This window comes from Nuphar pumila, chromosome 16, assembly GCF_984573655.1.
Source record: "Nuphar pumila chromosome 16, dmNupPumi1.hap1.1, whole genome shotgun sequence".
Lineage (NCBI taxonomy): Eukaryota > Viridiplantae > Streptophyta > Magnoliopsida > Nymphaeales > Nymphaeaceae > Nuphar > Nuphar pumila.
The window spans coordinates 69062509-69134231 of NC_143264.1; the positions used below are offsets into that span (position 1 = coordinate 69062509).

The following is a 71723-nucleotide window of genomic DNA, read 5'->3' on the forward strand; positions in this document are numbered from 1 at the left end:
ATGATACGAGGAACATGCATGATATCTTTCAAATACAATTTATTATCTATCAAAGAAGAACCAACATGACAAATATTCAAACCTGAACCATCTCCAATTTTCATACCTTCTTGTTAAAATGGTTATCAGCAATGACGAGGAAGAGAGAATGAATATTGAACTCTCATTGATATCCATATAACAACTCTTGTACATGACTATACAACTTGGGGTTTCTCATGATTTTAGAGATTATAAACAGAATACAAAAACTGAAAAGTAAATCTATAAAACATATATCTATACAAGGTAATTTGCAATTTGAAATCATTTACTGAGGATCACAAATATGGATAGAAACGAGCAACTCCATTCAGTTTTATCTTGATGAGGTCATCAACCTCGTTGGTGAGGATAACAACCTTTAGAAGTTGCCTTTTTCCTTGACCTTATCTCTAACATGCTCCCCATTAAGTTGGAGCATGGGGATTGTTAATGCCCAACTTTTCCTTGAGATAAATGAACTAATCACACCCTAATAGTTTTGTGAACATATCTGCACACTGAAGTGAAGTAGAAACGAATTGCATCTTGATTAGGTCGCTCTGGATCTTTTCTCTTATGATGTGGCAATCAATTTCTATATGTTTGGTACACTCATGGAAAAATAGATTTGTTGTAATATGCAATGTTGCCTGGTTGTCACATAACATCAGCATGGGTTGGTGATGCTTGAATCCTAGGTATGTCAATAAATATCTTAACCATGTCAACTCACAGCTAGCAAGGGCCATCAATCTATACTATGCTTCAGCTGATAACCTAGACACTATTGTCTGCTTCTTGGTTTTTGTAAGATATGGGACTTGTTCCCAACATAGTGTAATATCCTGAAGTAGACTTTTGAGTTTTTTAACATAATCACAATATACTGATAACTGAAGCTTGTTGTTTGTAGATAGTAGAATGCCTTGTCCAGGCGTTGATTTGAGATAACACAATAGACAAAGTGTGGCATTCTTGGTGCATGCATAAACTGGCTCAGTGTATTCACACAACAAACTATGTCCGACTGAGTTACGGTGAGGCATATCAACCTTCTCACTAGGCGGAAATAATGAGTTGGGTCTTTTAATAACTCACCATCCTTTGAGTTGAGCTTCAAATGTTGCTCCATGGGAAACTCTAATGGTTTGACTCCCAAGTAACCATGGTCACCAAGTATATCTAAGGTGTATTTATGTTGTGATAGGAATATGCCCTTGCTTGACCTTGCCACCTCAATCCCCAAAAAATATTTGAATACTGCTAGATCTTTAATGTGAAAAGCATTATTAAGGAGTATCTTTAATTGGTTGATTTGTACTGTATCATCTCCAGTGATGATGATATTGTCTACATATATAAGGGCAAATATGCATCTACGTTTGGTGATACACTAGAAGAGCGAGTAATCAACTTTGGGCTGTGTAAACCTAGTTGTTTTATAAAAACTGGAGAACTTTGCAAACTAGTTGTGAGATGACTGCTTGAGGCCATAAATAGATTTGTTGAGTCGACAAACTCGTTGCTCCTTTCTCGGCCAAACCTAGGAGGTAATGACATGTAAATTTTCTCATCAAGGTTGCCATGTAAAATTGCATTGTTGACATCGAACTGGTGGAGCACTCAGTTCTTAATGGCAACCACTACTAAGAGGCAACAAACTGTGACAAGCTTGGCCACTAGAGTGAATGTCTCATGGTAATCTAATACTTCAATTTGGGTGTATCCCTTATCAGCATAACGTGCCTTATAGTGCTCGATGGAGCCATCCGATTTATACTTGACTTTATAAACCCATTTGCATCAAATAGGGTGTTTGCTTGGAGGAAGTTAAGTGACTATCCAAGTGTGATTGTCTTCTAGTGTCCAAATTTTGGTTGCCATAGCCTCTTGCCAATGTGTGCATGTCATGGCTTGGGTAAAGGTTTGTGGTTCTGGATTTTTGGTAATAGCTATAAGAAAGGCACAATGAGTGATGAAAAAGTTTTCATAGGTGAAGTAATGTGAGAGAGGGTATCTTGTACCTTTTTAAGCCACACTTTGAACATTCGACGTGAGTAAGAAAACTGCAGCATAACACTTATAATCTTTGAGATAAGTGGGTCGACATCGCTCTCTAGTGGAACATCTGAGTGGTATAGAATCTAGGGGTTCAAGTTGAGCTGAGTTAGACAATTTTGGGTCAATGTAGGAGCTTGATGTGGGTTTCAATGAAGGAGTCGGTTGGATAACATTACTTGGTGCACATGTGGTAGACTGGAAAGGATAGATGTGTTCATGAAAAACCATATCTCGACTAGTGAAAATGACATTAGATTTAAGGTCATATAAACAATATGCAACAAAAGGATATCCAATGAATACACATTTTTTGGCTCTACTATCAAACTTATGGGAATAATTTGTATTGTGAGCATAACATAAACACCCAAAAACTTTAAGGTGTTTATAGTTAGGGCTCTTATGAAAAAGTTCATATAGGGTTTTCCCGACTAGGGACTTACTGGGCACACAATTAATGAGGTAAGTTGCGGTTAATAAACATTCTCCCCATAACTTAATTGGCAAATTGGCTTTGAAGTATAGGGCACGAGCCATATTAAGGAGGATTCAATGTTTATGTTCAACAACCCCATTTTGTTGGGGTGTTGAGACATAACTATGTTGGTGAATTAATCCTTGGCTACGAAGATATGCCTGCATATCATTATAAAAGAACCCACTCCCATTATCACTTTAAACCTTTTGGATTTGGATTTTGAATTAGGTTTTAACCATAGCAAAAAAATCTTGATTTAGTGAAAAAGTATCAAACTTATACCACATCAAATAAACCTAGGTAGAACGAATATAATCATCCACGATGATTAAAAAGTAGTGTGCATATGATAATGACTGAGTTTGATATCCTCCCCATAAATCAATGTGTATGAGTTGAAAAGGTGATGTAGAGCTAATAATACTATCTATAAAAGGAAGCCAAGTTTGTTTGGCAAATAGGAAAAAGAACATACACTATTGAACTTACTAGAAATTATTTTATTGAAATCAATAAGAGTTTGAATGCGAGAATGAGAAATATGTCCAAGACGATAATGAAATTCCACTAGAGGGGGGGGGGGGGGTGAATAGTGAAATATGATAAAGATCGATAAAATAAAATAATCAAGCAATAAGGCACAACACATAAAACACAGAATTTATACTGGTTCGGTCAATACCTAGACCTACATCCAGTCCCCAAGCAAACCAGTTGAGCTTTCCACTATAACATCTGAGTCACCGGATAAATTGTACAACACCCTCTTCCTCAGAGGTCTTCTTCTCTCAACAGAGAAGGGGCACACCCTCTTCCACAGAGGTCTTCTTCTCTCAACAGAGAAGTACAGCACCCTCTTTCACAGAGGTCTTCTTCTCTCAACAGAGAAGGGCAACACCCTCTTTCACAGAGGTCTACTTCTTTCAACAAAGAAGGAATACAGTGAATAACAGAGTTACAATACTTCCTATAGAACCTTCAGAATGATATGAATGCACGAATGAAGGATTCTCAGAATGTTCTGTTTGTCACTCAGAGGATACTCTTTGTCAAAGAGCTATACTTGACCTTTTCTCTTTTCTTTTTCTTTTTCTTTTTCAAGGCTCTCTTTTCAAATAATGAATAGGAATTTTTCTCGTTGTAAGCTCACATGTCCATTCCATGTTGAATAGTTTATTTGAGTGTGTTTATATAGCTTTTAAAAAGTAGTCGTTACATTTTGAAATCGTAGCCTTTTTGAGATGTGAAATGTTATGTCATTTCAAAAACATCTTTAGAGAAATTCGAGAAAGCCTTTTTCCATAAAAGTAAAATATAAGGTACACTAGTCGTTGTAATATTTTAGGTAATACATATTTTATGTAAAAAGTTTATTTCTTACACTAGTACATTGAACGTTGGATTGTAGTTTTGTCTTTATTCTAATTAATGATTTGAGGTACATAAGTACTTCTTTACTTTAAATGAGTGTAAGTACAATGAGTGCTTTGAGATATTTATTTGTACATAGTCATGTCAAGTGTTTTCTTTATGTTGTGTTTTTCAAAGTCTTCAGAGAGAATGAGGACTACAAGAAAGTCGACATTCTTGAGAAGGATATTTAACAAGGATTTCTTACAGGAGGTATTTAATGCTATACAAAGAGAATGATGACTTCAAGTAAGTCGACATTCTATGGGTTTGTAAAAAGGTAACTAGAGTCATTTCAAAACCTTTATTATATTTGTTTTCTTTGTGTAGCCGATTTTCATGTTTTGTCTTTTTCCTATATTTAAAATCATTTCTTTAAAGATGGTAACTAGAGTCTTTTCAAAACATATTATATTTGTTATGTAGCCGATTTCATGTTTTGTCTTTTTCATACATTTCTTTTCATGTTGTCTTGTATATGATGTAAGGTACAATTATTACATTTTGAAATCATGTCAAAATACCTTTTTCATAAAGGGTTGTAAGAAGGTATAATTATTAGTTTTCAAAAAGGAGCTTTTTGAAACTATCGTATACTTTTATGATATAGCTTTTATGAATGAGTATGTAATATGCAATATGCATGTTCCTGAAGGTTCTGTTACATATGACTCTAAAGAAGAAAAAAAATCTTCATCTTGAGGTAACCGATCTCTTCAGTTGATCTTTAGGAAAGCATGACTCATCAACCTTTTTCTTCAAGGAGTATGATTGCACTAGTTGTACTTGAACAGGAAGTCTCCATCCTTTTTGGGTGAGATATCCTTACATCAAATACTCGTTAGATTTATGGCAAAACATATTCAGTCATAATATAACATTTTTCAAGAGGACATATTATCATATCATATAAAATCAAATACGACAGTGTATCATATTATGTGACATCAAAACAGAGTTTCTCAATATTCTCCCCCTTTTTGATGATGACAAAATATGCTCCCCGTGTCAAAAAGACATTATGCATAAAAATAATAATATTATAAAATATTGAAAAATATTTAAAGAGAGTATTTCTCCAATAATGGAGACAGGTTTTCTCCCCCTTTGTCATAGACAAAAAGGAAGGGATCAGAGTAAGAGAGTTATTACAGACCAATAATAAATATTACAGTAAAAAAAATAAGTTTATTCCGAAGGTGGAGTAGGTTGATGTGTAGAGGCGTGTAGATCTTGCTGTTGAGCTTGACGAGTCTGCTGCAACAAGGCTTGATTGCGAAGGATACGATCCTGAGAGCGCTGGACATCCATCAGTGCAGAGAAATAATCAAAGTTGGATGTTGGATCGTCTTCATCAGAGCCGGGAAGGTGCAGGGACCTGAGATTGAAGGTAGTAGCATCGAGGACCTGAGAAGGATGGAGGATAACTTCGTTGTGAAGGGATACTTTGAAGTATTTTAGAATGGGAGTTATAAAACACTCGAAAAGAAGAGGCTTGAATTTTTGATAACGAAGAAAAAGTTCGAAAAAAATGTTGGACCGGTTTATCGGAGTAGAAGAAAAAATTGCGTAGAGAAGGAGAGAGATTTTTCTTGGTACTAATCCCTTGTGTGGAGGCTTGGGATAGATATTGTGGAGAAGAATCTGGGCAAGCAATTGAGCATGAGGTTGGAGATTCCTCATGTGCCAGGGAAGTTGGTAGCAGTTGGTGCAGAGAAGAATTTTTCGAAGTACCAATCGTTCGATTGGTACTATGTTGTTGAGGTCTGTGCCGGTGGAAGGAAGGTTGAGAATTCTACTTAGGTCGGAAGCATCGAAGAACATCAGGCGTCCACGTATTTTGGTGGTGATGGTGGTTTGTTCATGATCAGAAGAAAAATTTGTGTAGAATAGTCGAACTAGTTCAGGATAGTAGGCAACTTAGGATGAAGATCCTAGTAGGTGTTCGAGTTCGAGGAGAGAGCTGTCGAGGTCAAATAGCATGAAGTCTTCATAGTGAACCAACTTTCCTTCATGAATTGGTCGAGAACAAAGTAAGTTGTAGTCATGAAAAAGATCTGGATACCTTAGATTTGCGGCAGTGATTGCAGAGTTTGAAGAGGAAGCCATTGCAAAAGGTAGTTGAGAGAGGAACGAGTTTGAAAGTATGTAAGAAGATAGTGAGCTACGAGTGGTATTGGTGAGGAATGAACCAATCGATTAAATAGAAGAGAGAAAATAATTGTGACAATAATTGAATGACAATGGAAGAGAATGATTTTTGGATTGTAGTTTGAATAAGGAAATTCGTGAGTTGTAAGTTAAGGGGCTTGTGAATGACAAATCAAATCAATGGTGGAAGATAGTGTATCATATTGGTATGTAAGTTAAGAAGGACATAGATTTGAACAAATATACTATGGGAGAGTTTATCGAGTAGTGAGAATTGTCATGAATTGAGTATGGAGTGTCATATTGAAGAGAGTGAAGAAAATAATGGCCTAATAAAACAAACAACATTTTCTACATGATATTACTTGATGTGAAAGCATTCCAAATTCGTGAAGAGTGATTTAGGAATAAGACAAACAAAGGTAAGTGAGTGAGAGGCAATAATTTGTTATTTAATAAGTATATATTTTGATATGTGTGGAAAAAGAATGAATAGACATAAAGAAGGGTGATACGGATATGTGGTTTGAAAGATATGATATTTTTGAAAGAAAAGAATGCCTTAAAAAATGTGTCATGATTAATGTGTCTTCACATTTGTATTGTTTATGAGTATACGTAAATATGAGAGGGACACACTTTGACTATGAATAGTGATGAGACAAAAAGATATTTATGAATGAAGAGTAATAATTGCTTATATAAGAAATATTTTTATGGATATGTGTGGAAGGAGTGAGAGTAGTCATAGAGAAAAGTGAGATGACATATATGTATTTTCGAGTAGCATAAGAAGTAATAAAAAATCATGATTGATATGAGATAAAAGACATAAAGTTATGATTGACATGAATTATTGTTTATTTAATAAACATATTTTTAAAGAAACTCGATTTGAGGAAGTTCATAGAGAATAAAGTTAAGTTTTAAACTAGTAAAGGAGTCACAAACACGGATTGACATGAATGGAGGCTCAATTCGTATGAGAGAGAGAAAGTACTAAAGGTACTAATGAGAATAAAAAAATGAAGGACAAGGTTTTAATGAGTCTCGATTGGAGAGAGATATAAAATATATGAGAGAGTCATGGTCACGGATGAAAAGGAGTTTCGTATAATGTAGAGAGAGAGAGACTGAGATAAAAAGGTGATACAAAACGTACTAATGGGAGGAGTACAAGTGTTTTTACAATATATTTTTTTTTTGTAAAAGATGTAGAGCATGAAGAGATGATAATAGATAGTTCTTTAGGCTACGATATAAAAGATGATATAGTAAAAATTTACGTGAGATATAATAGAGTGTACGTAATATATGATATATCAAATGATATAGTAAAAATTTACGTGAGAACATAGCAACTAGATCTTTAGAAAAAAGATAAAAGAACCAAAAAAAATAATCATTCGATTTTAACTAATAATTTGAAAAGCAAGATTTCTCATAAACTAATATGTTATCATGTTGAGGGTGAATCAATTTATCGTAAGAGAGGTTTTCACAAAAGGACAAAAATAATAAAGGAGTTATGAGATGAGTGATGTGAACAATGTTATAATTATTTTTATGGATATGAGTGAAAGGAGATAGGACAAGGAGTCAAAATGGATGTGTACTTGAAAGATGACAAGTTGAAAGACATAAAGAATGTGTCTTATAAGAGTTTAAAGAGTACGTGAATATGGAAACCTAGTTTGACTAACAAAAATCGATAAGAAGAAAAACTTTTAAAATAAGATTTTAACAAAACTTATAAGAAGTATTATAATAAGTGTGATTAATTTATAAGTCACTTAGTTTGCATATTCCTAGTTCTCTTCTAATTCGTGTAAAGTCTTCATGTTTCAATGGTTTAGTGAATATGTCTGCTAACTGTTGATTAGTGGGTATGAATTCCAGTTTAATTATGTTGTTTAAGACTTGTTCTCTTAAGAAGTGGTGTCTTATTTGAATGTGCTTAGTTCGTGAGTGTAAAATAAGATTCCTAGATAAGTTTATAACACTAGTATTATCACAGAAAATAGTTGTATTTTCAAAATTTAAACAAAAATCTTTTAAGGTTTGTTTCATCCAGATAACTTGTGTACAGGCTAGGCTAGCAACAATGTATTCGGCTTCAGTAGTTGATAAGGATACACAATTTTGTTTCTTACTGAACCATGATACAAGAGAGTGCCCTAGCATATGACATGTTCCACTTGTGCTTTTTCTGTCAGATTTACTTCCAGCAAAGTCAGCATCGCTGTATGAGATTAAATCAAATGTAGAGGATTTTGAATAGAATAATCCAAAATCAACTGTGTCTTTTAAATATCTCATTATTCTTTTTACAGCCTTAAGATGTGATTCTTTTGGAATTGACTGAAATCTAGCACACAAGTAAACACTGAACATAATATCTGGACGGCTAGCAGTTAAATAGAGAAGTGATCCTATCATACCTCGGTATACCTTTGTATCAACAGACTTACCATCTTCATCTTTGTCCAAAACAGTAGTAGTGCTCATAGGAGTAGATTTTGAAGCAGTTGAGTTCATGTTGAACATCTTCAGAAGTTCACGAGCATACTTAGACTGATTGATGAAAACTCCATCCTTGGTTTGCTTAATATGCAGTCCAAGAAAGTAGGTGAGTTCTCCCATCATACTCATTTCAAATTCTTTCTGCATGGACTTAGAAAATTCTTCACAAAGAGTGTTGTTAGATGATCCAAAGATGATATCGTCTACATATATTTGAACAATTAGGGTATGATTATTCACTATTTTTACAAATAATGTAGAGTCTGCTTTGCCTACAGAAAAGCCAGTTTTTAACAAAAAGGTTTTAAGTCTATCATACCAAGCACGAGGTGCTTGTTTTAAACCATACAAAGCACATTTGAGTTTGAAAACATGATCTGGATATTGTTCATTTTCAAATCCTAGAGGTTGTTTTACATAAACTTCTTCATTTATAAAACCATTTAGAAAAGCACTTTTAACATCCATTTGATATAATTTGAAATCCATATAGCTTGCATATGCTAAAAACATTCTAATAGATTCAAGTCTAGCAACAGGAGCAAATGTTTCATTAAAATCAATACCTTCCTCCTGGTTGTATCCTTGAGTTACTAGTCTTGCCTTGTTTCTTATAACATTATCTGTTTCATCTAGCTTGTTTCTGAAGATCCATCTTGTCCCAATGATTGGATGATCCTTTGGTCTTGGTACAAGATCCCAAACTTCATTCCTTTGGAATTGATTCAGTTCTTCAGTCATGGCTAGCATCCAGAACTCATCGATGATGGCTTCATCAATCTTCTTTGGTTCAAGTTGAGAAATGAATGCCATATTTGCAATCCGTTCTAGCTGAGCTCTAGTCTGAACCCCCTTTGTCAGTTTTCCCAAAATCTGCTTTTGAGGATGATCTTTGATATCGACAAATGTTCTTTGATGATCATCTTCATTAGACTTAGCTGTGTTATCTAAAAATAAATCTGTACTTTCAACATCATCATCGTTAGTTTGCTTATGAACAGATTGATCAATAGATTCACAGAAACTAGCATGCATAGATTCTTCAATAGACTTAGAACACTTATTGAAAACCTTGTATGCTTTACTATGACTTGAATATCCTAAAAATATGCTTTCAATAGATTTAACATCAAATTTATCTAGGCTATCTTTTGTGTTTAGGATAAAGCATTTACAACCAAAGACTTTGAAATAGTCTATTCTTGGAGTTCTGTCATAGAATAGTTCATATGGAGTTTTATTTAATAAGGGTCTAATGAGAACTCTATTTGTTATGTAGCATGCAATATTAACAGCTTCTGCCCAAAAAGATTTAGCAAGATTATTATGTTGGAGCATAGTTCTAGCAGATTCCTGAAGGGTTCTATTCTTTCTTTCTACTACACAATTTTGAGGTGCAGCTCTAGGAAAGGCAAAGTTATGAGAAATACCATGCAAGTTACAAAAATTTTCAAAAAGTTCATTTTCAAATTCTCCTCCATGGTCACTACGGATTTTAACAATAGAACAAGATTTTTTATTTTGTAATTTTTTACATAAAATTTCAAATTGACAAAATGTATCACTTTTGTTTTTCAAAAATATCACCCAAGTAAATCTTGAGTAGTCATCTACAATGACAAAAACATATTTATTGTGATTATGACTAGCTACCCTAGAAGGTCCAAAAAGATCCAGGTGGAGAAGCTCTAAAGGTCTTTTGCTTGAAATGATATTTTTTGATTTGAAAGAAGATTTTGACAGTTTTCCTAATTGACATGCATCACAAAAATAATCCTTTTTAAAAGATATTTTGGGTAACCCATGTACTAACTTATCTTTAGCTAATTTAGACATGTATTTAGAATTGACATGACCCATTCTCATGTGCCATAGATGTTGAGAGTCATTATTAGCTATGAGGCAATGTTCTGTGATGTTTTCTAGGTATAGTTCATATATATTATTTTTTTCTTATACCTTTTAAGATAATATTTTCGTTGGTGTCTGCTATAAGACAAGCATTATGATTAAAGCTAATATTATAACCTGTATCACACATTTGACTAATACTTAGAAGGTTATGTTTTAAGCCTTTAACCAGGAGAACGTCTTTGATAAGAGGTTTATCTATATTTCCAATATTACCAATACCTATTATCAAACCTTTGTTGTTATCACCAAAGGTGACGGTTCCTCCTTCTTTTTTATGAAGAACAGCAAAGAGGTCTGAATGTCCAGTCAAGTGTTTTGAACATCCACTGTCTAGAATCCATCTGTTCTTCTTGTTTGGAGCCTGCAAAACATTAAGTAAAATTTCTTTTTAGTACCCAATCGGGTCCCTTTTTGTTAGACCTTGGAACCCATATCCATTTGGATTTGGGTTTGTCTACAACCTTAGAGGAGTTAAAAAAATTAACATTATAATACTCCTTATTTGGTTCATACGAACTTTTCACAAAAGTGGTCTTTTGATTCATACAAGAAGGCTTGTTGAAATGAGAGTAGCCAATACCATTCTTGTAGAAAGAGACTTTTTGAGAAGATAGGAGTTTATCCAAGTTCTCTTTTCCTTTAGTAAACTTGAAAACTGTTTTCATAAGGTTTTTAGTTTTACTTTTTAATTCTGAAATTTCTACTTGCAGATTTTTAGTCTTGAAGCTAGTAGATAAGATTTCAGAAGTAATAAGAAGTTTTTTCTTTTTCAACTCAGAGTTTTCACTGCTGAGTTTTTCATTTTTCTGGAAAAGCTCTAAATTTTCAGATTTTAAAGTTTTATTTTTGAAGCTTAATTTTCTAGATTCTTCAAATAGTTCTTGAAAAGCATCTAGAAGTTCTTCAAAGGAAAAATAAAAAATTTCACTTACAGAGTTTTCGTTTGTCATGAAGCACATGTTTGCAGTTTCGGCTTCATCATCACTTGACTCTTCACTGGTGGATGGTTCTGAGTCATCCCATTGAGCATGCAGAGCCTTTTTCTTGAAGAACCTCTTCTTTGGTTCCTCGGTCTTGGACTTTCTTTTGAGAAGGGGACAGTCACGCCTCAAGTGACCTGGCTTATTACACTGATAGCACATGTGATCTTCCTTAGGATCTTTTCTTTCCTTGTGCTTGTTTGGAAGCCGGTTCCTTCTCATGAAGCGCTGAAATTTTCTGGTTAGTAGCACAATTTCAGATTCTTTATCTGAGTCTTCATTCTCAGATAGAGCTGGGAAAGCTAGAGTTTTCTTTATCGGTTGTTCTTCTTCCCTTCTTTCTTTCATGTGGACTTCATAGGCCATAAGATTGCCTATTAAGTCATCCAGAGTAAGCTTAGATAAATCTTGAGCTTCTTCAATAGCTGTAGTCTTTTTCTCCCAATCAGTTATGAGAGATCTCAAGATTTTCTTCACCTTTTCTGTCTGGGAATATGTTACTCCCAGAGATTTCAGATCGTTGGTGATGTTGGTGAATATGGTAAACATCTCTGTGATGGGTTCATCTTTGTTTATTTTGAATAACTCATATTTTCTGACAAGAGATGAGATTTTGGCTTCTTTCACTTTGTTAGTTCCTTCATGAATAACCTCCAAAGAATGCCAAATATCATATGCAGATTCACATATAGATATTCTATTGAATTCGTTCTGATCAATGGCACAATATAAGGCATTCATAGCCTTTGCATTTAGGTTTGCCATTTTCTTTTTTTCATCAGACCATAAGTTATAGTCTGCGGATGGAGATGTGTATGGATGCTCAACAATTTTCCATACAGCAAAATCTATGGATTTGAGAAATATAGCCATTCTGCACTTCCAGTATCCATAGTTGGAGCCATTGAAGAAAGGAGGGTGAAATGCGTGTTGACCTTCAATATCACGAGCATAAGAGGTAGATGCCATTTGTGCTGGAAGACTTGTTATGTCGAAACCAGCAAACCTGCTCTGATACCAAATGAAATTCCACTAGAGGGGGGGTGAATAGTGAAATATGATAAAGATCGATAAAATAAAATAATCAAGCAATAAGGCACAACACATAAAACACAGAATTTATACTGTTTCGGTCAATACCCAGACCTACATCCAGTTCCCAAGCAAACCACTTGATCTTTCCACTATAACATCCGAGTCACCGGATAAATAGTACAACACCCTCTTCCTCAGAGGTCTTCTTCTCTCAACAGAGAAGGGGCACACCCTCTTCCACAGAGGTCTTCTTCTCTCAACAGAGAAGGACAACACCCTCTTTCACAGAGGTCTTCTTCTCTCAACAGAGAAGGGCAACACCCTCTTTCACAAAGGTCTACTTCTTTCAACAAAGAAGGAATACAGTGAATAACAGAGTTGCAATACTTTCTATAGAACCTTCAGAATGATTTGAATGCACGAATGAAGGATTCTCAGAATGTTCTATTTGTCACTCAGAGGATACTCTTTGTCAAAGAGCTATACTTGACTTTTTCTCTTTTCTTTTTCTCTTTCTTTTTCAAGGCTCTCTTTTCAAATAATGAATAGGAATTTTTCTCGTTGTAAGCTCACATGTCCATTCCATGTTGAATAGTTTATTTGAGTGTGTTTATATAGCTTTTAAAAAGTAGTCGTTACATTTTGAAATCGTAGTCTTTTTGAGATGTGAAATGTTATGTCATTTCAAAAACATCTTTAGAGAAATTCGAGAAAGCCTTTTTCCATAAAAGTAAAATATAAGGTACACTAGTCGTTGTAATATTTTAGGTAATACATATTTTATGTAAAAAGTTTATTTTTTACAGTAGTACATTGAACGTTGGATTGTAGTTTTGTCTTTATTCTAATTAATGATTTGAGGTACATAAGTACTTCTTTACTTTAAATGAGTGTAAGTACAATGAGTGCTTTGAGATATTTATTTGTACATAGTCATGTCAAGTGTTTTCTTTATGTTGTGTTTTTCAAAGTCTTCAGAGAGAATGAGGACTACAAGAAAGTCGACATTCTTGAGAAGGATATTTAACAAGGATTTCTTACAGGAGGTATTTAATGCTATACAAAGAGAATGATGACTTCAAGTAAGTCGACATTCTATGGGTTTGTAAAAAGGTAACTAGAGTCATTTCAAAACCTTTATTATATTTGTTTTCTTTGTGTAGCCGATTTTCATGTTTTATCTTTTTCCTATATTTGAAATCATTTCTTTAAAGATGGTAACTAGAGTCTTTTCAAAACATATTATATTTGTTATGTAGCCGATTTCATGTTTTGTCTTTTTCCTATATTTCTTTTCATGTTGTCTTGTATATGATGTAAGGTACAATTATTACATTTTGAAATCATGTCAAAATACCTTTTTCATAAAGGGTTGTAAGAAGGTATAATTATTAGTTTTCAAAAAGGAGCTTTTTGAAACTATCGTATACTTTTATGATATAGCTTTTATGAATGAGTATGTAATATGCAATATGCATGTTCCTGAAGGTTCTGTTACATATGACTCTAAAGAAGAAAAAAAATCTTCATCTTGAGGTAACCGATCTCTTCAGTTGATCTTTAGGAAAGCATGACTCATCAACCTTTTTCTTCAAGGAGTATGATTGCACTAGTTGTACTTGAACAGGAAGTCTCCATCCTTTTTGGGTGAGATATCCTTACATCAAATACTCGTTAGATTTATGGCAAAACATATTCAGTCATAATATAACATTTTTCAAGAGGACATATTATCATATCATATAAAATCAAATACGACAGTGTATCATATTATGTGACATCAAAACAGAGTTTCTCAACAGATAATGCCAAAGATGACCACGGTTGAAAGTAGAGAGAATGACTTCACCTTAGGTGTCAAATATGTATAGGCCATTTTTCATTTTACCCACTTCAATCTTCTGCTTTCAGTGACGATCCTAAAAAATACAAGATTCATTAATGAAGATGACATCACATTGCAAATTACATGTGACTTTACTAATAGAAATCAAATTGTATTTGAAGTTGGGAACACATAGGACATTAGTTAAATAGATCTGTGGGTTTAAGTTGACACTACCTATGTGAGTAATAGGTGCAAATAGTCTGGTGGGTAATCCTATGAGTGGGAATTTAATGGACTGTTTAGAATCGAGAAGGTCTATACTAGAGGCTATATGGTCGGCAGCGCCTGTGTCAACTACCCAATAAGAAGAGTGAGAAAAAGTCAAGGCTTTACATGCTAAGTTGGCCTGAGGTTCTGGTTTACCTTGAGATATGAGATCCATAAGCTGCTTGTATTGTTTAAGCATGATTTGAGGTATGGCAGTCTCTCTAGTTGTTGTTGAATTTGCCTCCAGATTTTCATTTGCATTGCTGGATATGTTAGGATAGCTATACAACCAATAACAACGGGCTTTGATGTGGCCTAATTTTTTGCAATGATCGCATTTGGGCCTTAGGCAATTCTGACGGGGCCTCATTTGAGTTTCTCTTGAGTACACATTTTGAGGAACATTCTTGCCATTCCTGGATTCAATAGTTTTAGCCAACATAGCATGTTCAGATGGTGGAGGAAGGACACACATTTCTCTTTGCCTTTCTTCTTGAATAACTAGTGCATACGCCTTTGAGACTGATGAAATTGGGTCTATAAGAAGAATTTGACTTTGAATGGGGTTATAGTTATTGTTAAGGCCCATTAAAAACTACATTAATTTGTCTCTTTATTGCATTTCTTGGACCATTTTCATTGCTCCATAAGAACATGTTGGATATGAAACATATGAGGCCAATTCATCCCACATCCCTTTAACCTTAGTAAAGTCGACAACAAGTGATGATTGGAGTTGCTTGTGATTGATAATATCAAACTGGAATTGATAAATGTGTGATACATTGGACTGAAAAAACCGATAATAGAGTTCTATCCAGACATTAAACACAGTGTTCGAATATATGACATTGGAGGACAATTTTTTGTGGATTAAATTTAAGATCTATGAAAGAACCATGTTGTTGCATCTTTGCCAAGCCACAAATGAAGCAGAAGCACTATTGGGCTTTGGGATCGAGCCATCGACAAAACCGAGCTTGTTCTTGGCACTCAAAGCCATGCACATCGCTTGTTTTCAGGTCAGATAATTTTCGTCAGTTAAGAGTTGTGATACTAATACGGTACCTGGATTATCTGAGTGGTGTAGGAAGAATGGATTGATGATCGAATCTGCTGATGCATCTCCCTCATGGCTATTCATCTTTAGATTTTCTGAAGCCATTGAAACATGCAATTTGACATCAACCAGAGCACTCTTCTGCAAAAAAATCAAGTGTTGTGCTGATGTTGAAATCAGCAGATTCACGAATGGTGATTTGAACAGCTTGTTCGTGAAAGAAAGGAACTTTGCTAAAGTAGTTGGACTAAATCACAGTTGATCTTACGCAACACAATGGTCAGGACGACCTTTGCTATGATACCATGTTAAAATGGTTATCAACAATGATAAGAAAGCCAGAATGAATATTGAACTCTCATTGATCAGTATAACGACTCTTGTATATGACTTTATACAAGTTGGGATTTTCTATGATTTTAGGGATTATAAACAGAATACAAAAACTGAAAAGTAAATCTACAAAACAAACATTTATACAAGGTAATTTATGAAATCATCTATTGAGGATCAATTATATGGATAGAAACGGGCAACTCATTCAGTTTTATCTTGAGGTCGTCAACCTCATTGGCAAAGATCACAACCTTTAAAAGTTGTTTTTTCCCTTTACCTTATCTCTAACATTCTTGTCCTTGATATTCAGCATTAATGAAAAGGTTATTTAAATCATGTCATATGGTGAGTGACCCCTGAATCAGGGTACTAGTTATTATCTCTGATACCAGCATGAGGGGTCACATTATATGCTTGAGGGGAATTAGACTTTACTTGGGCATAGGATGAAAGCTGGTAGCATTATCTAGCAGCATGACCCAACTTTTCACATAGTTGGCACACCAACCATAGTTGTCCTCTCTCTTGGCCAAAACAACATATGATCCATAACTTCTACCTCTAAATGTGTTGCCTCTCTTACTACGATTAGGAAATCCCCTTATGTTATTAGACTATCATATCACGACATTGGCAGCATGTGACATAGATTCAAATGCACCATCTTCTCTGATGCTAATCCGAGACTCTTGTATGAACAACAAACCATAAAGCTCATCAAGAGTAAAAGGTTAGCTTCTGGTTTCCATGGAGATCTTAAAGGCAATATATTCGTTTGGAAGACCTTTTAAAAGATACATCTCTAAGTCTTCTTCAAAAACCAGTTTACTAGCCACGACTAACTGGTGAGCAATGTTCTTAGCTTTCTAGAAGTACTCTTGAATAATGCTTGTTTCCTTCTTTATCCAAGATCGAGACAAGGTAGCATATGACACCCTAAGAGCATTCCACACAGCATGCGAAGAATTTAAGCCAATAACTTGACTGTGGACAACCTCAATCAAGGAAGATATATATTAACCAACTAAGCAACAGTTGGTCACGCCTCAACCATTCTAAATACTCAAGGTTGAACTCGGTTGAGTTCTCTTTGAATTTTCGCGGAACCTTAGTTCCATGGCTGCCAATGAGGTTCAGTGCTTTGATACCATGAAAGTATAGGGAATCACAAGCAAGCACACGTAAACACATATGCATGCACAATAATTAACGTGGTTCAGTTAGGCTCAATCTACATCCATGACAGAAATCCTTACACTTTTTTTTTTAGAGAAGGTTGCCTTCTATTTATAAAAATTTTCTCATGGATACAGTTAATCTTTTCCTTTTTACAAGAACTAATAGCAACAATATGATGAGTTTGCTTCTAAGAGTCTTCCTTCAAGACTTTCCTTTCTTTAAAACCTTCATTAGGAAGGACACATCTTTCTTTATCCTTCACGATTGTAGTTTCATGATTCTTCTTTCTTTGAGAGCATACCAGATCCAAGATGACATGACCCACATTGATCTCCAAACAAATTGCTTTTCATATCAAACCCCTAAAATAGTTGTCCATAACCCAAGCCTATGCACCATCATCTTAAAGTAAGACTGTTGACAATCAAATCTAGAGTCACTCCTAAAAAAAGTACATTCAATTCTAAGGTACGTTTTGTTGTGTTTTTTAAAAGTAAAAATATTGTTTAAAAGAGATTCATTTTTAAAATCTCATGAGAAAGTCAGTTTTTATTTTTAAGGTTTTGTGTCAATTCACTTTTTATGATATTTGTTTTGGATTTTTTGTTAAAAAAAATATGCATTTGTTTTTTTTTTTGTTTTAATGAGATTCACTTTTTAAATCTCATGTGATTCCAAATAACATGAGATCAACCAAATGTACCCTTAGAGTATCTGATACATCAAGATCCAAAATATTGGGTTCTACACAAAATTCAAGGATGCAAATGAAAAATATCACTTGACAAATTCATATTTAGATACGACCACCCTGTTAAAGCGGGTTGGATGCTCGCCACGCATGATGAAAGAACAATCCACCCAAATATCCAATTGGATTATGCACGTAAGGTACCCTAAGTGCAAAATGGCCAAAATATGCTGATGGGGCTCAAACTTCTACCGCTCTGGTTTGAAAAGCAGCTTAGATAACCATTACTTTTGGACATCTTTTTTTCAGAAATAAAAAAATGATAAATACAAATTCTGAACGGATTTCAACAAGCCAATCTGATCTGACACTGATCTAACTTGTTAATAAGCTAACTTAGGCTCAGATTCGAGAATTTCAAATCCGTAATTTGTATAATATGTTTTTTTTTTGCTGTCTATCCAAATTCAGACTCAAACATGATTATTACTTATATGGGAATATTAGGGTCGACCCTGGCTCGGCCTTGATCCAACCTCGACCTTTCCCTCAACTAAGAGTGAGGCACCACCGTCCCTTACCTAGGGTTGAGAAACAAGCCGAGTTGTTCATGGCTCGACTCATGTTGCTCGTTTAGCAGCAAGAAATATATTTTGGATATATTTTACATTTTTTTTTAATTCTAATTTTCTAGCTCTAAAACAATATATATATATATAAACAAGCCGTCTCGAACTCAGACTGATAACTTTCTAATTTTTCAAACGTATATTGAGGCGGTGCCATAAGTTTAATGTCAAAGATTGATGGAGGCCATCCATATTTTCTATTTTAGTTTTAGGTGGGTTAATGAATTATTATAAAAACTTGGGGGCCAATTAGACAAAGAAAATCTCTCTCTCTCTCTCTCATCCGAACGTCTTCTTGGTCCCTCACCGTCGCCCCTCCTCTCTCTCTCTCTCTCTCTCTCTCTCTCTCTCATCCCGAGTCGTGAAAGGTCTGCGGTGCGATTCCGTGAGTCGCAGCGGATTCTCCTTTTGTTAAGCCCTAAGCGAGCATCGCAAGGTTTGTTTCCCTCATCTCTTCCCCACCTTTTTTTTCCACAAAAAAAGAAAAAAAGAAAAAAAGAAAAAAAATTGGATCCCCTCCTTTACCATCTTCCTTTTATTCTCCCCCTTTTTGTTGTTGTATGCGTAGTATGATTGTTTGAATATTGTTTTCCTTTGCTTTCCAGTGGGTTGTAAAGACTTTCTGTTTTCTGCCTTTCCTTCTTTTTCATTTTCGTTTTCTCGGATTTTTTTTGGCAAGGGCATGTTCCCAAAAGGTTTTGTATAGGCTTGTAAGCTCTTCCCCGGAAGCCACTTCTGAAGATGAAATCACATGCACGATCTGGAGTTGCAATGTATAAAGTTTTGGGGATTGATTCTTGTATATTGGGAATTGTACTACCAATGACGGAAACTGTGCTTTGAAGATTAGGAAATTACGATTACCAATGAAAAGGATCATGATGCTTTTATTTGCACTTATGTTTCAAGGATCAAAATGTCTCTTTCTTTAGTTCCTTTAAAGCTGAAGATAGTAATATATAGACAAACACAAAGCTACCCTTCAGCACACTAATAAAAAACCTAACCCGGTTCCCAACTTCATGATTCATCTAGGATTTGAGAAAATAACAATTGCAATTCAAGAATTCAAGAAAATAACTATTGCCCCTTCGTTGAGAGAGAGAGAGTAGGGTTTTGCACCCCCTCTTCCTCTTTTATATGTTGTTAAAAAAAAAGGGAAACTATCTCCTTGCCATCTAGATGAAGGGTGATTACTTCCCACTTTTTGTTGACCTAGCCCTCGCCTAGTCGGTCAATCAGTGCTAGATCAACTAGGAGCCTCTAACCAGGCACATGTCAGTAGTAAGTATTTAATATACACATTAGTCTATTAAAATTATCCAGATTGCTGGATTTAAAAGAATAACGTGAAAAATACATGCAAGAAAACATTAAAAAACAATAATGTGTAAAATTTCAATTGAAATGATATTTGTGAATAGTAAGCTTACTTTTGACACCAAGCATTGAAATAACTAGAATTTGTGAAACAATTGATACATATATTATAACATGTATTACAAATCAAAGGTTTTTTTTTGTTAAGTGCTAACACAATCACAATAGTTATGACATTGTGAACAATCAGTTCCATACCAATGATGGTATGATATCAATGCCAATCTAAGTAGAAAAGTCTTTCATATAGATAATATATGGGTATTTTTTGAAACATTGACCAAAGGAGATATCTAAAATTATGCCATCAAGGTATTAAACTTATGCATCATACCATAAAGCTTCGGGGAAATATAATAGAGTATCCTTTAAAAAAGAACCACAAATTATGAACAATTTGATTTCATGTCTCTGTTGACTCCTTTAATTTGATTGTAGTTATTATTATCTTTTGTAGTTTGCACACCAGTAGGTAGGAAACCTGTCTTTCCTCCAATTGATTTCATATCATATAAATTTCATTTTGATCATAAAATGGTTGCGTTGTCGGATTGCTTGGGAGGCTGTTTGAGTGGCATTTTGGAGTGCCTCTATTTTATCAAGAATTTTTATATTGAAGAAAAGAAAAAAGGGATTCATATGGATCTATTATATTTTGACAGAATGTTGATGAGGAGTGATTATAGATAAGCTCCATCTGTGCATTTCTTATCATTCTTCCAAGCATATTATGGTTTCCAAAAACTAAGTGATTGACATAAACCACACTCTGGGCAACTATTTATTTTGTTTTAAGGATTCTCTATGCTCTTGGATCACAATGTTTCTCCTGTATCCTTATTGGTGTCAATTTATTCGTTGATAGGATTAGTTAGGAAATTCAGTTCCTTGGCGTGAGCATCTTTGCTTTCATGTTTAGGCCTATAATTGAAGACTCTATTATATAGAAGTTATTAGTTTTTGAGCCAAGGATTTTCTCACCATTTCCTTATTGGTGTCAACTTATGGGTATCATTGTAATTTATTTATTCGTTGATATGTTATTGTCATTTATATCGTGGATAGAACTCTTTTGTAACTCACCCTACTAGGGCTGCTTATATAAAAAAAAAGTTATAATGGGATTGGCCTCCTCCCATCATGAAAATCTTGATGGTCATGACCAGGTCTCGTGCCTTCTATTCCTTCTTCATGTGTGAGTTTCGCCTCGTTTCACATGCAGCTGAATATTGTCTTGATTGACATGGTATCATAGCAATTGATATCTTATTGAGAGGTTTGAGTACCATTCCTTTTCTTCTATCTTGATCTTGATCCTCTTTCTTTCTTTAACATGCTCCTATTATGTCTTTCTTCTGTTAAACCTTTTCCTAAAACTTCTGTTAACCTACTACTTGTCCGTGCTTGTCTTTCTTATCTCTCTTTACTTATATTTTCTTTAAACATACTCCTCTTTCTTTCTACGTATTCTAAAACCCTTCCCTTCTCATCTTTCTTTTTCTTTTGTTCCTATCCAACTACACCCGTTGCCATTGCTGACATCAACCTTACTGTACAATGCAAGGCTGACATCAGCTAGTTGTAGGCTAATGTCATCCTTCAGCTGATTCTTTCTTTTATTTTGATTATCTTCTTCTTCTATTTTCTGTTATTTGTTTTCCAAATCCTATATGCTACTCTTGTTTATGGCCTCCAAGTGGTTATCTTTATCTAGTTTGAGATGGACTCAAACAATAGGTCTAATCTCCCTTCTTCTAAGGTGGGACCAAATTGACTTGACCCCACCAAACAATTTTATTTAGAAAGGTATCATGATTCCTTAGATCAGATATATGAAGCTTTGGAATCATATTGAAGGCAATAATCCTCCACAATTAATATCTAAAGAGGAGAGTACTTAAGATGGCAACCCCTTTGACAGTTGTCATTCACAATCCAAGTTATGATGATTGGATCGTGAAGGATTAGGGTCTTATTGGCTGGATTAACTCAGCCTTATCAGAAGAAGTTCTCACACAAGTGATTGACATTAGCATTGCCTCATAGTTGTGGAACAAGTTGAAGAATTCATACATGCAAGTCTCCCAGGCATGTCTTGTGAATTTAAAAGAAGAATTGGTTAACTATAAAAAGGAAGAGAAGTCTATGTCTAAATATCTTTTGATAGGAAAATTTTGTTACAAGCATGATGAGGAAACTTCTATACTCGTCTTTTGCTGAACTTAGACCTATGCTTTTGCAATACAAAAGTATCTTTACTGCCAAAAAGAAATGTAGTTTTGGTTCTCTAGATAATCCTAATGAGGAGTTTGGTAACGAGAACCAATAATACCAATAATGCTGGGTATTTTGGTTGAGTAGGAAGAGGAAGGAATAGTTATAGTAACTGCAATCATCCTCGATGTGACAAAAATAACAATTATTTTGGTGTTAGAGATGTCGGTTTCTCTTTTCCTAGCACAAACCGAGGAGTGAACAATAATATGCAAGGTGGTGAAAGAGCATATAACAATAGTTTTATATTAATAATATTGTTCTAGGCCTTCTACCTATTCCTGGAGGTTATGGGAATAATTATATCAGAAGAATAATGTTGCCCTTTGCCATTGTTACTGATTTGTGTGTGATAATCAGAATAATAAGAAATGCTACCCTTTCATCTCAATCAAGCAGTGCTCCAAGTGTTGTGAATCTTGAATGCCTCCATGAACGATTTAGTTATAACATCTTCTTTAGGATGGTTCGTTGATAGTGGAGCTGTGAATCACATTGTTGGGAATTCAAGTATTTTTTCGTCCCTTATTCCTTATCAAGGTAGCATTGCTATCATTACAAATGATGGGGCTATTCATCCCATTACATATATAAAAAAGTTTATTTATATTTCCCTGAAAGTCTTGTCATTATCAAAAATGTATTTTGGTTCCCAATTTTTGTAAAAACATTATATTGTCTCAAATGTCTAAGGAGAATACCGTTCTTTGTGTTTACTCCTAGCCATGTTTTGTTTAAGGATATCATCATGAGAACCATGTGCGTTTGGAGGCTGCACCGTGATTGATGATGCTTTCAAGAAAATCCAGATTCGTATTACTCCTGTTAGTGGTTCCGTTGCTAGGTTCAATGCCAATGTGTGACATCATAGATTGGGTCATTTTAGTTTTAAGTCGTTGAAGTATTTGTTTAATAAAGGATTCATTTATTGTTAGTAGATCTCTTGAATAATGTGGTTTTTTATGATGCCATCTTGGACAACATGCCCAATTGCCTTTTATTTCCAATGACGAAAGATTTTCTATGTTCTAATTAATTCATACCGATGTGTGGAAAGCTACTCTTATTGTCTTTGTTAGGATCAAAATATTACATTGTGTTTGTTGATAATTATTCATGATATATGTATTTATATTTTTTGAAAAATTAAAAGGATGTGTATGAAACCTTTAGAGATCTCAAAATATTTGTTGAAAAACATTATAAGAAATTCATTATGTTTCTTCAAAGTGATGGTGGAGGAGAATATGCTTTATATGCTTTTCAAAACTACCTAAGGGACATTAGAATAAGACATGTTTGATATCTTTGCGCACTACAACAAAATGGAGTGGTTGAAAGAAAACATAGGCATATCACAGAACTGGAACTGACCGTGATGTTGATATCTCCCAGAGAAGGAAACTTGATCTTCAAAGTTGAATGATGTATTTTCATTGGTTATTAGGAAGGGTGCTAAAATATGTATATATATAAGTGTATTCATTTTGTAATACCCGATAAGGGTAATTTTGTCTTTTCTCTTTCCTTTGCGCATATTCATCTTTTTTAATATGTTTGTAATTTATTCTTTTTCTTTTTTTCTTTTCTTCTTTTTCATTTTTGAGGGGCCCCACAAATAGACGTTGGGACCCCTCCAACTGTTAGATTTCTAACCATTGGAGGGGCTCCAACGTCTACTTTGGAGCCCTTCCTTTGCTCCTTATATAGGGGTGAACCCCCTTTATATTGTTTAAGCTTTTTAGCAAAAGCTACTATTCATCTCAATAAAGATTTCTTTTATTTTGTATGCCTTTGAGCATTTGTGTTCTCATTTATGTGTTGTGCCTTTGTGCACACTTGTTTCAAGTTCTCATTTTGTGCCTTTATGCACACATTGCATATTGAAGACTTAGTTCCCTTGTGCACAATTATCTCTTTGAAGATATTTTTATATGGTATCAGAGCAATGTTGATATAAGAATAGCTTGTGTTTTGTCATACTCCGGTGGTTGCCTCGAAAAGTGTGTACTCTCTCAATCTTTCATTCTTTGCACGGAGAGCTTTTGCAATTTACTTCTAAGTGCAATACCTCTCATCAAGTGAGCTTAGAAGACCTTTTGTGGTAAGAGCCTCTATTATTAAAGTTTTTCTCTCTCATAAACTTCTCCATGGCGGAAAAAAATTCTCACTTTTCTCTTGGCTTTAAGCTCAATGAGTCAAACTATCATGTTTGGGCCAAAAATATGAAAGCACACATCAAAGGTAAGGGACCTTGGGGTTACATCTAAGGTTCAATGCCGGAACCAGAGCCAAAGATTACGATGGTTGAAAAAGAAGAAATAAAAATTCTTGATGGAGAAGAAAGAACAAAAGCTCTTGAGGAATATAGCAAAAAACATGAAGAGTGGGAGATGAAAAACTACAAAATCCTATCTTGGATCTTTTCTTCGGTTGAGACAAGGATCAATGCAAATATTTTAAAATTCAAAAAAGCGTCTCAAGTGTGGGAATATCTTGAGAGGATGTATACCTCAAAAGATTTATCTCACAAGTATTATCTTCAAAAGAGTGCTTTGACTCTTCAATAAGGCGAAATGATCATTAGAGAGTATTTCGTTGAATTGTCTTCTATTTGGGATGAGCTTGTTATGCTCGAACCTAAGTGAAGTGGAGAAGCCATTGAGCTTCGCCACAAACAATTAGAAGAGGACTGATTCTTTAACTTTTTGAATGGGCTTAGGCCCGAATTTGAACAAATAAGGTCTTCTCTCCTATCCTCTTTTACTTCTCCTCCTCTCGAAGATGTTCTTACCAAATTAAGTGGAGAGAAGATTCGTTTGGGAATGAGTAAATCAAACTCAAGTGTTCTTGCCATTACCTTCAAACAAAGATGAAAATGAAGGTGCTTATGCCGTCTCTAGACCTAAAATCAATTTAAAGTCATATAAGCCTCCTCATTTCAACAAAGATCAAAATCAAAGAGAAGAAAGAGGACAAAGTAAAAATGAAATCAAGGAAGGGAGTATGGAAAAATCAATTGTCACTTTTGTAAAGAACCGGGACACATTAAGCCGGTTTGTCCTAAGTGGAAGAAGAAAGTAGCTATGTCTACTACATTTCAACCATAAAGAGAAGAAAATCCATCTACTTTCAATAATGGGGCATTGTCCTTAAGTCAAATCGTGGAGACTCTTCAACCTTTCCTCAAAGGGTCCATCTCCGGTGCCGCTATGTCTTCTTTTCCCGGTAAGATTTCTTGGCTCTTAGATTCGGAAGCATCTTTCCATATGACTCCAAACTTTTGTGCACTTTTCAAATTTTCAAAAAATGTTTTTCCATCATTTGTTTCAACTGCTAATGGTGCTTCTCTTGAAATCAAGGGAGTTAGAAATTTTGAAAAACAAGATTTCTTTATTCCAAAAGTTAGATTTATACCACAATTGAATTTAAACTTGCTTTCGGTTTCTCAACTCTCGGACCATGGATGTGATGTTAAGTTCTCATCAAATAAATGTTGGGTACAGGATCGCCGGTCCAAAAAGTTGATTGGGAAAGGCTCTAGAAAAGGAGATGTCTATTGTATGGAGTTTCTACAAATTCCAAAACATTCTTTTTGTAATATTGCCCAATATAAAAATATAAATATTTGACATAAAAGACTTGGACATCCCAATGTCGTCAAGCTTTCTTATTTGCATTTTGTTAAGGATCTCTTTAAAAGTAATTTCAATTGTAATGATTGCATTCTTGGAAAAATGAGAAGCTTGCCTTTTGAACAAAGATCTATGTTTACAAAAAAAACTTTTAAACTTGTGCACTTGGATGTATGAGGACCGACACCCGTAGTATCTAAGGGAGGATTTGCTTACTATGTTATTTTTGTTTATGATTATTCAAGATTTTGTTGGATATACTTCCTTAAACATAAGTATGAAGTTTTTGCATCGTTTAAGACATATCATATGATTATCAAAAATCAATTTAATGGTGACTTAAAAACCTTTAGAACCGATTCCGGAGGAGAGTATCTTTCAAATGATTTTAAAAATTATCTTGAAAGCCATGGAATAGTTCATCAAAGATCTTGCCCAAAAACACCATAACAAAACGGTCTAGCCGAAAGAAAACATAGGCATATTATTGAAACAACTAGAACTTTACTCATTTCTCAAAACATTCCAAAAAGTTTTTGGGCCGAGGCAACTCTTACATCCGTTTATCTTATAAATCGCCTTCCTTCAAAAAATTTAAACAAAACTTCACCTTTTGAAATTTTATACCAAAAGGAACCCGACTACAATAGGTTAAAATTTTTTTGATGTAAATGTTTTGTCCTTACCGACAAAAATGACAAACTCTCATCAAAAGCTATTCCTTGTGTTTTTCTTGGATATTCAAAAACTCAAAAAGGATTTAGATGCTATGATGTTAAGGACGACAAACTATATGTTTCTAGGAATGTGACTTTCTTAGAAAACGTTAGTGGTTTTGAGAAGGATGAATCCCATAAAGAGAATATGGATTACTCTTTCTTGTTTGAGTTACTATCTAGAGATGATATTTCTAGTGATGATAAATTCAATGAGTTTAGTGAAAAAGAAAATATAGACAACCATCCTTCCTATCAACCTACTGATCCTCACATAGAGGAAAGAACATCTAGTGAGCCTATTACTTATATACATAGAGATAAAAATAACTTTAAAAGTGCAATTGAAAAATACAGTGAATCTAGTGAATCTTTCTCTTTAAATAACTCTCGTAGAACCGAGAGAATTAGAAAAAATCCCTCTAGATTTATTTCCTATGAATCCTTCTTGCCTAAATATCGAGCATGCCTTAGTGCTATTCATTCTTATATAAAACCTAAATTTTTTTAAGAAGCCAATAAAATGATAGAGTGGAGGGAGGCAATTGATAATGAACTTAGAGCCCTTAGGAAAGCCAAAACTTGAGAATTCCAAGATTTTGCCCAAAGAAAAGAAAATCATAGGATGTAGGTGGGTTTTCAAAGTTAAAATAAAAAATGATGGGTCTCTTGAGATATATAAAGCCCGTCTTGTTTCTAAGGGGTATAATCAAGAATATGGTGTTGATTACGATGAAACCTTTGCCCCGGTTGCACGAATGATTACTGTTAGGTGCCTAATCACAATTGCGTCTATTAAAAAATAGAATATATATCAAATGGACGTTAAAAATGTCTTTTTAAATGGAGATTTACATGAGGAAGTCTATATAGATGCTCCGCCGGGTATGAATGTACCTAAAGGTAAAGGTCTTCGTCTTCAAAAAGCTCTTTATGGATTGAAGCAAGTTCCTAAGGCTTGGTATGGTCGATTTACCAGTGTAATGGTAGAAAATGGTTTTGTCTCATGTTACACTGACACTGTTCTATTTGTCAAGAACTCTGATGCAGGTATTGTAATTTTGTTATTATATGTTGATGATATGTTAATCAAAGGGAATGATGCAATAGGGATCAAAAGTATCAAATCTACTCTAACCGAAAAATTTGAAATGTCAGACTTAGGATTTCTGACATATTTTTTGAGCATTGAAGTTGTCTATTCTCACAGGAAGTATTTTTTGTCTCAAACTAAACTTGCTTGTGAGATCATTGACAGGTCAGGCATTTTAGATGACAAAACTTGTGATACTCCTGAAGTAGTAGGAACAAAAATGAAGATTGATGATGGGATTTTTCTAGAAAATCCTATTTCTTTCAGGCAACTTGTTGGTTCATTAATGTATCTTAGTATTATCAGGCCAAATATCTTCCATGTAGTGCATATCGCAAGTCAATTCCAACATGCACTTACAACAGTTCATATAAGTGTTGTGCTTCAAATCATCAAATATGTGAAGGGATCCATAAATAAGGGGGTATTTCTATCTTCGTCCTCTGAGTTAAATTTAATTGCTTACGTTGATTCTGATTGGGGAGGTGACCAAAATAATCGTCACTCCACCACTGGTTTTTGTGTCTTTTTAAGAGAATCTTTGGTTTCGTGGAGATGCAAGAAACAACAGAAAGTGTCGTTATCTTTCATGGAAGCTGAGTATCGAGTCATGACAACTACCACCATGGGAATTGTTTGGATTCAACAGTTACTGAAAGATATGGGGGTTAGTGTTCAAGGGCCTACAAAGCTATACTGCGACAACAAGAGTGCTATATATATTGCAAAGAATCACACTTTTCATGAGCGCACGAAGCATATCGAGATGGATTGTCACTATGTTAGAGAAAAATATCTAAAGAATGTCATTGATCTGCTTTATGTGACATCGGAATATCAACTAGCTGATTTTTTCACTAAGGCATTGTGTTCACCGCGCTTCCATTTTCTCCTTGGCAAACTTTTGGTCATTACAGCGTAAGCTTGAGGGGGGTGTTAAAATAAATATATATATATAAGTGTATTTATTTTGTAATACCCGATAAGGGTAATTCTGTCTTTTCTCTTCCTTTTGTGCATATTCATCTTTTTGAATATGTTTGTAATTTATTCTTTTTCTTTTTTTCTTTTCTTCTTTTCATTTTTGAGGGGCCCCACAAATTGACGTTGGGACCCCTCCAACGGCTAGATTTCTAACCGTTGTTGGAGGCTCCAACATCTACTTTGGAGCCCCTCCTTTGCTCCTTATATAGGGGTGAACCCCCTTTATATTGTTTAAGCTTTTTAGCAAAAGCTACTATTCATCTCAATAAAGATTTCTTTTATTTTGTATGCCTTTGAGCATTTGTGGTCTCATTTATGTGTTGTGCCTTTGTGCACACTTGTTTCAAGTTCTCATTTTGTGCCTTTGTGCACACATTGCATATTGAAGACCTAGTGCCCTTGTGCACAATTATCTCTTTGAAGATATTTTTACAAAGGGTACAAAGGATATCGATGTTATTCACCAAAGCTGGGACAAGTCTTTATTTCTAGACGCACTATGATGGGAATACTATGTATTCTTCTGCAAAGTTTCTTGTAGCAAGAAATCAACAATGGAAAAGTGATGACGAGCTGTTCTTCATAAGCAAAAAATTGGGCAGCATCCACAAAAACAACAGCGCAGCTAATCCAAGTGAAGATTTTGTGAAATATTTTATAGAAGACAGCAGCCACCTAAGTGCCAAAAGTACAATTGTTATCAGTTCCACACAAAAAGATGATTTGGCTGAAAATAGTGAACATGAAGGATACTTCAGTGAAAATGCAAGGAGAGTGACCGAAGAGTTGCAAGTTAAAGGGAAGTATTTTTAGGTGTACAGAAGGAGAGATATTTCAACTCAAGAAATGCAGAATATGCCAATAGTTTCAGTTGTAGCTAGCATGGATGGTAAGGTACCAGAAGGATCAGCACTTAAGGAGGTTAACAAGAGAGAATCATCCCATTGAAAGATGAGTATCATATGAAGTTTTTTTAACCACTATTAGATATTCTTAGTCGAAGCTATAAAAGAAAGGGAATCATGAATCCTAAATAAACACAAAATCCAAAATAGGACCTTGAGTCTGGATCTCCTGCCCAGTCTTTATTTGAATATCCCAAAATGGGTTGAATGTTCATCCTAGTTGGGTCATGTTTGTAATAAGACCATGTTCAAATGATCATTTTTAAAGCTTCTATGTGTGCAGTGGTTGGAGCATAGATAAGTTGACATACCTGATTTATTGTATATGAAATGTTTGGTTTCTTGATGGTGAGGTATTGCATAGCAGCAGCCATGCTTCTGTACCTCTTTGAATCTTTTATTGTTTCACCTTCATACCTGTAGATCTTCTTATTCATGGCACAGGAAGTAATAATAGGCTGACATGAAGCCATATTAAATCTTTTTAATATATGTATCACATTTTTTTGCTGTAACATTTTTATGCAACCAATTTGTCTATCTCTAAACCCAATTTATATCTTAATTTCCCCGGGTCTTTCATCAAGAATTTTCTAAAAACTTTTTTTTATCTCATCAATTTGGTTAGTTGGATTATCCATGGTTACTGGAAGCTTCTTGCTGCATGGGGAAGCTCGCTTCAGAAGCAGGATACTCTTCGCTTACCTGAAAGGAGGGAAAGCTTTGGGAAACCCGCTTTGGAAATATGGGAAACTCGATTCCCTTTAATGAGAAGTCTGCTTCCTCCTAGTTTCCCAAATCGATTTTCTTTTGCTTAACATTTTCCTCATTTCTTATCACTTCCCATTTGCTTCCCCCTCACTTCCTATGTGTTTCATATTAAAAAACTAATAAATTTTTTATAGCAAGCTTGTGTGTTGGTTTTATATCATTTTATACTTGTGTTCATGTCATTTCTTGTTTGCTTCTACCCATGCTTCATATTGATTTCTATATGTTTCCTTTTCAATTTTCATGTGCTTGCATAATCGCTTCACAACTGCTTTCTGCTTCCCGCTTCATACAACTTTTTAACACTGGCTTCCCCGCTTCTGCTTCATGCATCACTTTTCTTATCCACTTTGTTTCCTGGTAACTATGGGATTATCAATTATAGTGATGTCATCTACATGAAGAAGAACAATTACAATACCTTTATTCCCTTAATATTAAAAATAGAAAATAGTCAATTGCAGTCCTTTGCGAACCTTTTGCTTTAAAAGTATTGTTGAAACTCTGGAACTACATTATAGAAGCTTGCTTCAGCCAGTATAAGGATTTATTTAATTTGTGTATATATTTATGAGCATTTCCTTCACTAAAACCTTATGGTAATACCAGAAAGACCTTTTCTTTCAACTCTCCGTGTAAGAAAGCATTCTTGGCATCCAATTAATAAAGTTGCCAACTCTATGACAAAGCTATGGAGATACTAGGCTGAATGTTTCTTCATAATCAAGCCCATGCTTCTGATTATATCCTTAGCAACTAACATTGCACACAATGTGTTGTCCTTCAAGAAAAAATGAACAGCAGTAAACACAAAAGGCATTTGAGAAACAAATGTAGGATTTCTACAAAATTAAGAACCAATAAAACATTTCTGATAGTGATCTACTTTCAAGAGATTGAAAATTTAATCTTCCCACAAAAGTGATGGGATGAATAGTTCCATCATCAGTAATGATGGTATCACTACCTTGATAAGGGACAAGGAATGAGAGAACACCTGAATTTCTTGTAATATTATTTGTTGCACCATTGTTAATGAATTGCTTTAAAGATGAAGTAATGCCCATATCCATGGAGGCGTTCAAGGCTGCAATATGATTTTGATTCCCCATACTTGACGCATTGCTTGGCTAGGCTGAAAAGGATTTGTTTTGACTATTATGATTATCATGTGGAAGCCCACAAAAATAGCATGAGCTGCGTGCTGTATTTCTCTAATACATATTGTTCCAAAGCTACTAGGCATAGGTAAAAGACTTACGTGTTATTATAGCTATTGCTATTATATCCTCTTCCACCACCATTATTATTATTATTATTATTATTATTATTATTATTATTGCGACCAATATTATTGGGATTGTGACCACCACCTTGTGCACCAAAATAATTGCTGCTATTCCTTCCAAAACAGCCATGACCATGACTGCTATAATTATTATAGTTATTATTTCTACCTCTTACTCTTCCTCCTTGACCAAAATAACCACCATTACTAGCATTATTGCTACCCGTTACCAAAACATCATTGGAATTATTCGTTGAACCTGAAATAGAATTTTCTTTGGCAGCAAACGTACTCTCATATTGCAAAAGCATTGGATTAAAATCAGTAAAGGATGGGTATAAAAGCTTTGTTGTCACACTAGTAACAAAGCTCTCATGCCCATCACCTGAACCACTGCAAAGCATAATGCACATTATCTTCATCTGAGACAAGATGCTGAATGAGGTCTAGCTAATAGCATATGCTCTTAATTTTAGCAAGATATTCAGATGCAGGTTTTTCTTCCTTTTTGCAATTAAGTAATTTTTCTCTCAAATTCATAAAACTTTCCTAGGAGACGAGAGCAGAAGAGTTCTTTAACTGATCCCACAACTCTACTGCAATTGAGATATCAATGACTTGGGTGAGAACTTCCTCTGAAAGAGCTGATCTGATCCAGCTAATGAGTTCTTGATCCTTCACAATCCAATCATCGTAGGCTGGGTTGCAAATCAACACCATAGAAGTCTTTTTGCCATCTTGAGAAAATTCCTCTTTAGAAACCAATTGAAGTGGTGGACTTCCACTTTCAGTGTGGTTCCAAAGCTTCATATATCTGATGTATGTCACCATAATTTCCTTCCAGATGAAATAGCTTGATAGGGTCAATTTTATTTCCACCTTTGGAAAAAGCAGATGAAAGTTGTTCTTTTTTCATCAATCTTAAAAGGGAAAATCAGGGTCAGTACAAGAGGACGAGAATAAGAGAAGGATGAAAACACAGCAAAAAGAGAACCTAGCTGAGAGATGACATCAACCTATTATATGCTGGCACCAGCCGATGGTACCAAATAATGTCAGCAATGACACCTGATGCAACTATAAAGAAAAGGAATAGGATGAAAATATGGAAGAAAATAAAGAATTTGACAAAGTTTTTACCAAAAGATTAAAAGCAAGTAGAATTTGAAAGAAAAGCAAAACTTTGTGAAGAGAAAACAAGATGGAAGAAGAAAGAAATATGTTTAAGAAAGGAGGAAGAAAAAAACAGGTTTATGAAGGAGAAACAGATTTTGGGAAATATTTTGAAAAGAGGAGGGAGAGTAATAGGTTGAAAAGAGGGAAAAGGAGTAGAGGTGGATTAAAACTTGTCAATAGACTAAAAGTAGCTCTGATACTATGTGAATCAGGCCCGAGTTGTAGCTGCACATCTACCAAAGCTTGAGCATATGTTTGAGAAGGCAATGCGAGGGGAGGGGATTTAGTCCATCTAAGAGTCAGAAGTTTTTTTCTGTTTTAATAATAGTTGGATAAATGACAAATCTTTTGAAGGGCCATGATATAGACATAGAGAGAGCCTATGATTAAGGAGATTTTTTCTGCACATGAGCTTCTAGTTCTATATTTTTTCGTGCATGAGCTTCTCTATGTACTTGTGAGATGTTTGACTAATGGGTCTTTGACGTTGGGGGATGTGATTCCTTAGACCAAAAGGATTTGTCTTAAATTATTGAGAACATTGATGATGTGGAGGGAGTATCTTTCATTCTCAAGGGCCACAACCTGCAAATTTGCAAAGAGAGAAAAGTCATAGACTGCAGGTTTAGACTGGCAAGAGGTGAAATCAAGGGGAGTTACAAGAACCCTTACTCTCATAAGGAAATTTCATAACCCAAGGGCCCTTTCCAGTGATTGGTGGCGCAATGATGCATTTATGTTCATGAAAAGATGTAGTTTTCAAATATAATTTAGCGTTAAATTAAATAACCCTACTTTATGTTGGGAATAAACACTCAAAAGGTAATGTTAAATATGGGGAAGGCTATCATATAACATGATCAAACTTGCATGGTTTGATCTCAACATGTTGGAAGGAATTTATTGTCTTTTGGAAAGGAAGGTGGAGGTTGTGGAGATGTTAATTCTCTTGAACGCTGTATGTGGTCTCCACATGATTCTCAAATAGATCTTTATGCTTCTTAGCCATGTGTAGCTTTAGGTGTGATGCTGTAGTGTTGGAGGGACATTGTATTTTCCAATTAATAATTCTTTTTGTGCTATATGTAGGGCTGGCTGTCAGGTTGTGTTTGAATAAACTTACTGGATTAAGTTATAGGGATTGACCACTTGTTGGACCTACTCATAATTCAGATAATTGTAGAATTTACATGGCTAGATCTGGTCAGATGCATATGTGATTGGAAGTGGACCTAGATGGGCCTAAACATTAATTGTAGCTAGACCTGGTCAGGGTTCTTTAAGTCTGGGCCCACCAACTTGTTCAAAATTCCAAGTGATATTTTTGAATCTCCTTGACCAACCTGTTCTCTTTTTAATCTACTTGCCTTCTGCACTACTTTCTCTCTCTCTCTGCAGCTGCAAATGGTTCTTGGAAGAATGTGAGAAGCAAACCTCGACTCCTCTGCTCTTGTGGAGACAAAACATGGCTAATGTTCAGAGAGTTTCGTACTGGATCTGAAACAAATTTAGTATAGGAAATTGCTCAAGTAGTTTTATTGGTCAGTTTCCTAATAATAACATAATCCGTGAATTAGCTGTCCAAGGTTGTGACCAAGTTTCCTGGAATAACCTTTTTATAATTGTGTACCGTGTAGGAAGAGCATCTTGTTGTATTAATCCAGTAGATTAGGAACACGTGCTAGGTATCTGTCTGCTAATGGGTGAATTTTCTTCTCAAGGGACATGATTTCAAATTGTGAAAGTGACAATCAAGATTGCCTTATTCTGACTTTTCATGTTCTTTTCTTTTGATGATGACATATGTATGTTTTCTAAGTAATAATGACTGAACTTTGGGATGCTGCAGAGAATTTGCCAGAAGGCTTGATCAACTTCTTATGGAACTTAGCACCATCAAGGATGCATTTGACCGTGTTGCCAAGAAGCAGAAGTTGTCTGCCTCTAAAACCCAAGAAGTAATTGATCAGGTGGGTCATGAAATTGAACAGTCTTTGGCAACTCTGCAATCTACCATGACCACTGAAGAAAGTGTCTGCCCTATCAAAACCACCCTTGCAGAACTCAACAAGAGGTTGACTGATATTGGCTCAGTCAACCAACTCGAGGGTTCACAAAAGGAACTCAACATTGCGCTCAGCAAATATGCAAAACTCATTGAAAAGGCTTTTATCCCAGATATAGCAAAGTCATATAGAAATGTTGAGTTTGACTTGCAAATCATTAATCAGATCATTGTCACACACTTTTATAGGCAAGGTCTGTTTGATCTGGGCGACTGTTTCATAGCTGAGGCTGGCTTGTCTGATTCATCCACCCTTAAGGCCCCCTTCCTTGAGATGTATCAAATCATCGAGGAGTTAAAAGCAAAGAACCTTGAGCCAGCTCTGAAATGGGTATCCGCCCATCGTGACCATCTGTCCCAGACGGGATCCACACTTGAACTGAAGCTCCACAGGTTGCAGTTTGTTGAGATACTCAAGAAGGGAAACAGGAACGAGGCATTGAAGTATGCTAGGAGCTACCTTGCCCCTTTTGCAGTGGTTCACATGTGTGAGATCCAGAAGTTGATGGTGTACCTCCTGTGGGTCGGCCAGCTAGATTCTTCTCCGTACGCCGAACTGCTATCACCTTCTCATTGGAATGAGCTGTCAACAGAACTCACTCAGGAGTGTTGCAGGTTGTTGGGCCAATCTTATGAGAGTCCACTATACGTGACTGTAGCTTCTGGAACTCAAGGGTTGCCGACATTGCTCAAGCTCGCAAATGTAATGGCTGCCAAGAAGCAGGAGTGGCAGACGTTGAAACAGCTGCCCGTTCCGGTGGAGTTAGGTAGTGAATTCCAGTTCCACTCCATCTTTGTATGCCCAGTTTCTCGTGACCAAGGAAATGAGGAGAACCCGCCAATGCTGTTGCCGTGCGGGCATGTGCTATGCAAGCAATCTATATTTAAACTGTCGAAAAGCAACACACGGACGTTCAAGTGTCCATATTGCCCGTTAGATGCCAATGTTGTGCAGTGCAGGCAATTATATTTCTGATGACTTCTGCTTAGTAGGCAAAATAAATACTCTTCGTTGTTCCACTGCTGCTGCAATTGCATTGTGCTGTGTAAATACAAATTCTTCTTTCTTAGTGGCCAAGGAAGCCTGCCTAGTGTAATTGCTCTAAATTGGGTATTATTTTTAGAATAATGAGAACGGTGTATTTGGAATCGGTCAACTGGTAACGGGAAACCCTGATTGCATATGAAAGCGAAAACATGTGGGAACGAACACAATGGCACCTTTCCAGACTTGAGAGAGAGTAGGGTGGGTTGGTTGTTGAACCACCACCACTTATGGTAGAACACACTTGATTTGCATAGATCTAGTCTGTCTGTGTATTTGAAAGATCGTCCTCGGGCTCACCAGCAATGATGTATCCTTGCTTGCCGGGGTTCCACATGGAATTTGGTCGGCTCCAAAAGCAGAGTCTAACCCTTGTATCATGCTTGGCATGTTCTTTATACTATTTTCATGTGTTAAGGTTGGCTCCTATATGCTGTTTTATGCCATTTTAAACCACCCAGTCTTCATGAATTATGAGCCATTGCCAGAAATTGAACCTTGTGGTGTTTTATATATGATAAAACCTCTTTAACATAATAAATAAACCATGTTAAAACGTATATGTATATATAGATTCAACATATGCTATCATGGTATTAAACCACTATATATATTACATAGATCTATGCTCCAAATGCAAAATCTAACATTTGGATGTTCTATTTACTATGTCTATGTGTTAAAGTTGACTGAAATATGACGTCGTACACCATTTCTAGACCACCGCAATTTTCATGAATTGTGAGCAGTTGATTTTCAATATCTCAAAATTGAGATCTTATAACGTATTAGACATGATAAAACCTTCTCACATTGTAAATAAACCATGCTAAACACATATGGACAGTTGATCCATCATTTGGTGGTCAGATCCATGCAGACAAGAATGTATACAGTAAGGTATCATGGTTGAAAACTATCATATATATATATATATATATATATATATATATAGTGCGTGTGAAAAAGGTAAAGGGTAGCTACTAACCACTTTTCTAACTAATCGCTGTGCTAGAAGGGTTTTTCCATGTTTTCTTTAAATCTGACCATACAAATGTATTTTACATGATTGATTTTATAGGAATCGACTTTTAGATCATCTGATTCCGATACATAGGTTTTATAAGGTTTAAAAAAACAATGGCCTAAGATTTTCTTAAATATCCAAGGCTTAAAAAAATCATGTTTTTCAACGAAAAAACACTATCTAAGTGTTGTTTCCCAGTAAATCGATCATTCCTAACATGAAAGGTGAGATTTAAGTAATACATGGGGAAAACCCTTTGAAAGCCCGGTTAGCACAATAATTAGCAACTGCCACCTCTCTCTCTCTCTCTCTCTCTCTCTCTCTCTATATATATATATATATATATATATATATATATATATATATATATATATATATATATATATATATATATTGCCCCCTTTTCTCATTCTGCCCAGTTAGGCCCCTTAAAAATTTGTAGTTTTTTTGCATTTTTTTTCTCACATCTAACACCATAGATGTGATTTATAGCTTTTGTTTAATGGGAACCAGCTTTTGGATCACCGGAATATGACCTATATACAAGGTTTTATGGTAATCTAAAATCAATGGCTATGAAGACATCAATTTTTTTCAGCTCATAAAAATACATTTTGTCATAAAAAATACATATCAGCCAAGAGTTGATTCCCACTAAATCAAGCATGTTAAACACATCTAATGGTTCAGATCTATCATAAAACACTTTAAGCTATGGGGACTAACGCGGCAAGACCAAAAAAGGGGGCCTAATATGTTCAGCTCTCTCTCTCTCTCTCTCTCTCTATATATATATATATATATATATATATATATATATATATATATATATATATATATGTGTGTGTGTGTGTGTGTGTGTGTCTGCTTACCACTTTTCTAGCCTACCGCCAGTCTACCATGCTTTTGAAGTTTTTTTTTAAATCTAACTATACAGATGTGATCTACATATATACTTGATTTCATAGAAATTCTTGGATCATTTGATTCCAACAAATGGGTATGTTTTTATAAGATTTAAAATTTGATGGTATACCATTTTTATAAATATTTAATGCTTAAAAATCATATTTTTATTGGAAAAACATTATTCAAGTGTCATTCCCTAATAAATCGACCATGCCGAACACATCTATAGGGTCAAATTTGCAAAAAACAACCCTTAAACACCTATTCATTGGTGGTAGGCAGCTACACTTTTCCTATATATATATATATAGTAATGGGTCCATGCTAAACCCATTTGGTGCTAAATGGTGTGCTAAATGAGTTTTTCAGCTTCTCCGGTGATTTTTATGCTATTCCGACCCTACAAATGTGTTGGGCATGGTCGATTTACTAAGAATCCACACATAGATCATGTGTTTTTGATGAAAAAAATAATGTTTGGAGCCTTTAAATTTTATACAGATTTTGGACCGTTGATTTTTTGAACTATATAAAAAGCCACCCATGTGTTTGAATCAAACGCTTCAAGAGTTGATTCCTATAAAATCAACAGTCAGAATTTAAAAATAAAATGAAAAAGTTTGAAAAACCTATTTAGCATGTGGTTTAGCACCAAATGAGTTTAACACTGGCCCATTACTCTCTCTCTCTCTCTCTCTCTATATATATATATATATATATATGTGGGCAGCTAGTGCACCTCACCTTGTGTAGGGACGTTGTAGGTTCAAAACCCAATGGTATTGTTGTATAACGGGTAGGGGTTTGCTTAACCCTAGTTTGCCTATATATAACTAGGTGTGCAAGATTTTGTTAGTTTTTGATGGTCCATGGGTGTCTAGCTAGTCTTGGTCAATTAAATATCTTTCCCACATATTTTGGCCGACATTAAGTCACATATTTTTCCAGCATTTCCAAGTGTAGGGCGTAGAAGGTTAATGGGTCTTTAAAATCATTTTTATGAAAAGCGGTTGGACAAGCCAAAGGGGATTTATTCAGTGGTTGTCCACCGAAACTGCAAATGTTAATTTAAAGAGTTACTCAGTGTTAAGTGATTTAAAGATCAATTCTTAAAAAATTAGGTAATTATCTTAAATATTTGAAAAATCGATCAGAAGTCTAAACATAAATTTACCATGTTGGAGTCTGGCATTGATCACAATTTCTCGGCTTAACAAGCCTATACGAACTGAGCCAAGCTGAAAACCTATTATTTGTATTCGGGTTGCAATGCCTATTTTACGAGTTTGAACGAGCTCTTTACAAATTGATTGAACCATAACTAGGTCATTGTTTCAGATGGTGAAAGACTCATACCACTTCACTTTTTTTACATGTAAACAGATTCAAATATCCATCAAATTAGAATATCTGTCGAGTTAGGTCCAAAAAATAAAAACCATATCTGCATCCCATTATAATGGGATATGGTTTTGGCTTACCAAATGCGACTAAATGAATAAAATTGGATTCATTGACATCCCTAGGTGTACGTTTTGAACATGGCATGCCCAGACAACTGACCTTTTGGACCATCGGAGTCTCAGCTGCATGCAGAAAAGGAAATTCAATAATGGAGAGCTTACTAATTGTCAGTAAACAGTGATAAGATGACTAACCAAAGGAGTCAAGACGTCAGGTCCATATCGTGTTCATGCAATCCTGGATCCGATTGGACCCACATTCAGACCCAGTACCATCATCTCAAATCAGGTCTGGGTCTGATTCTACTTGGGTTTGAACCAAAATCGACCCGTTGACACCCCTTGCACAGATCTTAGCAAGTCAGAAAACTGTTTTTCTTGTTTCTTAAATCATGCATGTAGAATGTATGCATTTGTATGGTCAGATTTAAAGAAAATATAGAGAAAATACTTCGACAGCTAACATGGTGGATAGTTAGAAAAGTAGTTAGCAGTTACCACCCCTTTATATATATATATATATATATATATATATATATATATATATATATATATATATATATATATATATATATATATATATATATATAGAGAGAGAGAGAGAGAGAGAGAGAGAGAGACCTAACATTAAACTAGTTGTTTTTAACATTAACTGCATTCAATCCTGTTAAAATGACTAAGAATGACAATTTTAAAAATATATAGCTACTTTTTTTTAAGCATTACAATTATTTTGAATAATATGATGGGGATCAGTCTTCACTGACACCAAGCTCTTACGTAGCCCATCAGTAAATTTCTTATTGTCAGAACAATGACCGAAAGAGCTGAGAGGGTTGTGTATGTTCGCCCCCGATGATTCACTGAATCCCACGTCTGTGTTCGGGGCTTTGAATGAGCACCACGTATACAAGCACATGGGGCTCGTATTCCCGTGTATGTTGACATAACTTTGCATCGGACTCTGGTGTTGTTGCAAAGACTTAAGTACCCTTTATTGCTATTCTTCTCATAAAGTGATGGTTTGAGAAAATGACAAAAATGCCTTTCATTCAAAAAAGAAAAAACAAATAGTTCAAAAAAAGGACAAACATGTCCTTCATCCAGAAAGTCGAGGATGATGTTGACTCTTCAAAGTCTTCTTCTTTTTCTGTTCAAGAAAAGGACAAACATGTTTTCTTCTTCTTTCTCCGTAAAACACTGTAAAACCCTTTCTCTCTCTAGAGAAGAAATCAAGGGAAACAAAGAGTTCTTCCTGGAGAATGCCATGACCATCAACCCTCTCACTCTCTCTCCCTTCTCTCTCTACTTCTGTGCACATCCAACAGACGATCCTATATTGATGCATCGTCATCTTCTTCTTCTTTCTTCTTCGTAAAACACTGTAAAACCCTCTCTCTCTGTAGAGAAGAAATCAAGAGAGGTAAAGGGTTCCTCCTGGAGAAGGCCATGAACACCAACCCTCTCACTCTCTCTCCCTTCTCTCTCTACTTGTGTGCCTGATTTAGAGTTTTTGCCCTTACAGGAGGGGGGTCTGGGGGCTCCCCCTCGGCGCGGATCCCGCTGCGCGGTCAGCGGGCGGGGGTCCAGGGGGGCCGCCCCTGACGGGGGGCTCGGGGGGTAGCACCCTCCGGACCAAAAATTTTTTGGGCCTTTCAACAATGATTTGTAGTATTATCGGGCCTTCCTACAGCAATTTGTAGCATTTGTAGTATTATCGGGCTTTCCTAATTTGCGGAAGACACTACAAATCGCTATAGCGATTTGCGGAAGACACTACAAATCGCTATAGCGATTTGTGGAAGACACTACAAATAGCGGATTTGGAATATGACCTCCGGTTAGGGAGATATGACTCTGACAAGTTGGTCCTAATTTGCGAAAGACACTACAAATCGCTATAGCGATTTGCGGAAGACACTACAAATCGCTATAGCGATTTGCGGATCGCTATAGTGATTTGCGGAAGACACTACAAATCGCTATAGCGATTTGCGGAAGACACTACAAATCGCTATAGCGTTTCGCGATTTACGGAAGACACTACAAATGCTACAAATTGCTGTAGGAAAGCCCGATAATACTACAAATCATTGTTGGAAGGCCCAAAAAAATTTTGGTCCGGAGGGCGCTGCCCCTCGAGCCCCCCGCCAGGGGCGGCCCCTCCTGGACCCCCGCCCGCTGACCGCATAGCGGGATCCGCGCTGGGGGGGAGCCCCCAGACCCCCTCCTGTAAGGGCAAAAACTCTAAATCAGGCACACAAGTAGAGAGAGAAGGGAGAGAGAGTGAGAGGGTTGGTGTTCATGGCCTTCTCCAGGAGGAACCCTTTACCTCTCTTGATTTCTTCTCTACAGAGAGAGAGGGTTTTACAGTGTTTTACGAAGAAGAAAGAAGAAGAAGATGACGATGCATCAATGTAGGATCGTCTGTTGGATGTGCACAGAAGTAGAGAGAGAAGGGAGAGAGAGTGAGAGGGTTGATGTTCATGGCCTTCTCAAGGAAGAACTCTTTGTTTCCCTTGATTTCTTCTCTAGAGAGAGAAATGATTTTACAGTGTTTTACGGAGAAAGAAGAAGAAAACATGTTTGTCCTTTTTTTGAACAGAAAAAGAAGAAGACTTTGAAGAGTCAACATCATCCTCGACTTTCTGGATGAAGGACATGTTTGTCCTTTTTTTGAACTATTTGTTTTTTCTTTTTTGAATGAAAGGCATTTTTGTCATTTTCTCAAACCATCACTTTATGAGAAGAATAGCAATAAAGGGTACTTAAGTCTTTGCAACAACACCAGAGTCCGATGCAAAGTTATGTCAACATACACGGGAATACGAGCCCCATGTGCTTGTATACGTGGTGCTCATTCAAAGCCCCGAACACAGACGTGGGATTCAGTGAATCATCGGGGGGGGAACATATAACCTGGTTTGGAAAGAGCTTGTGATAGTTACACCTCTCTCTTGTGGATGGGGTTAACGTGGGCCCGGGCCTAAGAGATGAGTTTCCTTGTATGGAGAAAATTCTTGGTCTTGTATTCGGAGGTGGTGAGGTAGTTGAGGAAGGAGGAGAAGTCGGTGTCCATGTACATCTTTGGATGCTCTTCGTCGACCAACTCCGCTGCTGGCCGCACCACACTCTCGAAGGGCAGGCTGTGGAAAGATGCCACGGATATGCGAGACACGCAAGAGTTGACAACCACCCTGTGCAGCGCGCTCTTGTACCTGCCGTTGCTGAATATCTGCAAAAATTTAGACAGACTATGATAGGTGCAACTTGTGAACATCAAGTTAACGGGAAAATAACGACTTTGAAACCTACAGATGGGTGCCCCTTACCACCAGGCTGAAGCTAGGTGTGCTTCCTGATGGTTAAGAGAGATTTGGGACTTTATGCCTGTAAACTAAAGGAGCAAGGTGAAAAAAAAATGATTCTACCTTCAAAAGGCAACCATTTTATATTAAGCTTTTTATAAAGTTTTAAAAGCATAAAAGTAGGGGTGGAAAAACCTGACACGACCCGCCAACCCGCCTCTTAGGCGGGTTCGGGTTGGGCTTAAGCCAACCCGTTTAATAAACGGGTCGGCCCACCTAACCCGTTTATTAAACGGGTCGGGTTCGGGTTGGGGGTATGCCAACCCGCCAACCCGGCTGACCCGTTTAATAAACGGGTTAGGCGGGCAGGTCAACCTGCCAACCCGTCCGCCAACCCGCCCGCTACCTGCCAACCCGTTTTCCCGACCCAACCCATTTATTAAACGGGTTGGCGGGTCATGTCGGGTTACCCGTTTATTAAATGGATCGGGTTAGTGTTTGCCACAGCCGTTTAATAAACAGGTCGGGTTTGGGTTGAGGTATGCTGACCCGCCAACCCGACCCCATTATACCACCCCTACATAAAAGAATGTGTGTTTTTTCCTCCTGACAAGGCCGCAGATTAGGTGCAATCACATTGCACACTTTTGCATGCTGCTGCACCTGTTCTGCCCTCCATCTTCTGTTGGGCCCCACAATTGACAGTCCGTATCTTAGCGATGGAGGGCAGTTTAAGTGCAGCCGAACACTCAAAGCATGAAATGTGATTTCACCTCATCTGCCCTCCCCAATAATATATAATATGGTATTTATACGGGAGAACATGAGCACCAAGTTTAGTTGAAAAAACCAAGTAGGTAGCACCTCAAGGTGATCACCAACATTGACCACGAACGAGCCCGGCAGTGGTTCGACGTCCACCCATCTGCCTTGATGCTGAACCTGAAGCCCTGCTACCTGATCCTGAAGAAGCAGCGTAAGAAAACCGTAGTCGGAGTGAGGCAGCATCCCTAGCGTCAATTCGGGCTCGGGGCAGCTAGGGTAGCAATTCATGATCATGAGCTGACTCCCCTCCTGGAGCTCTCTCATGGTTCCCTCCCATGATGGTGATGGTGGTGATATCCCCAAGCTCTCTATAACGTCCCTCCCCACCTTGAGGAACAACCCTCTCATATGCTTTGCATATGACCCCACAGCCTGCCTGCATCGTGCATCGTGTGCATCCACAAAGAATTAACAAATCAAATGATATTGATAATAAAGAAGTGAAGAATAAACAGCACAAAGATCCTCTCATCTTTAGTTTTTATTTCTTGCAACAGTAGATATGCTTTGTTTATTTTATTGGTATTTATCTTTTTGGTACATACCGAACACTGCTAAATAAATCGGACACCACATCTACATATCTCTCTCTCTCATCAGAGATTTCATTTCTACATTGAAGTAGGAGGCTCCTTGGGAGTCAAGGGTGAGGGAGGAGAAGGCAGATCAGGTGCAATCAAAATGCATGCCACTGCACCTGTCTGCCCTTCATCTTCTGTTCGAGCCCCACAGCTGACAGGATGTACCCTAGAGATGGAGGACAGTCAGGTGCAGCGTCACACTCAAAGTATGCAATGTGATTGAACCTGATCCCGCCCTCGATGAAGGATCAGGTGTAATGTGATTGCACACTTTGAGTGTGCTGTTGCACCTGATCACCCACCATGTTTGAGATACAGCCTGCCATCTGTGGGGCGCAACAGCAGATGGCGGATGATCAGGTGCAGCATAACACTTGAAGATGACTGGTAGTTCCTCCCTATCCCAAAAAAAAAAACAAAGTATTGAGCACCTTAAATCAAAGGGAGCAGAAGGCCAGAGGGGGAGGTAGTGGGGCAGAGGATGGCAGCTGAGCTTCAGGAAATCCCTCCAACAGAACACCTCATCATTGCGTTGGTTGAGGCTGGTGCCACATCTCACAGGCGCAGTAACATCTGATGTCATGTACCTTGCCCTCTCATCCAAGGGCAGCTCGAAGAACCGTCTAGACACATCCACCATGCCATTTATGACATCTCTAGGGATCCCATGATTGATCAACTGCAAGCGTTTCATCAAAAGCATAAGTTGGCAGCATTATTTAAAATGAACTTAAATCCTTTTTTATGAATACTTCTATATACATACATCTATATGTGTGTAGAATTTACAATGAAAAAGTACAATTCTTTTAGCACGACAAAGATATTTCCAATATGAAAGTTCATTTTCATACCAAGAATAGCAAACATTTTAGGTTCCAAAGTTAGCTTCTCATAAATCTTTGGAAGTGCGAAAGAAGCATGTAGTTTCGCGCTTCCAAAGCCAGTTTGGAACCTACAGATGAACGCGCCAATTCATTCGTCATTGCCATCATGCAAAGACAGGATGCAGATCACCAACCTGAAAGAAGCCGTGCTCAGAACATGCAGCAGCCAGGGACTTAAGGGCTTGTGCTCTGTTTGGTCCTTCTAACTGTGCAAGGTCGATAACGGGGAGCTTAATGACACCACTGGTTGCACTGAAATCTTCCAAGTGACCCACCTTAGCAGCATTGCAACCGACAGAAGGGCGATCGGCTACAGGCAGTATGTACTTGTTGGGGACCCTGGTTACTCCCAGTTCACACAGATGCCTCACACCTTTCTGCAAGCGTTCGTCGTCTCTTGGAGCCTCAATAGCCAAAGCCATGGAAAGGGACTAATCGCTTGCAAATAGACCACCTGCCACCAATTTCCTTCAGAGCATCAAAATTTATGACACAAAGCCATCAACTTTTATTATATAAATACTTTACATGACGCTGATGTGCTGGTAATGGTTTTCTTTTTTTTTTAGAAAATTAAATGGGAAGAGGCAATAACTCTGTTTTATGAACTCATATGCCTGGCATGCTCCATCATGCATTATGGGGGTGCCATGGTTGCATTGATGGGGTTAACCAATCTTCATCGCTTCCAGACCGAAAACAAATTCCTATATGATATGGCTAAAATGACTCGAGTGTTTTTCAGGTTCTTCACCTAACTCAGTTACTGAAAGCACGTAATACCGAGACACTTATTCAGTAAGACAGCCTCCATACTACTGAAGTGACAGGGGATTGGATGTTCAACTTCAATGAAATGACACCAACGGGACTCAGCTTGTCTGGTAGGAGCAGCTAGTGCATGTAACCTTGTGTTGGGACGTTGCAGGTTCAAAACCCAATGGTGTAGTTGTATAACCAGTAGGGGTTTGCCTAACCCCAGCTTGAACAATCTAAACTGCCTAGCATGTAATTTTTTTCCATATATTGCTTTCATTTGTGTGACCTTGTGTGGTTATATTGCTTACCTGACTACTGGCGCGATCAACCTTGTGATTCTCGCCCTTTGAAACGTTTCCGGCCGCTAACTCGACGTTCACAACCTTTGTAAGGCTTGTCTGAGTAGTCTGGCGAGGGATTCTACGCTGAATAACGAAAGGAATGCTTAATAGAATCGACGATGATTATATATGATAGCATACGATTTGATGAGAAGCCGGAGATGGGCAGCAGGCTTGAATTTATAGGTGGGGAAAGATGAAACCAATTTAGAAGCAAAGTTCTATGATGATCACGGTCAAATATATCAACGGGGGCTCCCTTTATCTGGTAGGAACAGCTAATGCACATCACCTTGTGTTGGGAAGTTGCAAGTTCAAATCCCAATGGTATCGTTGTAAAACTGATAGGAATCTGCTTAACCCCAAGCTTGCCTTTCAAAAAAAAAAAAATGATCATTTTCAATATGATATCTTTTCCTCCTTTTATCTATTACAGATTGGAAATTAAACTTCGTCTCTCTTAATTAGTACAGAGCGTCCGTGAATGCGACAGGCCCCGTTCCCTGAACCAGCTTTGGTCAAGGCACTGTGTCGTTTGGGGCAGGTGGGCCCCACCGTTTCTCCATAGTAGAATTCAATAATGGCGGACGAATTCTTCTACTGTCCTGCCTGTCTCAGCTACCACCATAGTGACAAATATCGGCCTTAAAAAAATTTTTGCAATATTTTATCAGCCATTTATATCAGTAAATATCAACAGAAATTAACTTTTTGCTTTTTAATTAATTTCTAACAATATTTTTCTGATAAAAGCACAAGAAAAAAATCAATTTCTCGCTAGAAAAAATGCCCCCATTTGTTTTCGGGTTTTAAAATATTGTCATTACCCGGCTACCAAAACCAGATGGCGGATCAGGTGCAATCACATTGCGCACTTTGAGTGCGCCGCTGCACCTGGCTGCCCTTCATCTGCTGTTGGGCCCCACAACTGACAAGAAGATGGAGAGGGTAGGGGTGGGCATCGGGCCGGGCTGGCCCGGCCCAAGCCCTTTTAGAGCTCGATCTCCCGGACATTGCGCCCCGGCCGGGCGATGGCCCAATTTTTAACTTGCTTGAGTTTTTAGAGCAGCCCATGACCCGGCCCATTAGCCCAATGGGCTAATTAGGTAAATAATAAATAATTTACAAGATGATGTAGTCAACTAATTGTTTTTCTACTTTTCATAAAATTAATGCAACTAATTAGGTAAATAATAATAGTTATCAAGTTACTATATAATTAATTACATTTTTATATTATTAATAATCAATAAATAGCTTATGCCCATAGACCTGGCCCACGTATATAACGGATCGGTTTTCGGATCGATCGTAGCTAACATGCTCAAGCTTAAAACCTTGACCCAAATCCGACCTACGATGGACCAGATCGACTTGGCCCATCCAGAGCCGCTCGGCCCGTTGCCCACCCCTAAATTAAGGAGGGCGACCCAGTGCAGCGGCACACTCAAAGTGTGAAATGTGATTGCACCTGAACCCAGCCTTCACAGCCACAAATCATGTCCCCCCAAAATTATCGGCAAAGAAAAAAAATCTATTAATATTTTGACAAATTTAGTTTTTCTACAAAATTGTCTTTATATATAAAGAGAAATCTATATAAAGAGAAATCTAAGTAACAATACGAATAATGTACGTAAAAACTCGGCAACAAGTATTTTCGTTTCGATAATATCATGATAAAATATACAATATTCCAAAATAAGAAATATTTTAAAAAATATCCTTTTTCTGGGTACAAAATCACTGGTAATTTCAAGATATCGGCGAGAATAGTCGCATTTCACGGAAGGAGTGACATGTGTTGTCGTTCTTATCACGCAGTTATTGACGTTTGACGAGAGCTTTGGTATTGCTGATTGGGTGGAATGAGTCAAGGCTCAAGGGAACACTGCTGTGCTGAGTGCTGGCCTACCCCCAAGTGTTCAATCATTTGTGTGTGTATGTCTCCCTCCCTACTCAAAGTCAAGGTCTCCTGGCTTGACCAAATCGAGTCCACCAAATTATTAAGGCTCAGGTCGCGTCAAGCATTCGCGTTTCCAGTCTACCGACCTACCTTCTACTACCGACTGGCTCTGTCAAAATACAACAGTCGGACAGTGCAACAAAGGGGGGGCCTTAATCCACCGTAGAATTGTATTACATCTAGTGTTTGTTTCAACTGAACAAAAAATTGTATTCTCTTTGTCTGACGTTTAATTTACGCTAGCAAATAGTTTGGACACGTATGAATGACGGATCAGATAATTTTGTTTTAGATTTTAGGACTCCTGCCTCACCATATGAGTGTTTTTGACATGTTTATTATGAATTTTAGCCTCCGACATGGATCTCATATTGAATTCAAATATCAAAAAATATTTAGAATTTGAGTAATTTGAAAGAAAAATAAGAATTGATATATATATACATACATATGATTTAATCAGTATAATATTATATCTAATTATGAAAGCTTATAAAAAATTTATGGATTTTAACCTCAAATATGTATCTCAAACTTTATTCAAGTACCAAAAAATGTTCAAATTTTAGGTAATTTGAGAAAAATCAGAATTCATATTTTTATATACAAATTAATGCAAAAATCATAAATAAATCATAAAACCCTAAAATACAAGAAAATAAATCATAAAACCCTAAAATACAAGAAAATAAATCATAAATAAAACAAAAAATCATAAACTACAAGAAAATTAAACCATAAAATCAAAGAACCACAAATAAACCATAAAATTAAACATAAAAATCCTTAATTCAAACTCTAATCAAAGAGATTAAAAGAAAAATAATTCTAATTAAATATAAAAAAATCTATAATCAAATTAAATATAAAAAACCATAATTAAAGAAATTTGATTCAAAGAACTAATCAAAGAAAAAAAACCTTAATCAAATCAAAGAAAATCCCTAATTAAAGATATTTGATTTAAAGTTCTAGTCAAAGAACATCAAAGAAAAACCCTAATTAAAAAAATTTTATTCGAAGCCCTATTAAAAAATTTTCTTATTCGAGAGAAAAAAAGACCAAGGTTTTGTGGCGTCCCATGTGATGCCCCGGACGCGTGATCAAACGCACCCTTAAGGAGCAAGGAGTCAAAGGAAGCTTGTGGATTTTTTGTTTTTGAAAAAAACATGAGCATGTGGATTAGAAAACTCAAAGCTATCGATTCCTATAATTGGTAGGTAAGTTGTCAATTGCTAATACAAAGGAAATGACTCATCATCTTTTGGAATTTAGATAAATTAAACTGCCACTTAGCGTAGCCGTCCTCAGCGATAAATCGTACAAATCGCCGAAGACTCGTGATTCTCACTTGAGGCGATTTCATCCTGCCGATTCTTTTGTGAAATCGGCTGATAGTGAAAATCATAATGAAAATACATGAATAATCACAACTTAGCACTTGAGTGTTGACAAGAGCATAGTGACAAAAGTTTGAAACAGCAAAGTTATCGCCAAGATTTTTCTTGTGAGATTTTGAAAAATTTTATTTATCTCGAGTTTTTTTTTTGGAAAAATATCGGCTAAAAATTATTTAATTAATATTTAATAAATATGTGGTAAAAAAAAATTAGAAAGTGATATGGGTTAAGGTCTTGTCCAAAGTTGAAACTTCTAAATAAAATCATTTAAAATTTCAAAATACGGGTTTAATTTACACGTTGAACTTTAGGAGACCTTTCCTATTCTCAACGCATTTAAAAGCTTTTAATTTCCAAGATAGATTTTAGGAAACCGTTTTATATTTTAACACTTTTCAAAGCTGATAAACTCGTTTTATGTTTTTGGTGGATGAGAAGAAGTTTTATTACTATTAAATGAGAGAGAAATTAATGAATTAAAAGATAGTTTAATGCGAATTTATTCACTTGAAAATAATGTTGTTCAATGTATTTTAAATGAATTTAAAGCAAGGGTCTCTTTTTTATTTTAATTCTTGCGATAAAACCATAAATATCGTGATAGAAATGAGATATCTTGACTTTGTCGAAAATATCACAAGATTTTAAGTTTAAAACAGTAAGATAATATATCATGTTTTTTTGCGATATTTTCAAAATATCGCCGATATTTGTCACTATAGACAAGAGAGATAGAGAGAGACTACTTATAAATAAAGAGAAAATTTGTTAAAATAGATAAAAATTTACATTTCATCAAGAAAAATGCAAACAAATATGGAACCTTTAAATTTCATATATATATAAAATTAGATTTGGTAACAAATTTAAAAAATAAATAATATTTCTAAAATAATCAAAATATAATGGAATTATTTTTTTTATCAATTTTGTCTTTTTGTTCATGTGAATTTTGCATAATAGGTTTATTAAAGGTAGATATTAACTTTTTTCTCAATAAAAATTTGAATTACAAAATTTTGATCCAAATAATAATTATTTAATTAACCACTATTTATTATATAGTCTTTTAATCATAATCAGTCCAGAAAGTAGTTTATTAAGGGTTGATCGATTATTTACAATTAATCATGATTTTTTTTATTTTGCCGATTAATCACGAATTGACAAGGAGTTCAAACGGCGATGCTGACCGAATTTTCGGTCGATTAATCACGATTTGGGGATGAGAGGATTCCCAGAGGAATTGCCGATGACGAGTTTCGGCTACTATGCTACCACTTCGACATCCTTCTCCTTCCGAACAACCATCTCCAAAGTTTTTTCTAAAGAAACAATCATCATTACAGTAGTTTGACCAAACTCCAATCCAACTCAAACCCTTCCAACTGCCACCACTACAACAAGAAGCAGTCAAAAACTGCCAGCCTTATGTGAATGCCACTGAATCCAACAGCAGCAATTCGTCGATCGCTGTTTGATAACAGTGGCATTTCTTTGATCTATAGCGCCATTATAACTGCTGTTGTAGGTTACCTATAGGGCAAATTATAATTGCAGCTATTACACTACAGTGGCAATCTGCAACTGCGCTATAGGTGCACCTCGCAGAGAGCCTCAGTTTTCAGTCATCTTTCCTGATTTAGCAACAAACTTCTAAGCTTGAACAAGGCAACATACAAAAGAGATTAACCATCCATCCAGCCTAATGCATCCGAACACCTAATGTCATATATACAAATACGTGAGAATGTGGACCGACTCCACTTGTCTGGTAGGAGCAGTTAGTGCACGTCTCCTTGTGTTTAGACTTTGCAAGTTCAAAACCCAATGGTCCGGTTGTATAACTGCTGGTGGGTCTGCCTAACCCCAGCTTGCCTTTTCAAAAAAAATGTTAGAATGTGGATTAATTCTAGCCGTTCAGATGCATTAGGTTCGAAGGCTATATATATATATATATATATATATATATATATATATATATATATATATATATATATATATATATATATATATATATATATATATATATATATATATATATGATCTACAGCATCATATGTCATACGAATGTATAAACCCACAAGGGCTCTGCAACACCTGTTGAGGTGAGCTGGCTTAAGGCTTTTAAGTTGAAGGTGGTTGAGAGCTTAATACCTGGGTTATTCTTTCTTTGTCACAAGGCTTAACACAAATGGGGACTATTCTTGTTGGGCATGCAAGAGGGAGTACTCGGAGACTAACTTAGGTTCATGGTCACATCCGTCCAGGTCACTCAAGTGGCATCGGGTCTTGGGGAGAAGGTGCTGACCCTTTTGTCTTAGCCTAGGTTCTACTCTCACGAGGAGTTGAGATCAAAGAAGCGGCTAAGTGCCATGGCTATGTGACACCGACCAATCACATGATTAGGGATGGCAGTGGACCGGGGGAAAGCGGGGCCTCATGACCCCGTTTGGACCGGGGATGAAGGGTATGAAACGGGGATGGAGGCTGGGACGAAGGTTAAAATCCATCCCCGTCTAGGGGTGGAGGTGAGGATGGACGTGCACTTTTCCCCGCCCCGCCCCGTCCCCGCCCCGACCACTTTTCCCCGCAATATCCCCACCCCGCCCCGCCTCATCCCCGTTTGAACCGGGGATGGAGGGCATGAAACGGGGATGAAGACGGGGGTGGAGGATAAAATTCATCCCTGCCGGGGAGGCGGGGCGGGGGTGGAGGATAAAATCTTGAGGCGGGGCGGGGGTGGAGACCTTGTCCCCCGCCCCGCCCCACTGCTATCCCTACACATGATAGTATTGCATTGGGCTCACAGCTACGTAATAGTGCAGGAAGCAGATCAGGTCATGCTGAACCTGAGCGTTTTTTCTCATGCCGACATCGTGGCCGTCCGTTTGCATTTTGGATGAATGCCAACGTGGTTTTGTTGACTTTTTAGCTTTTTAAAATACAAATAGGATGGCCACGATGTTGGCATGAGCAAAAAACGCTCATGTTCAGCATGACCTGATCTGCTTTCCCATAGTGCAGGCCCACATGAAGTGCTGTCATGTGATTGCCTGTGTCAAATAGCAATAGGGTGTCCCATTAAATGACCCGATTCTCAGTTCTTCATCATAAAAAAAAAAAAGACTTACAGCCATGGTCAAAGTGATATACCTCTAGGCTCTTAGTGGGACGTTCAAACCATAGAAGTGGTAAATTAAGAAGGAAATTAAAAAAGAACGTGTTAGATCTGGCAAACAACTAATAAAAAACAGTAACATATACAAAGTGTCGGTAGGACTTGCATACGACTTTGAAATGTTATTGGACCAGTAAGGACAAGAGGGTTGAGGTTGAAGTCCACCAATTCAATACTCTCTCTCTCTCTCTCTCTCGTGTGCAGGGAGGAGCAATGCTACTTGCAAGGAAGTTGGTTCTTTTGATAAATAAATCATATATCAGAAATCGCTTCTATCATAAAATTTCTTGGCACTCCTAGACTTTCTACTACCGAGAATTTTAATTCTTTAAACCCATTCTGCGTGTTTTTTATGCACTGATTTTTTTTTGTTCCTAACTTTTCTTATTAAATAAAAAGAGGAAGATGCAGACTCATAAAAGCTTATGAGATCGAGACATTTCAACCTTCATGTAAGACTGTCAGAACTAGTTTAAAACTATATTTGTGGTTGCAAATAAAATCGTGAGCTAGATAAGCCCTTGTTGCAATTGCTGCTGGGGCCTTATGGTATCTTCTGCAGAAAACATTAAACATTTCAGTTATAAAAAAAAATAATTATTATTTGTTGCACGCAAATGTCTGTCCATTGAATCCTCCAGTTTGTGGATGATTTGTCTTTTGCTCCCCATTCGTTGCATGAACTTGTACCAACTCAGGGCTTGTGAATACTTAAAGCACTTACCACTACATTTTTTTTGCATGTACGTCCAATTCTTTAATCATACTCGTTTACCAAACAGCAGATTTTAGTTCAGGCCATGGAGGCTGAGGTAGTTTTGTGAAACTCCACATTGACGACGATTTTACTATGGTTTTGATCATGTCATGAAGCACAACGTAAAGCTTATCCTTTATCCACGAGGAAGAATCAGGTGCAATGTGATTGCACACTTTTTGTGTTCTGCTGCACCTAATCACCTCTCATCTTTGAGATGCAGCCTGTCGGGGCTCAACTTCAGATGGTCGGTGATTAGGTGCAGCAGAACACTAAAAGTGTGCTGCATGTTAGATTGTAGTCGTCTACCTACTTCTCTTAAAGGATGATTTAGCAAAAAACCAATGATACCCCTTTTTACAGATAAGTTGGCAGGTTCTACTTGCTTTAGCTTGCTCCTCTTGAAGGATGGTTTTGGATTTTTGTCTAAGCTCGGCACACTCAGATAAGCACCCTTATGGATGACCCAAAGGACTTAACACATTTGGCTAGGTAGATGTGTAAAACCTGTGAATTTCTAAGAAATCTTTAATGAATAAAAACGAGTATTTATGTGTAATAATAGGATTTTGTAATATTCTATGCGATATTGATGATTAAGGGTTAGTAGAACGAACCCGGTAAGGAACACTAGAAAAGGGTATTTGGATCCGGACCTTAGCGAGATCCGATGATTCGACCCAGTTCACGAGGCCAAATGGGAAAAATCCGATGGTTTCGGGATGATAGTGTGAGACCCGAAGAACATTTAACGTGAGAGAGTGCAAGGTTGAAACAAACGGGAGAGAAATCCACTTGGAAACGTGAGAGATCCATCAACAGGGGAAATGTCCCAATAAGACATAAAGGAAATTTTCTTGCAAAAGTAAACAACATGTGATGGTGTGGTGTTGTGGTAGGACACATATTTGTGTAGAGCCACAACCTTATTTCAAAACCCTATGTGCATGGAATGATATTTTGCACAAAGGGACCACGTTTTTTACCTTGTTAAAAAGGTAAAAATGTGGGATCTTGGCCAAGCCTATTTCCTAGGCTTTTTCATCTCATTTTACCAAGGATTGAGAAGAATCGCATGCGATATGGGAGAGGGGTACCAATAAAGCAAAAGGTTTTGGAAGTTAGAGGGATTGTAGCCAAGAGAAGAGAAGGGTGATTTTGGAAAAAAAAATTGCACCCACCAAAAATGTGGGTTGAGGGTAGTTCTCATGAGCTCAAATTTTGAAACTCCCCTAAGTTGGGGGAGTTAAAATAGGAGATCCAAGTGAAAGCCACCACCCACATTTGGATGTCACCCACTCCTCTCTCTCTCTCTCTCTCTCTCAAACATTTTCTCCCACCGTGAGGGTCGACCTCCATTGTTGGACCCTGTGGACCTCCATTGTCGAAGTAGAGTGTGGCTCCAATGAAGGAAGGAAGTGGTGCAGCCGTGTCGTCTCGAAACTTCGAAGAGGTAAGGGGCATTCTATCCTGTGTGTGTGGTCAATGCCTTGTGGCACGAGTATGCTAAGGCACCAACCAGTTTGATCACCTAGTCTGTTACTTTCTCCTTTTCACGAGTTGCTATCATGACCAACAACGTCATGGAATCAAAGCCTTAACCTATGGGTTATTCGAAACACGTTAGATAGGGGTTTCGATTACCAAACGATGTTTCACCCCTATGCGTGTTGCAGTCTCAAAGGTGGGTTGAACGCTTGCAACGTGAACCCAAGGATAGTCGGGTCTGACGTTGAGGGAGGTTCAACCAGGTCGAGTTGTTCCCCTGTAGTAATACATGAGGTCATAAGTGTTGCGTCTAGCATACACATGATCAATGCATTACCGAGGGAACACTTTGTGGCTTATTGATTAACTGGAATGCTGAGGGTGCAGGATATATATTTTATGTATATGTGGGAAACAAAGATGTATCTGGATAGTTATGTCGTGTATTCTCTCAAGCAAGTTCTGGTGCTTCAGGAGAGGTAAATGTCACCTCGTTAATCATCTCGCTGTGGACAAACCTGAAGGCGTTGTGAACAAAAGAAAAGAAAAATGGATCTGGCAAATCTAGTTTTCTTTTAATGACTGTTCAATCTAGGGTCTGACATTGACTTATTCTCATTCAATAACCTCCATCACACCATGATCGACTTATGATAACCTAGCAGTGTAGAAATCTAAATTGCTGGATTGTTCTTGATGTTTTTGAATAACATGTAGCTCTTGTTAACTTCACACGACATGAACAAAAAAAAATGTAATAAAAACCTGATTGTTCTTTTAAGTTATAGTTGCTGCTAAGGCTGAACCGCACACGAGTGCAAGGTTATGTTGGGGCTGAAGCAAAACAGGGAATCACCCTTTTTCGATGACGCTGGTGTTGTGGGCCTGTGTTGGTACTGCGGCCAGACTGTGGACCCCATCGGAGGACACTAATAATTCAGGTTGCAAGGGTGTATGGGTCCTGTTATAGCCAGGAGGTTACATCCATGGCCGTGAATCAAGTCAAACCTATTGGCCGATTGCTCCAGGCTATCATGAGTCGGTTTGTGGCCTCCGGTGGATCAACATCAGTCAAGCAAAGGGATGCATATGTGGATGTGCAGTAGTGGTGGAGCAGGCCACTGGAAGGGATCAGTTGACCCTAGGGGGTTACCGCAACTTGCGGTGTCGCAGGTGGCAATACACCACGGACATTGGTGTAGGGGGGAAAACAATATATATATATATATATATATATATATATATATATATATATATATATATATATATATATATATATATTAAGAAACCCATGCCACAAGAACGGCATAGTGCGGGAACGAGTGCGTACACCCTTGGTCAAGGCATAAATATAAATGAGGGCTCTGAGTCGAGCTGAGCTTGGGGAGGTTCACTCCTTGGTGGCGTATAGGTTACCCTCACTATAAGATGCGGATAATATGTGTAAACCCGATGATGGGTTCAGAATTTTGTAAATCCTCTGTGGTGCGCTAGCTCGCACAGGAAAAACAAACAAAGGGTAAAATGAATGCAAATTTATAAACTTGCATGGTTCTGGGTATACCTGAGAGATGGTATATGCTACCGGACCCCTCGTGGTGCGATGGCTCACATAAAAACAAAAATGAAAAATGTAGATAAATAAAAAAAATACAACCTTCGAGATTCTGGGTATACCTGAAAGAGGGTATATGTTACTAGATTGTCCGGGCTTTGGGTATACCTGAAAAACGGTATATGTTATCGGACCCATGATCTACCTTGGAGATGGTAGATGGTACAAGCTTTGTGGACATTCTGGGTTTTTTCGTGAGAGTTAGGCGTCTCACTGGGTCCCCAGTCCATGAAATTAGAAGACCAGGACTACTAATGTATCCTAGGTGGTAGATCCAAGCCTTCTGCAGAAGTGTCACAGGGTGGATCCTAATACTTGTTCTAGCCACTGGGGAGTTCTCTCTCGATCACAGACCGTCTCCTTTGGATATTTGTACTGCTAGTCATACGGGTTATTAAATAATAGACCCCCGTATGCTCTCGGTCCGCTACGAGGTCTATGCTTGTGCGTACCCATAGGGTAAGATTAAGATAAACATTAAAATAAATAAATTGGTTGGAAACTTATTACTCAGGTATTATGAAATTATTGATATGAAAATTGGTAGTACTTGTAGAACAAAAAAAAATCATGTTAATATGAGCAGATTCACCTATAGTTCAGTTATCACTTATATTGTATCATGAAGTAGAAAACATGTTTTGTTTCTTAGAATAGTGCAAAGTACATGCCAGTTATAATGTTAAAATGTTGCACATATTTGTACACGGGACACTAAGCACCACATATAAATATAATGCTTCTTAAGCAAACAGGGGAGTCTGACCCTTCTGCTCTAAAATTTGTTAGGTAGCGAATAAATGGAGCATCGTGGCGTCATATTTGGAAGTAGTCAAGAGATCTCAGTTTTTCAGTGTTTCCTGTTTAAACTCTGAATAGTTAGATTTATATTTTTATTTATAAGATGTAGTTAATGCTTTAATTAATGAATGTAATGATTTCAGTACTTCTCTGTCTTACCCTGCAACTCGCCCGACACTTGGACTCATAACTTTCGCTATTTCAAAAAAAAAATCCAAAATTTTTACCATAAGAAAGTTGGGGCGTTACAAGATGTGTTGAGATTCTGAATATCTTGGTGATTGAGAATCTGAAGATCTTGCTACTAGATCTAACTAGATCTATATGGCAGGATTTCATTGGTGTATATTATCCTATCTTTGTTAACTTTCCTTTATATCAGGATGTGTGGATATCTATCAATAGGGACCCACGTCTATATGTAACGGTGAATGTATTCTTTGAAACATAGGGAGGAATATTTACTTTCTTCACAGTTTAACGTGGTATCAAAGCATTGTGTGTGAGGCTCATCATCAGCTTTATCTTCTTTTGATTCAACGAGATTCTATGTACAACTGTTGTGTGATCAAAGCCCCACAGTTTTTTTTGTGTTGTGTTGATTAAACGGTGTTATGGTTGCTTCTTCATATCAGGGATCGTCATCACAAGGAGACTCATCTGTCCCAGGTTCGATGACATCTCATGAGGCAAGTAGTCCTTATTTTTTGCACCATTCGGATAACCCAGGCGTTGTGTTAGTTTCTCAACCACTGACGGGAGAGAACTACGACACCTGGAATCGAGCCATGGTGATGGCTTTGAGTGCCAAAAACAAAATTGGGTTTGTTGATGGGTCAATTGCTCAACCGACCCCATCATCATCTGATCATTCTCTGTGGATCAGATGTAATCATATGGTTCTTTCATGGCTTCTTAACTCTCTTTCTAATTAAGGAGTTGGCTGAGAGTGTGATTTTTGCCAAAACAGCACATGAAGTATGGCAAGATTTGAAGGAAAGGTTCTCTCAAAGTGGTGCACCACATGTGTTTCAAATACGTAGTGTTGTTTGTAGAATGACTCAAGATTCTTTGTTTGTTGCTTTTTATTTTACCAAGCTTAAGTCTCATTGGGATGAGTTGACGTCATATCTGCCTTTGCCTACATGTTCTTGTGAGACAATGAAAACCTTAGTAGAATATCAACATCAAGAAAAAATCATTCAGTTCCTCATGGGACTGAATGATTCGTATAATGCTACTCGTGGGCAAATTCTTCTAATGGAGCCGCTTCCATCTATTGCCAAAGTATATGCATTAGTTTTGTAGGAAGAAAAGCAGCGGGAATCTCGTACACAACCAGCTTCTAGCCATGTGGCATTTATGGCTCAAGAACAATCATTTGATTCTGATTGTCGTCACGCCAAAGGAAAACAACCTCAACGTCAAAAATTTGTATGTGCACATTGTCACAAACTGGGACATTCAAAAGAGCGTTGCTATGAGCTTCATGGCTTTCCTCCCAGTCATCGTCTATACAAACTGAATGTACCTTTGGTAAATGCATCCATCATGGGGTCAACTACCAAAGGACAAGATGGTGATACGTCCAAGGGCAGATCTAATGTGGCTCCAGCCTTAACTTTAGACCAATATCACAAATTATTGGCTCTTGTCAATGAACAATCCTCTCCACCTTCAGTCAACTTGGTAGGTACATGTTCCAATACTCAAAACCAAAGTTCTTAGATTATCGATACTGGTGCTAGTGAGCATATGGTGTCTTCTTTAAATTTGATGGATCCAACATCATGTCATGAGTTTTTAACCCCTATTCGTCTTCCAAATGGGTCATTTGTCTCTGCCACTCATCGTGGATCTTGTGCTCTTTTTTCTAATATCATCTTGAAAAATGTCTATTTTGTTCCTTCATTCAAATACAATTTACTTTCAGTTAGTAAATTAATTCAAGATTCCATATGCTATGTTACCTTTTACTCTAACCAATGTGTCATACAGGACCATGTCAAAATGACGACGATTGGAGTGGGTGAACAAAGAGCTAGACTTTATCACTTGTCTTCCTACATTTCTTCACATCTTGCTGCATCAAATCATGCATCTAAGTTTAGTCTTTGGCATTGGCGTCTTGGTCATCAGTCACAGTCTAGGAATAGTCTATTTTCTAAGTATGATTCTTCTATTTCCATGAATGATTTTTGTTTATGTGAAATTTGTCAAATGTCTAAACAAACAAGGTCGCTGTTTTCAACAAGTGATATTTCAACTAATGCACCTTTTGAACTTATTCATTGTGATATTTGGGGTGCATACTCTCAATCTTCCTTGTGTGGGGCACACTATTTTTTAACTATTGTGGACAATTACACTCGATGCACATGGGTATATCCGATGCGACACAAACACGAAACCAAATATTTATTGCAAGATTTTATTAATATGGTTTGAACTCAATTTTCGTGTTATGTTAAAAGTATTCAGTCAGATAATGGAGCAGAATTTTTTTCCCATGATATTTTAGATTTTTTATCTAAAACAGGAATACATCATCAACACACGTGTGTTAATACGCCTCAACAAAATGGTGTAGTTGAGCGAAAACACAAGCATCTTCTCCAAGTTGCTCGAGCTTTAAGATTTCAAGCTCATCTACCATTGAAATTTTGGAGAGAATGTATTAAAACGGCAATGTATCTAATAAATAGAACATCCACTCCTCGTTTAAATGGATAGCCTCCTTATGAACGCCTCTTCAAAAGAAAACCAAAATTTTCTCATTTACATGTGTTTGGGTGCTTGTGTTTTACCACTATTTTAAATTCTAGTTCCAAATTTCATTCGCGTGCAAAAAAATATGTTTTTTTAGGCTATCCTTTTGGTAAAAAAGGTTATCTTGTTTATGATCTTGAAGAAGGAAAAATGTTTACAAGTCGAGATATAGTGTTCAAAGAACAAAGTTTTCCTTTTCAAAATTTCCAGCCTAAAACGGATGGTTCAGTTCTTCCTTTACCAATACAAGATTTAGATGCAAATGAATCACCTTTAACCACACCTTTAACCACCATCTCTTAATCATCTGATCCTTCACCTGCATTTGACTCATCTCCTGAGCTCACTGAACACACACCTGATCTTGCACCTAGTCATGATCCATCCATACCTGTTGATGATATCAACCAGACTCGTTTCTCCACTCATATCCGTTATCCATTTTACAAAATTAAAAGATTTTTATTGTTCCACCGCTCTATGTTCACCAACTTCCTTGTCAACATCATCAATAGGTACTACTCATAGCACTCATTTTCCTCTTTCCAAGTGTGTGTCTTTTGCTCGATTCTCACCTTCCTATCAAGCCTTTTCTGCTGCTATTTCTCATATTTCTGAACCTCAATCTTTTGCTCAAGCTGTTCTCGATTCCAATTGGTGAAGAGCCATAGAGTCTGAAATCAAGGCATTAGAAGAGCACCATACTTGGACTGTCACCACTTTGCCTCAGGAAGCAAATCCCATTGGTTGTAAATGAGTATATAAGGTGAAGTATAAGTATGATGGCTTAGTTGAACGTTATAAAGCACATTTCGTGGCGAAAGGGTACGCACAGTAGGAGGGACTAGATTACCATGAAACTTTTGCTCCAGTGGATAAACTTGTTATTGTTCGTTGTCTATTAGCTATTGTCGCTATTAAAGGGTGGACTTTGCATCAAATGGATGTTCATAATGTTTTTTTGCATGGAGACTTAAATGAGGAGGTGTACATGGATCTTCCTGAGGGCTTTGCTCAAAAGGGGGAGAACTTGGTCTGGAAACTAAATAAGTCCTTATATGGGCTTAAGCAAGCACCACGAAATTGGTTTGCAAAATTCTCACAGGCCCTGAAGGCATTTGGTTTTCGTCAATCACAGTCTGATTATTTGTTATTCATAAAAAAATAAGGAATCAAGTTCACTGCAATACTAGTTTATGTGGATGATTTAATAGTAGCAGGAAATGATGAGTTTACCATTTGTCACCTTAAGGAGCACTTAAATCGGCAATTCCATATGAAGGATCTTGGTATGTTAAAATACTTTCTTGGACTCGAAATTGCTCACTAAAAAAAAGGTATATTTGTATCTCAACGCAAATATGCTCTTGAAATTCTTGATGAAGTAGGATTGTTAGAAGCAAAACATGTTGAGTTTCCAATGGAACAAAATTTGTCCCTGTTAGACAATCATGGAGAGCCCATCAAAGATCCTTTAAAATATTCATGTCTTGTGGGAAGGTTGATGTATCTAACTATCTCAAGACCAGATATATTGTTTTTTGTTCATATGTTAAGCAGGTTCATGCATGCTCCTCGTGTTCCTCATTGGAATTGTGCATTAAGAGTAGTGAGATACCTAAAAACGAATCCAGGCCAAGGAATTTTATTGAGCAGTAATAACAATCTTGAGTTGAAGATATTTTGTGACTTTGACTGGGCTAGTTGTCCTGACACTCGAAGATCTGTCTCAGGTTATTGTAGTTTTCTTGGAAATAGTCTTATATCGTGAAAGACAAAAAGGCAAGCTACGGTTTCTCGCTCTTCTGCTGAAGCCGAGTATAGAGCAATGGCAAATGAAGTTTGTGAGGCCATGTGGTTAAAGGGTTTGTTTAAAGATTTGCAGGTGAATTCAAAAAAATCAATACAGCTATTTTGTGACAATCAAGCTACACTACAAATAGCGGCAAATCCTGTCTTTCACGAGAGAACTAAACGCATAGACATTTATTGTCATCTTGTGCAAGAAAAGATTCAAGGAGTAATTCAAACTATATGCATACAATCCAAGAAACAGATAGCTGATTTATTTACAAAAGCTCTAGGAAAAGAACAATTTGTCAATCTGGTTGGCAAACTCGGTGTATGTGACTTGTATGCACCAGTTTGAGGGGGAGTACTGTTTGAGATTCCGAATATCTTGGTGATTGAGAATCCGAAGATCTTGCTACTAGATCTAAAATGAGGATTTCATTGTTGTATATTATCCTATCTTTGTTAACTTTCCTTTATATCAGGATGTGTGGATACCTATCAACAGGGACCCACATCTATATGTAACGGTGAATGTATTGTTTGAAACATAGGGAAAAATATTTACTTTCTTCACAGATTAACACGATGAGCTTAAGGCTTTCAAGTTGAAGGATGTCGAGAGTTTGATACCTGAGATGCACATTCTTTGCCACAAGGCCTAAGCCAAATGAAAAACTATCCTTAGTGGGCAAGGGGGGAGCATTCATGGTTTTTTTTTATAGGCAAGCTGGGTTTAGACCGACCCCACCAGTACTCATGGGCTTACACAGCTCCAACTCGTGTCGATTAACAAGGTGACACCTCTTGGCTCATAATGGGATGTCCATACCATAGCAGTGGTATCTCTCTGTGCTACAAGATAATTGACCTTTACTGGCGCTGAATTAGCATCAGCTTAGCGTCTGTAGTTGCACCAGTAAATGGTGCTGTCGGTAAAGCATTTACCATTATGGGTGAAGAGAGAGAGAGAGAGAGAGCCCTATGAGAGGAGAATATCTTACGCCAGAGTTTAGGCTCATATAAGCTTTCATCTATATTGAAAGTGTTTTCAGAGATGGAAATTTTCCACATTAAGATCCATCTTTCTGATTGAATTCGTAGACATGTTTTCTGAAAGTTATGAAACAGGGACCTTAAACCTGATTAACTCATGTGTACCATGAATTACTTATTGCATTTTTTTTTAAATGATGCAACTTTTTATTAAATTATGTAAAGCAAAGATAGTAAAATACATAACAATTTGGTTCAGTACTCATCCCCAATGTCATCCCTATCGTCATCTTAAAATCTCTCTGATGCAAGTTGGTTTAATCAAATCTGCCTCCTACGTGTGATCTATACAGTCCATTTAGTGATTGTGGCATTTAATCTCTAGAATCCGACTTCGTGTAGGATATTCTGGTGACAAAATCAACGGCTATAAAGATGTTAAAATTTGTTGTTTTAAAAAATCACATTTTTTCTCGAGAAAATGTGATCCAATGATTGATTCTTGTAAATTGACTGCGCTGAATCTATTTATGAGGTCAGATTTGTTTAAAACAACTTACATCAATAAGAAAGATCTCAGATTGGATATGACGATGGGGATGAGTGAAACCGAATTGCTGGCAAGAAGCCACCGACAAGAGTCCAGACAATTCAAATTACGAAAGCGCCACCCTATGGACAGCGGATCAGGTCCAATCACATTGCAAACTTTAGTGTGCCGACCTGATCCACCCCCCCATCTTCTGTTGAGCCCCACAACTGAGAGGCTGTACCCCAAGATGGAGGGCATGGTACAGCGGCACACTCAAAGCGTGCAATGTGATTGCACCTGATCTGCCCTCCACCCTATGCAAGTTCTATGATCCTCACCGGTAAACAGAATAAAGCCTAAGATAGGCTTGCAACTTGCTTTGGAACACGTGAGATTCTGTTGCTTGCTCTTCAAAAATTCTATAATTGTGCTCCTTCCGTACCAGCATGATACAATCACCAATGCCAAATTGAATACACCATGCTTAGCCCAATAAGGCAGAATTAGATCTCTAATCTGAGATACCACCTTGCCAACCTATGGAAGAAGAAACGACACCAAAAGAAATGAAGCTCATCTTCTTCTGCCTCCATGTATACACAAAGAAACTCGATGCAAAATTATTGAATTATCACCATTGCATACTAACATAAACTAGCCCCAAGGGAGGTTGGCTTAGTGGGGTGGGGCCTTGGCTGTTTGACTCGCAGTCAAGGTTCGATTCTCATGGGTGTCACCCCTCTGCGCAAGCCAATGCGTAACATAGGCCCCGAGGGCAGGGGTCCTAGCCTCAGAGTTTTATGCTGCCGGCATGACAACAGTAGGTATAGCAGGCAGGTCTTGGTGCTGCGGTTTCTTCTGGTTATAAATTCAAAAAAATACTAACATAAGGTAAATACACTTTTTCAAATCATGGTGGGCTCCATAAGGGCTTGAGTGTCGGTGACACCACCCCTAGATTACCTGCTTTGGTAGGGAACCTTGCCATATGAAAAAAAAATCATTTCTTTTTTAAAAAAATAGAACTTAAAACTGTCTCTTCAAAAAGCATTCGCCTATTTCTAAAATATTATGCAAAAGATCAGTCTCCATATAGAAGTTTTGTTTTACAGATTAGCGATTATTTAGACTTAGATGTGAAAAAAGAAATGTGTACTGTGCATTAATGAAATGTGGTTGATTCAATGCGCCTTACATCTTTATATTTAATAGAAAAAAAACTACTAAAGTTTATTTTGTAAATCGTCTCCCTGATTGTACTGATAAGAACATCTTCTTAGCCATGATGATGATTATGCTTTTTATCAAGAAGAATAAGTTAAAAGCATATGAAGAAATTGCCTTCGATGAAGCTCTTCAAGGGAAAAAGGAAAAGTATCATGGCTTCATACTGAAGAAACACATAAGACTCTCTTTTTCTACACTACTATCTTAAACTCCTCACTATCAGATTTAATGAGGTATCTGCTAATTTGACCAAGAAGATTTGGCTTAATAATGAAAGCATAATATAAATACTTGGACTAGTCAAATAAGAGTTTGTTAATATTATTTCCATCATTGGTTGCCACGCTTGCTAATTATTACTTACTTTTCTATTCTTGAAGCTTTTTGCAATTTTTCTTATTGTGGCGTAATCTCTTCGAACGAAGGATTAAAGTAAAATTGTAATTCAGCCTCTACCAACTGGAGTATGATATTATGCTTTCATTATTAAGCTAAATTTTCATGGTCAAATTAGCAGATACCTCATTAAATCTGATAGTGAGGAGTTAAAGATAGTCGTGTAAAAAAAGAAAGTCTTATGTGTTTCTTCAGTATGAAGCCATGATACTTTTCCTTTTTTCCTTGAAGAGTTTCATCAAAGGCAATTTCTTCATATGCTTTTAACTTATTCTTCTTGATAAAAAGCATAATCATCATCATGGCTAAGAAGATGTTTTTATCAGTACAATCAGGGTTTTTTAAAGTGTTTTCCACAAATCTGATCCTACATATGTGTTTCATCTATTTGCTAGAAAACGACAATTTGATTGTGTTTTTTTATGAAAAATGTAAATTTTTTAAAGTTTGAATTAATCTTTATGAAAACTTTAATCATCGATTTTCAAACCTTATAAAAAACTATCCATGTATCCTAATCAGATGATCCAAAAGCTAATTTATATAGAATCAAGCATATATCTTTACAGTTAGATTTGAGAAAAACATGAAAAGAATCCCTCGTAAACCCTATGGTCTGGTGGCAAGAACAAGTCAGAGTATATAATATATAGTGAAGTGCAGACCATTTATCTCCCAGACCATCCCAAACTTCTTTACAAAACATACTTGTATGTGTTTTTTTTTAATGCTTTATTTTAGTAGAAAACATGTATTAGTTTAAGCATTTTTTTTATGTTTAAATATGTTTTTAGCTCAATGAAAAATCAATAATATATATTGCATAAAAAACTTGATTAACTAAAAGTCAAGAATTTTTGTTAAATTGATTAGTTCCAAAGCTTGTTTTTTTAGTAAATATAAACACATTTACAGGTTTGGATTAAGCAAAAAAATTGTTCAAATATGTTTTTTGAAGAGGTCTAGGCGGCCTAAAAGATAAATGGTTAGGAAGATACACATTACTCTCTTCTCTCTATATAAGGGGTAGGTGCTTGACCACTTTTTGAGCCTAACCGAATGAACGCGCATTGAGCATCCATCGCGCATGCGTGGTGGACAATTAGCATGCATCCAATGTCAAAAATGAGCTTTAGGTGCCGCTAAAGGTTTGGGCAGAAAAATATGACCTTTAGCAGCACTTTAAAACCACTGAAAGTCATTTTTGACGCAAAAGCACGTGCAGGTCCATTTTGGTCAGGCTCAAAAGTGGTTAGGCACCTACCCCTTTATGTGTGTGTGTATATATATATATATATATATATATATATATATATGTGTGTGTGTGTGTGTGTGTGTGTGTGTGATCAAATTAAACAAGGACTCAAGCATTAGATTTTAAGGGGTGTACTTTTGATGTGATGATTAAAATTTTAAAGTTAGGCAACATATGCCGACAATTTAGACCTACCATAGTGCACCTTTCATACAAAAAGTCATTATCGATATTTGGCATATTAAACGATTAAGATAGGGACGCTCGAGTTGAATAAAATGAATCTCTTTGTAATGCATAAGATCTTGTTGGCAATATTACTTGTGTTCTTAGTAGTCAATACTCAAGGGTAAATTCCAAACGGATGTCCATAAAAGAAGTGTCCTCTCGAGTGCATACATGCAAATGTATTCAGACTGGGGACGGTAAAGTCCAAAGAGAGGGGAGGGAGAATCAGGTCCAAGCAATGATGGGGTGATCAGGTGAAGCAGCACACTAAAAGTGTGCAATTACATTGCACCTGATTCTCCTTTAAGACCAGTTTGGAAAATTGCAGCTAAGGATGCAGTTATGGAATCCCCAAAATTTATGATTTTAGCAAATCCACATGGTTGTTTGGGATAAGTGGAACGGTTTAGCAAGAGATTTACCACTTCCACTTGTGCAGCTAAAAAGCTAAAATTAATACTGGAAGAGCATTGGAAAGGTCGTAGGAACAGTCACCAGTGTGGGAACTGGTGTAGTATTTGGTAACTACCACCTCATGTAGGTTGGAAGTGAAATCTGAAAGTGGAGGTGTCAAATACTATATCAGTTTCATCATTTCCTACAACTCCATCCATCCCAAACGACTTTGACATTGGGTATTTCCCACTTCCCAGTCCGTCTACCTCCTATGGCCAGTTTCCAAACAGGGCTTTAAAGAAGTTTAGATCCAAGGAGCGTCTATGTGCCTGGCTATGGGGCTCACAGCAACAGATGGAATGCTGTTAATTGATTGGCTGTGTCAAATAGCAGGACACTTAAGCTCTCCCTAAATCCCTGTTCCTCTTAGGGCACGTTTGGAAGCGAGAAAGATGTAGGAAAAGTGATGCAAAATGAAAAATTCGTATGGATTTTCCGACCCTTCCAAACGAGCGAGATTTTTTCGCTGAGTGAGATTTTCTAAAAAGTACACTTTTTTATAGGAAACATTCCTCCATGGAGGGTGAAGGAATGTTCCTTACCAAGAGAAAATTTATTTTTACACTCTCCACCACCCATCTCACCACCACCACCGACCATCTCACCATCACCACCACCATCCATCTCACCACCCTCCTCTCTCTCATTTTTTCACATGTTTCCACTGTTTTTCTCATGCTACACAAACAAGTGAATTTTTCTTTTGAAAAACTTTTCATATCAAAAACTCTCATAGGTAAAACTTTATTTTGGTTTTTGAGTTTTTCTCCCTTCCCCTTAAAGAGAGTGTTATATTATACCATAGTTGGTTTTTTTTTTCTTTTTCTTTTTTATAAATGACCACTCTCACATGGTCTGGAGCTAATAATGCAAAGGTAGATACGTCATTGCTGGTTTGCCGGCCAACCCCACTTCACAGCGATTAAGCTTTCCATAATAGGAAAAAAAATAATAACTTGCCATATAATGTCAAATAAGATCCTGAAGGAGTTGCATGCATAATGGTTGGCTTCGCCACTACTCTGGACCACAGCTTGGTCTGACGCTATATCGCCTTCCCATGATTATACATAAGGCTGTCAACGGGTCTGGTTTGTATCGAGTTCAAGTTTTCTGTGGGAGCTTCTACAAGAGGAAGATGTAGGAGACTCACCTCAACTGCCAGTATGTCATGCTAAGATCAGTGCGGCCAAGTCTTTGATTCGGGTTGCTGTTTATTCATATAATAATTAAAAAATAAAACCAAAAAACTTGCTTTGGTGTCATGTGGGTTGACTGTCCCTGGATCAATCTCACCATTGGCCCTCATTCAAACATCCCAATCAGAAAACGAGAAAAAGGGAAAAAGACCAACTCCATCGACCGAGGCTGGCCAGAGTTGTTGTGAGCCGCCTCCTTCTTTGGCAAGAAGTTCACCACAACAGAGAGAAGCATGTTCGGCCATCCTATATTCTCCATCAGCTCCATCCACCACTGCTCGACTTAGGCTCGGTTTAGGACCCATTGTTGAGAGCCGTGATGAGGATTCACGAAATCCTCCGTAGGTTTCCACTGTTTGGCGTCCTGGATTTGAAATGGAAGAAGAGATCGGAGGATTCCCATCTCCGGATTCAACACATCCTTTGAAGGATGTTGCAAAATCCACACTCCCTACCCATTGCCGTTCTCATCACCCTTCTCATCTCCCTCCCAACACCGGCTCCCTAACAGGCCTTATAGCAGAAAATCGGACTTTTTAACAATTTGTTTTTCTTTTTTATTAACTCACAAGGCTGAAATGAGATGTGCCACCTCTGATTCAGCTGGTGTGAAGTTAGTACAGAGCTTATTCGAACTCATAACATAGACTCAGCAAGCCGAATATGAATAACAGGTGTCGCTATCCAACTCAGCTCAGCTCGTACAGACTCACCATGTAGCTAGTAAAATGTTTCAGACATATTTTCTATCAAATGATAGTGTAAAATAAATAGTCCAAGTGTTTGGCCGGTAAACAATAGGTTTAGAGTTCAGATGCTATTACTTCCAGCTTTGAAACAATGTATTTTTTTTTTACGTAAACAAGTCAGCTTGAGCTTGGCACAAAGAACTCTCGACTTCAAGTTTATTGCTTTCATCTTTGAAACTTTCTTCTTCTTTTTTTCGGTAAAAGAGTGAACTCAAGCTCCGCTCATTTAGCTTGATTTCATCATGAGCTCGAGCTTGACTCAGCATAAAATGAGCAAGAGTTTGAACACCTCCAAGTTCAGTTCGTTCAGCTAGATTACCAGCCCTACTCAAAAGCCACACAATGCATGGTCCATGATCTACCATCAAACAACATAATCAGCTCCTAATAACATGAAAGGACAAAGAAAATTAAGATCACACATGGTTGACACAGTTCTTGTTTTTCATAAGCTCATGAATGGTGCTAGTGGACATGCAACTTATTTCTTCTTTTTTCATTGTTCGCTAAAAGCAGTCACCTTCCCTTCCACTAAAGTTCAAAAATGTCACATGCTATACCATCCACAAGGCCTTTGAAAAGTTCAAGAGGGAAGATCAGTATTTGTATTTGATAACAGCTGCCACGGTACATATGTTCCTAGAAAGAAGAAACCAGACCCTCTGAATTAGCACCATCACCTAGTTTTCCTTCCATCCATCTCTTCAACATCTCGAGTGAGGATCTGGGTTGATCCATGGGCACCATGTGACCAGCATCGTGAACCTGTCGCAAGCACGATATAAAATCACTAACATTGAGAGAGAGAGAGAGAGAGAGAGAGAGAGAGAGAACCTTGAGGAAACTCAGATTTCCATAAGTTTTCAACAACCCTGCTTCCGAACCATCAACCGTAAATGGAACAGTAGGTGATGAAACATAAGATTGCTGACCAGACCACTCCATGGATTCAACCCATCTTGAGTTACCTGTCAACCCCAGAAAATAATACAAAGCAAGTAGCAGATTCAATGTGATCTTGGAGTTCGTAGAGGCAAAAAATCAGAAACAACGTTAATCAAGGATTGATACTGCATTTCTTACCAAGCCAATTGCAAATGAGGTCATACTCCCCAGCATATACTAGTAGCTTGATCCCATCCTCAATAAGACTGGGGATGCCAACTTCCAAGTTTCTCATCCAATCTGTCAGCATTGCTTCGTATACTGTAGGGCTACAAGAGACAAATTCTATATCGCTGACACCCAGTGCATCCCGGACCGTCTTTTGATTTAAGAATTTCTCCATATTTGAGAAGTCATAGCATAGGTTCCCCTCACACTGCTTGCGGATATCATAGTACTGCACCATTGTAAAGGACGATGGCAAGAGTAAGAATTTTCAGAGTTAAAACTGCCTGAGCCCCAGAACAACGAGCAAACAGGACCAGACAACTTGGATACATACATTAATTTTTCCAGAGATTCCCATTATTGAACTGAAGATAGAATTGCACACCAAGTACGAAGCCAAGCAAGCAGCAGTTCCCTTTGTACCTGAACCGTTAAAACAAATGTGAATGCATTGAGCATCTGATATGTGATAGCTTAGCCATCTAAAAGGTGCAGCATTCTTTAGTGATCATGGCATAACATTATTTACCACGTTACATTCTTTGATGATTATTCAAGGTACACCTAGGTTTATTTTCGTAAGTAGGGAGCGTTGGAAAGGTTTCATGAGTTTAATCTTTTGTCGAAAACTGGTTTAGTAAACACCTTCATACCATTTGTTATGATGGAGAAGGAATAGCACACATCCAAAAATTCAGGTGATACTTGGAAGAACAATAGAATTGAACTACCATTCTCCTACAACAGAATGGTATTGCAAAAGAAACACACATGAAATTGGGCCCTCTTATACGTACACTTGATTATGCATTGTCAAGGAGTCTTTGGTACATATATTTTATACTCATGCTAATGCAAGTAAAAGAGACAAGCTCAATTTCTAGGCAAAATTGTACATTTTGTAATGAGAAATATAAGAAAAATACAAGATATGTTACAGACCAAAAAATAGGAGGGTTCTGATTCCTAGGAATATAACTATTGACAAATCACGACTCTATAGCCCTCCCAGATGTTCTGACCAAGTTTAAATAGAATTTTGAGGAATACAAAACCTATTCTTTAGACAAATAATAATAGTAATGACAATGTGGAAGAGGTACCAGCCAATCCAAGAGAGGAATTTATTCAGTCTATGATGGAGTAGAATAGTAACTAATCAACAATGATCAGTTTGTCACAGCAAAAGATACAGCTATTAGCAATCAACGAGTGGTGAGGCCATAAATTATCAGAAGATAAGAACGAGCATTACAAGTTCAGCAAAAAATTTGGCATAATACAGTCCCACGACATCAATACTGTGCAGTCCTTGCAGTGCCAAAAGCTAGTAATATTGATAAAAATTCAAGTGGCAATGCTGAAATATAAGTTAAAAGTACAACCTGGATCAGACACCCTATTGGAAGATGGGTGTAATTTGTGGGCATATGAGTATCAAGTTTCCTTTTTCAAACATTGAAGACAAGATTTTATAAATTATTTAAGATACGATATCCAATAACATATCTTAAAGCCATAAAAGAAGAAAGTAGATTGAAAGGGGAAGAAATAAAGGTTATGGATATGCAGGCATGGAATATTATTGAAAGACCTGGAAATAAAAATGTTGTACGACTCAAACAGGTAAGGTTAAAGGTGCATCTAGTATCATAAGAAAACAGTAGAAGAGTTAGTGGAAGCTTCTTAGATAGGTAGGAAGCCCGCTTCCCTAAAACTCGCTTCAGAAGCACGATACTCCTCACTTCCGAAACTTGATGAGAACCTCGATTCCCCCACGCTTCTCCTATGTTTTCTACACGCTTC

At 37.0% G+C, this 71723-nt stretch overlaps 3 protein-coding genes across 3 annotated transcripts in view; 1 reads left to right on the plus strand and 2 right to left on the minus strand.

Moving 5' to 3' along the window:
* Positions 1-18902: 18902 nt before the first annotated feature.
* LOC149813441 (protein RMD5 homolog) lies at positions 18903-36008 on the plus strand. Its single transcript, XM_089991346.1, has 2 exons — positions 18903-19002; positions 34638-36008. Exon 2 carries the CDS (start codon positions 34669-34671, stop codon positions 35827-35829), a length of 1161 nt encoding a protein of 386 aa, XP_089847472.1. The 5' UTR covers positions 18903-19002; positions 34638-34668; the 3' UTR covers positions 35830-36008.
* Positions 36009-42230: 6222 nt separating this feature from the next.
* Positions 42231-46084, minus strand: LOC149813442 (2-oxoglutarate (2OG) and Fe(II)-dependent oxygenase superfamily protein). Its single transcript, XM_089991997.1, has 5 exons — positions 45966-46084; positions 45033-45352; positions 44443-44690; positions 43470-43806; positions 42231-42532 (listed from the first exon to the last, which is right to left on the minus strand). The coding sequence occupies exons 2-5, from the start codon at positions 45318-45320 to the stop codon at positions 42284-42286; spliced, it is 1122 nt and encodes a 373-aa protein (XP_089848123.1). The 5' UTR covers positions 45321-45352; positions 45966-46084; the 3' UTR covers positions 42231-42283.
* Positions 46085-69192: 23108 nt separating this feature from the next.
* Positions 69193-71723, minus strand: part of LOC149813443 (serine carboxypeptidase-like) — a 9338-nt gene continuing 6807 nt past the window's right edge. The window contains exons 6-9 of the mRNA XM_089991128.1: positions 70252-70340; positions 69888-70146; positions 69639-69772; positions 69193-69569 (exon numbers count right to left, since the gene is read on the minus strand). Of these exons, the coding sequence (XP_089847254.1) occupies positions 69444-69569; positions 69639-69772; positions 69888-70146; positions 70252-70340 (608 nt within the window). The 3' untranslated portion in view covers positions 69193-69443. The remainder of the gene's footprint in view (positions 69570-69638; positions 69773-69887; positions 70147-70251; positions 70341-71723) is intronic.

Excerpts from the sequence above, each read along its gene's own strand:
- LOC149813441 (XM_089991346.1), top strand. The coding sequence starts at position 34,669 with ATGGAACTTAGCACCATCAAGGATGCATTTGACCGTGTTGCCAAGAAG.
- LOC149813442 (XM_089991997.1), bottom strand. The coding sequence starts at position 45,320 with ATGGCTTTGGCTATTGAGGCTCCAAGAGACGACGAACGCTTGCAGAAA. Across the intron at positions 44,691-45,032 it reads CTGAGCACGGCTTCTTTCAG|TTGATCAATCATGGGATCCC; the intron begins GTTGGTGATCTG and ends AAACGCTTGCAG. Across the intron at positions 42,533-43,469 it reads ATGTTGGTGATCACCTTGAG|ATATTCAGCAACGGCAGGTA; the intron begins GTGCTACCTACT and ends AAATTTTTGCAG.